A 72,089-nucleotide genomic window follows, 5' to 3' on the forward strand; every position below is an offset into this window, starting at 1 on the left:
CCCAGTGCCTTCTGGGATAAGTGAAGAGTCTCCGCGAGCTCAACGATCACTGGATTTTGGCCGTTGCAGCTGAAAAGAGGAAATCGGTAAACCAGAGGAAGAGTCTTGAGGAAATAATTTGCATATTCCCAGTGCCTTCTGGGTTAAGTGAAGAGTAGTGTTGAGCTTTCCGATACCGCAAGTATCGGGTATCGGCCGATATTTGCCGTATCGGAATTCCGATACCGAGTACCGATACTTTTTTCGTATCGGATACCGGAATCGGAAGTCCAAAATGCAATGAGCCACTTTTGTGGCTCAGATTGGCTGCCGAAATGACGTCATCATGATGCGCTGTCTGTGCGCATCATGATGCGCCGTCAGTTCGGGCCTTCGGGGGGCTGTGCCGGGGGTCTGTGCCGGCCTGCCGGTGGTCTGTGCAGGCTCCGGGGGTCTGTGCCGGCCTGCCGGGGGGGCTGTGTCGGCCTGCCGGTGGTCTGTGCAGGCTCCGGGGGGCTGTGCCGGCCTGCCAGGGGTCTGTGCAGGCTCCGGTGGTCTGTGCCGGCCTGCCGGTGGTCTGTGCAGGCTCCGGGGGGCTGTGCCGGCCTGCCGGTGGTCTGTGCAGGCTCCGGGGGTCTGTGCAGGCATCATCCGATGGGACTACAAGTCACCATGAAATTCCCACGCAGCAATGGCATAAAGTGAGACTAGGGACTTTTTTTTTTTTAAAGTGGTGGAGGAATACAGTGCGGAAGGATACCTACCTTCCGTCATTGTATTCCTGGAGCTGGTAGAGAACGGTAGCATCAGCTGATGCTGCTGTTCTCCACGCAAGATGGATGTGGGACCCTCATGGACTTATGCGGATCGGGGTAAGTATATTGGTGTTTTTTTATTTTGATATTTATTCCTCAAGGGGACAATGGCTTCGGGGATCAAAGTGACAAGTGACGGTGAGTATGTACTCTATGTTATATGTACTGTATGTCTATATGTATGTATTGTATGTAGTATATATGTATGTTGCATGCATGTAATATATATGCAGTATATATGTAGTATGCATGTTGCATACATGTGGTATATATGTAGTATGTATGTAGCATGTATGTAGTATGTAGCATGTATGTAGTATGTATGTTGCATGTATGTAGCATGTAGTGTGTATGTATGTAGTATGTATGTTGCATGTATGTAGCATGTAGTGTGTATGTTGCATGTATGTAGCATGTAGTATATATGTAGTATGTATGTTACATGTAGTATATATAGTATATATGTAGTATGCATGTTGCATGCATGTAGTATACACTCACTGGCCACTTTATTAGATACACCTGTCCAACTGTGTGTTAAGACTTAATTTCTAATCAGCCAATCACATGGCGGCAACTCAGTGCATTTAGGCATGTAGACATGGTCAAGACAATCTCCTGCAGTTCAAACCGAGCATCAGTATGGGGAAGAAAGGTGATTTGAGTGCCTTTGAACGTGGCATGATTGTTGGTGCCAGAAGGGCTGGTCTGAGAATTTCAGAAACTGCTGATCTACTGGGATTTTCACGCACAACCATCTCTAGGGTTTACAGAGAATGGTCCGAAAAAGAAAAAAAATCCAGTGAGCGGCAGTTCTGTGGCCGGAAATGCCATGTTGATGCCAGAGGTCAGAGGAGAATGGGCAGACTGGTTCGAGCTGATAGAAAGGCAACAGTGACTCAAATTGCCACCCATTACAACCAAGGTAGGCAGAAGAGCATCTCTGAACGCACAGTGCGTCGAACTTTGAGGCAGATGGGCTACAGCAGCAGAAGACCACACTGGGTACCACTCCTCTCAGCTAAGAACAGGAAACTGAGGCTACAATTTGCACAAGCTCATCGAAATTGGACAGTAGAAGATTGGAAAAACGTTGCCTGGTCTGATGAGTCTCGATTTCTGCTGCGACATTCGGATGGTAGGGTCAGAATTTGGCGTAAACAACATGAAAGCATGGATCCATCCTGCCTTGTATCAACGGTTCAGGCTGGTGGTGGTGGTGTCATGGTGTGGGGAATTTTTTCTGGGCACTCTTTGGGCCCCTTGGTACCAATTGAGCATCGTTGCAACGCCACAGCCTACCTGAGTATTGTTGCTGACCATGTCCATCCCTTTATGACCACAATGTACCCAACATCTGATGGCTACTTTCAGCAGGATAATGCGCCATGTCATAAAGCTCGAATCATCTCAGATTGGTTTCTTGAACATGACAATGAGTTTACTGTACTCAAATGGCCTCCTCAGTCACCAGATCTCAATCCAATAGAGCATCTTTGGGATGTGGTGGAACGGGAGATTCGCATCAGGGATGTGCAGCTGACAAATCTGCGCCAACTGTGTGATGCCATCATGTCAATATGGTCCAAAATCTCTGAGGAATGCTTCCAGCACCTTGTTGAATCTCTGCCACGAAGAATTGAGGCAGTTCTGAAGGCAAAAGGGGTCCAACCCCTTACTAGCATGGTGTACCTAATAAAGTGGCCAGTGAGTGTATATGTTGTATGTATGTTGCATGCATGTAGTATATATGTATTATGTATGTAGTATGTATGTAGCATGTATGTAGTATGTATGTTGCATGTATGTAGCATGTAGTATACTGTATATGTAGTATGTATGTTACATGTAGTATATATAGTATATATGTAGTATGCATGTTGCATACATGTAGTATATATGTTGTATGTATGTTGCATGCATGTAGTATATATGTATTATGTATGTAGTATGTATGTAGCATGTATGTAGTATGTATGTTGCATGTATGTAGCATGTAGTATATATGTAGTAAGTATGTTACATGTAGTATATATGTAGTATGCATGTTGCATGCATGTAGTATATATGTATTATGTATGTAGTATGTAGCATGTATGTAGTATGTAGCATGTATGTAGCATGTAGTATATATGTAGTATGTATGTTACATGTAGTATATATACTATATATGTAGTATGCATGTTGCATGCATGTAGTATATATGTATTATGTATGTAGTATGTATGTATTATGTAGCATGTATGTAGCATGCATGTAGTATGTAGCATGTATGTAGTATGCATGTTGCATGTAGTATATATGTAGTATGTATGTTACATGTAGTATATATGTAGTATGCATGTTGTATGTATGTAGCATGTAAATTTTTTTTTTTTTTTTTTTTACATTCAACACATTAGCCGGATGATGGGACTACTACTGTCCCATCATTGGCTAATGTGTCAATCACTGTCATGGTAGCAGGCATCGCCCGATGTTGTAGTCCCATCGGACGATGCCTGCAGACCCCCGGAGCCTGCACAGCCCACCGGCAGGCCGGCACAGCCCCCTGGCAGGCCGGCACAGACCACCGGAGCCTGCACAGCTCCCCGGCAGGCCGGCACAGCCCCCCGGCAGGCCGGCACAGACCACCGGAGCCTGCACAGCTCCCCGGCAGGCCGGCACAGCTCCCCAGCAGGCCGGCACAGACCCCCGGAGCCTGCACAGACCACCGGCAGGCCGGCACAGCCCCCCGGCAGGCCTGCACAGACCACCGGAGCCTGCACAGACCACCGGCAGGCCGGCACAGCCCCCCCGGCAGGCCGGCACAGACCCCCGGAGCCTGCACAGACCACCGGCAGGCCGGCACAGCCCCCCGGCAGGCCTGCACAGACCACCGGAGCCTGCACAGACCACCGGCAGGCCTGCACAGACCACCGGAGCCTGCACAGACCCCCCGGCAGGCCGGTACAGCCCCCCGAAAGGCCCGTACAGACCCCAGAGAGGCTGTACAAGGCAAAAATAGGGTTTTTCTTATTCCGATACCGGAAGTCCCATAGACTTGAATGGGACTTCCGGTATCGGAATCGGCGATACCCGATATTTTTTTAGATCGGCCGATACCATCCGATACGATACTTTTAAGTATCGGACGGTATCGCTCAACACTAGTGAAGAGTCTCCGCGAGCTCAACGATCACTGGATTTTGGCCGTTGCAGCTGAAAAGAGGAAATCGGTAAACCAGGGAAAGAGTCCTGAGGAGATAATTTGCATATTGCCAGTGCCTTCTGGGAAAAGAGAAGAGTCTCTGCGAGCTCAACGATCACTGGATTTTGGCCGTTGCAGCTGAAAAGAGGAAATCGGTAAACCAGAGGAAGAGTCTTGAGATAATTTGCATATTCCCAGTGCCTTCTGGGTTAAGTGAAGAGTCTCCGCGAGCTCAACGATCACTGGATTTTGGCCGTTGCAGCTGAAAAGAGGAATTCGGTAAACCAGGGGAAGAGTCCTGAGGAGACTATCAGCGCGCAAACTTTGACTCATTTTTCATTGCTTTGAAATCTCTTTAATAATAACAATATGGAAGAGGCCAGGTGCCATTTGGTGAGCTGCATTTCTTGCTACATGTTCACAGATTTACCAGTGGAAAAGCCAAACTTCTCATGCCACAAATGCAAGCTTGTGTCCCTGTTGGAGGAAAAGTTGCAAAATCTCAAAGAGAGGTTAGCTACATTGAAAATCATTAAAGAAGGTGAAGAGTTCTTAGACAGAGCAGAATTATCTCTTCATGTTACAGAAAGAGAAGAAATTCAAAGGGCACCTGAAAAAACAGAGGAATGGAAAAATGTGACCCAGAGAAGCAAGAGGATCGGGAGGCAGTCAGCACCCATATTGCGCAGGAACCAGTACCAGGCTCTTACACAGGAGAACGATGAAGAATTACATCAGGATCAGACTTTGCCCACAAACAGCAAACTTGTACGCCCTCAGCGTTGTCCTGGATGGAGCAAGAAAAATGTTGTGAAGAAGAAACGGAGAGTGGTGGTCATGGGGGATTCCCTGTTGAGAGGAGCAGAGGCCGCTATCTGCAGACCGGATGTAACCTCAAGAGAAATGTGCTGTCTTCCAGGTGCAAAAATTAAAGATGTGTCTGACAGGATATCAGGACTCTTCAGACCTACAGATAACCATCCATTCCTGATAATACATGTGGGGACAAATGACACAGCAAGAAACGACCTGGAAACCATCTGCAGAGACTTTGAAAACTTAGGTAAGAAAGTGAAAAAACTGGGAGTGCAAGTGGTCTTCTCTTCCATCCTCCCAGTGGATGGCCATGGAACAAGGAGGAGTGCCGTCAGCAAGGATTTGGATTTCTGGATCACGGAGTGAATTACCTATACGATGGACTACTTGCTAGAGATGGGGTGCACCTTACGAAGACTGGAAAACATGTATTTGGAAGTCGCCTTGCTACACTTGTAAGGAGAGCTTTAAACTAGAACAATGCTATTAGAAGTGGAAAGTAAGAACAAAGACAAAGGAATCTAAATAATAAAAATATTGGAGAAAGAGAAACCAATAATAAACTAAAATGTTTCTTTACCAATGCACAAAGCATGGGCAACAAACAAGGAGAATTGGAACTACTAACGCAGGAAAAGAAATATGACGTCATTGGAATCACTGAAACTTGGTGGGACAATACACATGATTGGAATACAAGGCTAGAAGGATACAACTTATTTAAAAGAAACAGACTTGATAAACGAGGAGGAGGTGTCGCATTGTATGTTAGAAACACGTATATCTGCACAGAGATTGAAGCTTCAGAGACTGGGAGTTCTGTGGAAACTGTTTGGGTAAGAATACAAGGACAGAACAATGGAAAGGACACCATTGTAGGCATTTACTACAGGCCGCCTGTGCAAGCTGAAGATATGGATGAACTCTTTATGCATCAAATGGCCAAGTTCTCCAAAAAATATGACATAATTGTCATGGGAGATTTCAACTATCCAGACATTTGTTGTGAATCTCTCTCAGGCAAAACTAACAGGTCAAGGAAATTCTTATCCTCTCTTGCTGACAACTTTATCTTCCAAAAGGTAGGGGAGAAAACAAGGGGAACTGCTACCTTGGATCTAATCCTTATAAACAGGGAGGAAATGGTTGAGGAGGTAAAAGTGGCTGGGACCCTAGGAGGTAGCGACCATGCTATTTTAGAATTTTGGATAACTAGAAGAGGAAGACCTGTGAAGACTCAGACATCAAGGTTAGATTTCAGAAAGGCAGATTTTAAGGGATTCAGAAAGAGAATTGGAGGGATCCAATGGCTGGATATCCTTAAAGACAAAAATGTCCAGGAAGGATGGGAAATCTTGAACAATGAAATTCTCAAAGCATAATCGTTAACAATTCCGAAAAGAGGGAAGAATAGGAAGCATTTAAGGAAACCAGGATGGATGAACACAGAACTTAAGCACATGCTAAAAAGGAAGAAAGAAATGTTTATAAAATGGAAAGCGGGAGGCATATCTAAAGAAGAATATAATGCTGTCTGCAGAACCTGCAGGGCATGAATCAGATTATTAAAGCTGACAAAGAATTGAGGCTTGCAAGAGACATCAAAAGCAATAATAAAGGATTTTGGGGATATGTCAAAAGTAAAAGAAAAGTCAAAAATGCTATAGGATTTCTACAGGATGAAAATGATGAAATGGTAAGACAGGATGTTGAGAAGGCCGAACTTTTAAATTCCTATTTTGCATCTGTTTTCTCTCAGAAAGGAAATGTAACATCAACTATTCTTCACTCTCCTATTAAGGGAATAGAAGAATCCAGGATAACTATAAACAGAAATATAGTGAGGAAACACTTAGCTAACCTAAATTATTTCAAGTCTCCAGGTCCAGATGAATTACACCCCAGAGTACTGAAGGAGATAGCAGAAGAAATTTTTGAACCGCTCTCCATAATCTTTGAAAATTCATGGAGAACAGGAGAAGTCCCAGAAGACTGGAGTAGAGCAAATGTTGTTCCTATCTTCAAAAAGGGGAAGAAGGTGGACCCAGGCAACTATAGGCCGGTGAGTCTGACTTCTATACCAGGAAAGATCTTTGAACAAATTATTAAACAACATGTATGTCAGTACCTGGATAAGAATGAAGTGATTAAACAGAGTCAGTATGGGTTTGTAACTAATAAGTCATGTCAGACTAACTTAATTTCCTTCTATGACAGAATCACTGATTGGGTGGATCAGGGAAATGATGTAGATATAGTATATCTTGACTTCAGCAAAGCATTTGACAAAGTATCTCATACAATCCTTATTGAGAAAATGACTAAATATGGAATGGACAAGGCAACTGTTAGGTGGATTCATAACTGGCTTAGTGATCGGACCCAAAGAGTGGTTGTAAATGGCTGCACATCCAGTTGGAAGAATGTCTCAAGTTGGGTTACCACAGGGCTCTGTCATGGGCCCTGTATTGTTCAACATCTTTATCAACAATTTAGATGAAGGAATTGAGGGTAAACTGATTAAATTTGCTTATGACACAAAGCTAGGAGGGATAGCTAATACTAGAGAAGAGAGAGAAGATTCAAAAGGATATAAATAAACTGGAGCAGTGGGCAGCAACTAACAGAATGGTTTTTAACAGGGAAAAATGCAAAGTACTACATCTGGGCAATAAAAATGAAAAAAAGCATATACAGAATGGGAGCAATAAGGCTAAGCAACAGTACATGTGAAAAAGACTTGGGTATACTAATAGATCACAGACTGAATATGAGTCAACAGTGTGATGCAGCAGCAAAAAAGGCAAATGCAATTCTAGGATGTATTAACAGAAGCATACAGTCTAGATCACGTGAAGTCATTATTGCCCTCTACTCCTCTTTGGTCAGACCTCATCTGGAATACTGTGTCCAGTTTTGGGCGCCACATTTTAAAAACGACATCAACAAACTGGAGCAAGTTCAGAAAAGAGCGACCAGAATGGTGACCGGTCTGCAAACCCTGTCTTATGAGGAAAGGTTGCAGGATTTGGGAAGGTTTAGCCTGCAAAAGAGAAGCCTGAGAGGAGACTTAATAACTGTCTACAAATATCTCAAGGGCTGTCACATTGTAGAAGGATCATCTTTATTCTCATTTGCACAAGGAAAGACTAGAAGCAATGGGATGAAACTGAATAGGAGGAGACACAGATTAGATATCAGAAAAAACTTTTTGACAGTTAGAGTGATCAATGAGTGGAACAGGCTGCCACGAGAGGTGGTGAGTTCTCCTTCAATAAAAGTCTTCAAACAGAGGCTGGACAGATATCTGTCTGGGATGATTTAGCGAATCCTGCTTTGAGCAGGGGGTTGGACCAGATGGCCCAGGAGGTCCCTTCCAACTCTACGATTCTATGATTCTATGACAGTCGGCTCCCCCGTTAGGCATTGGGGAGCCGGCTGTCAATCAGTGTGTATCGCTATGACTCTCGTACCCTCAGCCTTTGCCTATATTAGTCCCAGGGGCCGCTTGTTGAGAAAATGCTACCTGTTTCAGTACTCACGGTAGTGTTCTACAATTTCTGCTGGACCGTACGTTTTACAGGCTTGCAAGCTTTCCTTTCTGCAGGGGTCCCCAGTCTCAGGGTACCAGGGTCATAGAGATACATGTTGACCCTTATGACTTACCCCTAAGAAAACGAAGGCAATTCCAACTTCTCCCCATCCTCCCTGCAGTACCTGTTACTAGGGAACAAAATGCAAACTGTAACTCTGGGAATGGAGCCTGTATATTTTGTGGGAGATGGAGAAGAAGAATGCATAACCTATTATCTCCTGTTCACCAGTTTTGCTGTGTATAAAATCAATATTGTTTATCAGGTCTGGTCTGGCTTATTGACCGAAAAGGTAAATGGAAGTGGGACTGCACTAAGTATATCAGAAATGACAACGGAGGTAGCTGATCTAGAAACAATGTCTCAAACACAGGTCCACAGCACTCAATTTACTGCAGCTAGTGGCATCCTCATATGAATACCGCCGGGGGGCCAGTTTACAAGTGGCGTAGTCAGCAGGATTCAAATATTTCAAATGCATAAATCGGGAACCTAATGCCTGTGGAACGGACAAGATTATGGACAATAGCACAAGCCCCAAGTTGGTGGACAGCTGTGAAAATTCCAAGATAGTGGACAGCAGTGCAGATCCAAAGATGGTGGCGTCCTGTTGTCTGAGGCAGAGAAGTCTAACCATCGTGGGAGTGTTCGGCATCTGAAGGTGCAAAGAAGATGTGCCTAGCCCACGAAAGTGATAACCTTAAAGACAAGGTGTGTCAGAATCAAGGTCCGACAAAGAAAAGGTGGCGCATTGTAGAAGGGGTCGCAATCCAACAAGGAAGGCAGCCCAGCGGGTCAGAGAAGCCACGGTTTGGAAGGCGGTCAATCGGCTAAGAAACGCTAAGTGAAGGAAGCTTATCCAGAGACGGAGTCACTGGGAGTGACAGAAGAAGTATCGTCGTGTCACAAGTGCATTCTCCAGAAGGAGGCAGTCAAGCCGGAAACGGGCTGTGGATGACTAGCCAAGCGCCATTTTGCCAACATATAAGAACCGGAGCGGGTGTAAGGTTTGGCCAGGTTGGTAGTCGTGGCTGAGGTAAACGGCTCAGGCACTCCCTGGTCTTCCCTCACATAGACATCTGTCAGCATACCTGTTGCTCCACTCTTCTCCCCAGGTGGCTGCGCATGTTTTCCAACTCTTTTGGCAAAAACGAAGACACAGTCCAATTCTGACTTTAAACAAGAAACTTTACTCTTTTGTATTCTCAGTCGGTTCTCTTCAGTTACAGCATTGACATCGGGTAACGCACAATTTGCCTTCTTCATTTTCCCTAATTTCTCAGTGTCACCTTCCAGAACATTCCCAGGTCGTACCGTCCCGGTCAGCATCACAGCATCCTCCCTGTCCAACTTCACCATCTTTGGGAGTTCCCCTGACTGTTTTGCCCCAGACAAATGGGCATCTGCCCATGTAGCAAGCTGCCTCATATTGAGCAATCTGTGCTGCTATACTACTGCCAACTGTCTCACTACCATCTACAGTGTAGTGCTCGGTACCGCAATGTTCTGCCCTGCTGTCATCTGTGGCCCTCAGGCCCTGAACGGCTGGGTTCGTGTCCTTAAACATTACGGGGTTACCTGCCCTGTCAGGGCTACTAAGCCCAACTGACTAAAATGCCAGATGCTCCCTGGCTTAACTACAGTTAGCCCCTCCTACATTAACTATTTACTTTCTGAGCATAGCTATATCCCCATCTAGTGGGTCTACTAGGGAACTACGCTTGCCCTACATAAATACGATAATAGCAAAGCATCCAGAAAATTATACGGTGGACATTAATCAACATTAAATATACATAACATAAATAAAAGGCACGTATATCATGACTTTAGACATCCCTTACACGGACATACCGAACAGTAGCCGAGCAGTGATCTAGCCGACCAGAGTTTATAGTGGGAGCATTGTCTTTTCCCATTTATTTTTTGCCGGATGGTTTGAAATTTTCATTTGTGCAATTTTTTTTACATATGTCATTTTGATCACTTTATCGCTTGTTATTAAATTTTTTATGTCAGCAAAATGGAAAAGTGACATTTTTGGAATGTTTTTAAAATTGTTTTAAGGTGTTTGCAGTACAGAATAAATAACATGCCACTTTTATAGCTTGGCTCATTTTGGATGCGACAATACTAATTACGTGTACCATGCTGGGCTATATACTATGATGGGCTATATACTATGCTGGGCTATATACCATGTGGTGCTGGGCTATATACCATGCGGGGCTATACCATGCTGGGCTATATACCATGCTGGGCTAAATACCATGCTGGTCTATATACCATGTGGTTCTGGGCTATATACCATGCGGGGCTATATACCATGCTGGGCTATATACTATGCTGGGCTATATACCATGCTGGGCTATACCATGCTGGGCTATATACTATGCTGGGCTATATACCATGCTGAGCTATATACCTTGCTGGGCTATATACCATGTGGTGCTGGGCTATATACCATGCTGGGCTATATACCATGCTGGGCTATATACCATGTGGTGCTGGGCTATATACCATGCTGGGCTATATACCATGCTGGGCTATATACCATGTGGTGCTGGGCTATATACCATCCTGGGCTAAAACATGCTGGATTATATACCATGTGGTTCTGTGCTATATATCATGTAGTGCTGTGCTATATGACGTGTGGTGCTGTGCTATATACCGTGTGGTGCTGTGCTATATACCATGTGGTGCTGTGCTGTGCTATATGACGTGTGGTGCTGTGCTATATACCGTGTGGTGCTGTGCTATATACCATGTGGTGCTGTGCTATATACCATGAGGGGCTGTGCTATATAACAAGTGGGGCTGTTCTATATACCATGTGGTGCTGTGCTATATATATACCATGTGGCCCTGGGCTATATGCTATGTGGCTGCGTTATATACCAAGGGGGGTACATTTTACATTATATTCTATGGGGGAGGCTGTGATACATAATATGGGGGTTATATTCTATTCTATGGGGAGGTGGGCTGTATTATATGCTATTTGGGGATACATTATATTCTATGGGGGCTGTATTATAGTTATTATATTCTATGGGAACGTGATTGCATTATACTCTGAGGGGGCTACATTATACTATATGATGAGGCTACATTGTATTCTATGGAGGCTGCATTATATTCTATGGAGGGCTAGATTATATTGTATGGGGGCCTTATTATTGTTAGGGCTGGTGGAACGCACCAAATAATAAAGATGGTAATAAGGTGTGTTCGCAACCCAGGGTCCACCGTGCAGGGGCGGTAAAATGCTGCCAGTAATGGCAGACGCTATATGGCGGTATAATAGAGGGGCACACGCGGGTTAACGTCACCCGGTGTGTACAGGGGCGGACTCTGTTGCTTCACAGAGCCTCACTACCGCTGAACATAAATGCCGGAGCCTGTTAAAGCTCACAGAGCTCGGCAAGGTAAACACTCAGTATCAGGTCACAGGACCCAAGGACACAGAGTCAGAGTCCCTCTAGACTACTAAGCATGCGGCGTCGCAACTGCGGACGCAACTAAGTGACGCTGGTGACCGTGGAGTGTCGACCAAGCCACCACTTGGCGTTGATGCCAGTCTCTGACTCTGCCTCCTACTTGCTCCTTAGCCTGGGCACTAACAGGCTAGGCTACACAACACATGCGTACCAAGGGTAAGGGTTTCCAATGAGTCATTCACAAGAGACATTCATATATGCTGTGAGGTAGCGCTGTCATTGAAGGTTGGGGGACACTCTCTTGGCTGCAAATAAATCACATCCGGTACGGGTTTTCCATAAAACCATATCAGTCCGTGAGGTTTATTATTCAGCATAAACCAAAGGAAGCACCACAAAGTTCATATCAGCATAGTGTCCATTATATAGGCTATTCAGCCTCATCACTATCTCACCTGTCAGGGTTCCTTATACGGCTTCACCATCGCATACGTTAGTTCCCTCCAGGGAGCTCTCAGGCACACATCGCCAATGCTCACACAGCCGCTCCACAGGCTATTAGCCAGGAGATCCTTCTCACAGGACCTTCCAAACTGGACCAATCAGGTCCCAGCATTCACTCATGTGACCTACCCTGGCCACCATATATGGTCCGTAGCCACGCCCACCGGGTCACATGGCTATGACCTCATCACAGGTCCTTCACATACTCACATAGCCTTTTACTATAGGTGTTATCAGACACACCCCTGGGTGGATTTGTAGGTAACCAGAACCCGCACATCTCTCTAGTTACCTGAAGTCTTCTCCCTTATACTTAGAAACAACACATCAGCCATGATATTGCTGATCACACATACACAAATCTCCATCTCAAAGCCACCCACTTTGAGATACATGACTATCCTTCAGGATTCTGCCACTCATCCGTTCTCTTGGGACATCCACACAGTGCCCCCTAGTGGACACAGTGGTCATTACACCACAGTGCATACAACTCTCACTCCACATGGTCTAAATCTTTCTCTATATTAGAGCATGGCCGAGCGGCCATGCAAACCTTTTATAACCGAGTCCTTCTGGGACCTTCCTGACCTTTCTGATGGTCCAATCCGAGCTGGAGAAGGTCCTGAGCATGTGACCTTCGATCTCCAATGAGAGATCATCCCACTGGCATGCTCAGTGGACCAAAAGGAGGAATTAGTCCCTGGAGTAGCTCGCTGCTGACCAGCATGAGTTGCTATAACTGGACCAGAGGTGGCATAGAAACCAGTCAGTAGCAACCAAACCTACAGAGCTGGTCTGAGCAGAGCGCCTGGATCGTCGAGTCTGCTGAGCAGCCTCCTTTGCGGCCGGAGAGGAATGGGAGACTGCTGAATGCAAGGCTCGGGATTCCTGCTGTGCAGTGACAGGAACCCGACGCCTTACATTACCCCCCTCCTAGGGCCCCCTCCCCATTGAGCCTCACTACGCTCAAATGCCGCAATGAGCGGAGCGCGGATGTTCTCCACTGGCTCCCAGGTCTGAGCTTCTGGACCATGACCCAGGGGCGTACATAGAAATCATGGGGCCCCCTAGCAAAAGTCTGAATGGGCCCCCCCCAAAAAAAAAAATAAATAAAAATCAACTGGTGCTCTTAACTCCAGGCATGCAAGTTATAGGTCAAACATCCAGCCACAGCAGCACAGAGGATGTCAGGAGAGTCAGCCACAGCAGCATACAGGATATTAGGAGAGCTATCCACAGGAGCACAGAGACTGTCAGGAGAACCAGCCACAGCAGCACAGATGATGTCAGGAGAGCTAGCCACAGCACCACAAAGGATGTCAGGAGAGCCAGCCACAGCAGCATTCAGGATATCAGGAGAGCTATCCACAGCAGCACAGATGACGTCAAGAGAGGCCCAGCCACAGAAGCACAGAGGATATCAGGAGAGCTAGCCACAGCAGAACAAAAGGTGTCAGGAGAGCCAGCCACAGAAGCACAGAGGATGTCTTGAGAACCCGCCACAGCAGAATGGAGGATGTCAGGAAAGCCAGCTACAAAGGCACAGAGGATGTCAAGAGAGCCAGCCACAGCAGCATACAGGATATCAGGAGAGCCAGCCACAGCAGAACGGAAGCTGTCAGGAAAGCCAGAGATAAAAGCACAGAGGATGTCAGGAGAGACAGCCACAGCAGCACAGAGGATCTCAGGAGAGACAACCACAGCAGCACAGAGGATGTCAGAAGAGCCAGCCGCAGAAGCACAAAGGATGTCAGGAGAACCAGCCACAGCAGCACAGAGGATGTCAGGAGAACCAGCCACAGCAGCACAGAGGATGTCAGGAGAGTCAGCCACAGTGGCATACAGGATATCAGGAGAGCCATCCACAGCAGCACAGAGGATGTCAGGAGAGCCTACCAAAGCATCACAGAGGATGTCAGGAGAGCCTGCCACAGCAGCACAAAGGATTTCAGGAGAGGCCCGGCCACAGAAGCACAGAGGATGTCTTGAGAGCCTGCCACAGCAGAACAGAGGATGTCAGGAGAGCTAGCCACAGCAAAACAAAGGATATTAGGAGAGCCGGACACAAAATCACAGAGGATGTCAGGAGAGCCAGCCACAGCAGGACAAGGGATGCCAGTAGAGGAAGCCACTGCAGCACAGAGTATGTCAGGAGAGGCCCAGCCACAAAATCACAGAGGAATCCACACACACACCTGCAGTGCATGCAGGGCCCCCTCCACAGTGCGTGCAACTGGGCCCCCCTCCCTAAGGTGCAAAGTGCCAGGCTGCCAGCACAGTGAGGTGACACATTTAACAAAAAAAATCCACCCCCAGCTGGGCTCACCGTCTTGTGTGTGTGTCCACCCTTTCCCTGAGTGAGAGAGGCTCATGAATGCTTTCTGCTTCCTGCAATGCAGGTGTGCTGCTCTCTGGCTGCCAGGAGGCATGGCATTCTTATGCAAATCCAGCCAGAGGCTTCAGCCAACTGCTGACCAGGAAACAAGGAAAGGGGAGCTTCAAGGGGGTATACGTCGGCCGTCGCTTACATTTAATTAAAGGAGAGAGTACTGTCAACACAGCTGCCAAACTGCAGCGGCCGTCGCGGGCCCCCTCGCCCATCCGGGCTCCCTCACCTGTTCGGGCCCCATAGCAGCTGCGTGGTCTGCTACTATTGACAGTACGTGTTATGAATGGGTCACCGAGGAGAAAAAAGCAAAACAAGCTAAGTCACAGAAAACCAGAGAGGTTGGTAACTATGCAGATTGCAGATCCCTGATCCTACCACACAACTAGCAGCAGCCGTGGAGCGTACCTACGATGTTCCTAGACGCTTCGTCACAGCTGGAGGACTAAATAAGCCTGAAGCATGAAAAGGGGAAAACTAACTGCCCCAGAGCAGACCCCAAAGGAATAGATAGCCCCCACACATGTATTGACGGTGAAACAAGATGAAGGCACAAACACAGGCAGGAAAATAGGCTGAGCAAACGATGGGGCCCAAACTAACTAGAGAGGAAAGGAAAGACACTCTCTGCAACTTGCAAAAAACCCTACAAAAATAATGTCCAACACTTCTGATAGCAAAATTAACCCTGAAGTCACTAGACTTCTCCCACTATATCAGCATTCTGAAGTATTCTGAGACAGAGCAAAAAGAGACCAAACTAGTAAGGGACAAAAAGCAAATTGGCAAAATACTGATAAATAAGAGTGGAAATTCAGCACAGCCCCCAGCCGGGGCTGGCTGACCACACCAAAAAACTGAATAGACCAACAAAATCAAGTGTGAACATTAGCAGAAAAACTTAGCTTTAGATGACTGGAACAGAGCTGAAAACCAAGAGCTGACAAGCCAGAAGGAATCACCAGCAACTGAATAGGGCGTTGGCTGTCTTAAATCCAATCTGAGACTCGTGATGTCCAATCGTCATCCTCATTCTCACGTGGCAGATCTCCACCGATCAAATCAGCCTCACTACCTCCTGTTACCACCAGAGGGAGTCTGGAAGGAGAACTCACAACTGGTGAACCAGAGAATGAACTCACAACAGGTACGCCACTGCCATGACCCTTCCAGTCCACCAAATAAAACTTTTTTCCATGTACCACCCTGCATCCCGTGATGGCATTAACCTCAAACTCGTCTGAGGACAGGTCTGATGTTCTGGCAGATGACTCGGAGAACCTAGACATGTGGACCGGCTTAAGAAGGGATGCGTGGAAGGGCCAATCTATAGACCACAGAACTGATCTGCTCGAGGACCTTAAAGGGACCAATGTAGCGCGGCGCAAACTTAGTGGACTTGACCCGCGGCCTGATATTACAGGCAGAGAGCCACACTAAGTCGCCAGGGGCAAAAGTCGGAGCGGGACGCCGGTGCGTGTCGACGGACGCCCTCATTCTCTCCTTAGAGGCCCGGATGGCATCCTGAGTGCGGTCCCAAATGTCCTGAGCGTCCACTGCCCAGTGTGCCACCCTGGAATCAGTGGACGACACTGGCATCGGGACATGAACGCGCGGATGCTGGCCGCAGTTAAGGAGGAACGGGGTCTGACCGGTGGAATCGGCTACAGCGTTGTTCAGGGCAAATTCTGCCCACGGTAGTAAGGATGCCCAGTCATCCTGCCTGGCCGAGACAAAATGTCGAAGGTATGTGACCAGGGTTTGGTTAGCTCTCAACCAACCCGTTCGTGTCGGGGTGATAGGCAGAAGACAAATTTAGCTCAATACTGAGCAGTCTGCAGAGCTCCCTCCAAAACCGGGATGCAAACTGGGGACCCCGGTCACTAACTATCTTGTCCGGCATACTGTGCAAGCGAAACACGTGTATTATGAACAACGCCGCCAGACCTCGGGCAAAAGGCAGCTGCGAGAGTGGCACCAGGTGCATCATTTTAGAAAAATGATCGGTGACCACCCAGATGACCGTGCTGCCACTGGACTTGAGCAGGCCGACCATGAAATCCATGCCTTCCATCTCCCAAGGTCTGTCCACCACCAGTAGGGTGTAAAGTAGTCCGGCCGGTCTCTGCCTAGAGGACCTGTTCTGGGCGCAGGAGACGCATGCCCGAATGTACTCTCCCATGTCCCGAGCCATATGCGGCCACCAATATGTACTAGCCAAGAGTTCCGTGGTCCGCTTTGTCCCAAAGTGACCAACCACCCTAGACGCGTGAGCCCATGAGAGGACATCTGGCCGCAGGCGGGGAGGGACAGAAGTCTTCCCCGGCGGCACTGACTCAAGAGCGACTGTAGCGACGGTCCTCAGACTCTCAGAGGGAACGATTAGCCGAGCCTCAGCCTCCTCTTCCTCCGCTGACACCACGGAGCGAGAGAGGGCATCAGCCCGGACAGATAGTGCAGGGTGAAGCGTAAACGGGAGAAGAAAAGTGACCACCTGGCTTGGTGAGAGTTCAGCCGCTGGGCTGTTTGCAAGTACACCAGTTTTTTATGGTCGGTGTACACCTGAAAGGGAAACCGGGCTCCCTCCAGGAGATGTCTCCACTCGGAGAAGGACAACTTCATTGCCAGCAGCTCCCTGTCCGCGATGGAGTAATTTTTCTCTGGCGGTGAAAAGGTCCTAGAGAAAAAAAAGCAGGAGTGCTTCCGACCTTGGGCATCCTTCTGGAAAAGGACCGCTCCTGCACCGACAGAAGAGTCATCTACCTCTAGGACAAAGGGTTTATCCACATCGGAACGATGGAGGATAGGAGCGCCAGCAAAATGGGTCTTAAGAGCAGAGAAGGCCTCGGTTCTGACCAAACCTTAGGAGTGGCTCCCTTTTTGGTGAGGGCGACCAAAGGAGCCACCAGGGTAGAGAAGTGGGGAATGAACTGGCGGTAGTAATTAACGAACACCAAAAAACGCTGCACCGCTTTAAGAGAGTGGGGTTCTTGCCAGTCCATTACCACCTGCAGTTTGGCAGGATCCATAGCCAACCCCTGGGCCGAGATGATATAGCCCAGGAAAGGCAAAGACTCCTGCTCAAACTGACACTTCTCCAACTTGGCGAAGAGAGAATTCGCCCGCAAGCGGTCGAAGACCTTGCAGATGTCTCTCCGGTGAGAGGTCAAATCTGGAGAGAAGATAGACCACCACTGAGGTGGAGAGCATATCCCGAAAGACATCATTCACGAAGTCCTGGAAGACGGCTGGTACATTACAGAGGCCTGAAGGGCATGGCCAGATACTCATAGTGGCCATCCCTGGTATTAAAGGCCGTCTTCCACTCGTCCCCCTCTCGAATGCGTATCAGGTTGTTAGCCCCCTGTAGATCTAGCTTAGTGAAGATCCAGGCCACAAGCAACCTGTCGAACAGCTGAGATATCAGGGGAAGAGGGTACTTGTTTTTGACGGTTATGGCGTTAAGACCCCAGTAATCAATACAAGGACGCAGCTCTCCACTCTTCTTCTGTACAAAGAAGAACCCCGCCCCTGCTGGTGACACCGACTTCCTAATAAACCCCCTTGCCTTGGGGCGGAAGAGTCTCTGCAGATTTTTTAGAGAACACGTCCGCGTACTGCTGGTAGTGCTTTGGGAGTGCGGAGAGATCCGCGGGAACCTCGGTGGCGGCTACCTGAACGCACTCCCTCATGCACCTACCCTCACAGGACTTGCTCCAGCCCAGTATTCTCCCTGAGGGCCACTCTATGTGGGGAGAGTGGCAACACAACCAGGGAACTCCTAGGAGAACCTGGTCGATGCCCTCGGGCATAATGAGAAGGGACAACGTCTCATGGTGGGACGGCGAGAGCGAGAACCTGAGGGGAGCTGTCTGATGTGTAATTTGAGATGGTAAGGTCGAACCGTTCACCACCCTAGAGGTCACAGGATGAGGAAGTAGCACCAAAGGAACTGCGTGCCGTTGGGCAAAGGCCAAGGACATAAAATTTTCCTCCGACCCGGAGTCCACGCAGACATCTACCTCCCAGGTGGAAGCACCGCTTTCTAACATCCCTCTAAAGGACAGTTTGGAGGAGAAAGTTCCAGTGTCTAGGTGACCAGGCTGTCGACAATGGAAACAGTGTGGAGGTTCGCACCGGGCCAGACTTAGAGCCGGTGCGAGACACCTCCATGGCCTCTGAAGGCATGACTCCCAGATCATGTGGTTCCAGAGGTTTAGAGAAGGCGGGGGCCAACCTAACCCTTGGTCTGGACTGGGAGCGTTCCAACTCGCGCTCCGTAAAATGGAGATCTATGTGGGTGGAGATGGTAATAAGCTCCTCCAGACTAACAGGAACCTCTCTGGTCGCTAAAGCATCCTTGACATGCTCCGCCAAACCTCTCCAGAACACAGGAATGAGCACCTTAACAGGCCATTCCAGCTCGGAAGCCAGTGTCCGGAAGCGGACGGCATAATGGCTGACCGAGAAGGAAGCCTGTGTTAATGCCAACAACTGAAGAGAGGTGTCATGTGTGACCCATGGCCCCAGAAAGACCTGTTTCAGGGATGTCAGGAACTGGGCGGCACTCAGTATAACAGGGTCACCACGCTCCCGCAGTGGAGTGGCCCATTCCAGAGCCCTGCCCGACAGAAGGGAGATGATGAACCCCACCTTAGCCCGTTCTGAGGGGAATCGCGTAGCCAGTAGCTCAAGCTGGATAGAGCACTGGCTCACGAAACCCCTACAGGAGGCACTGTCACGCAAGAACTTGTCGGGCAGCGGGAGACGGGACAAAGTCGGGACAGGTATGGATGTGGAGGCGCGGGAGACAGCTTCTGCAGCTGCCTGAACAGCGACTGCAGTGACATCCGCAGCTGAGGCTGACCGCTCAAGAGCTGACAACCTGCCCTCCAGCTGCTGGACATATCTCTGCAGACGCTGCTCGTCTGTCATTGCTAGCCAGACCATGGAGCTAATATAATGTTAGGGCTGGCGGAACGCACCAAATAATAAAGATGGTAATAAGGTGCGTTCGCAGCCCGGGGTCCACCGTGCAGGGGTGGTAAACTGCTGCTAGTAATGGCGGATGCTATATGGCGGTATAATAGAGGGGCACACGTGGGTTAACATCACCCAGTGTGTACAGGGGCGGACTCTGTTGCTTCACAGAGCCGCAATACCGCTGAACATAAATGCCGGAGCCTGTTAAAGCTCACAGAGCTCGGCAAGGTAAACGCTCAGTATCAAGTCACAGGACTCAGCCCCAAGGACACAGAGTCAGAGTCCCTCTACCTACTAAGCGTGCGGCATCACAACTGCGGACGCCACTAAGTGCCCCGGCGACCGTGGAGTGTCGACCAAGAGAACCGTGGCGTACAGACCAAGCCACCACGTCTGCTGAGCAGCCTCCTTTGCGGCCAGTGAGGAATGGGAGACTGTCGAATGCAAGGCTCGGGATTCCTGCTGTGCAGCGACAGGAACCCGACGCCTAACAATTATGTTTTATGGGGGCTGCATTATACTATATGAGGAGGGCTACATTGTATTCTATGGAGGGGCTACATTAAACTATATAAGGGGCTGCATTATACTCTGTGGGGTGGCTGCATTATACTCTGTGGGGTGGCTGCATTATGCTATATGTGGGCTGCATTACACTGTATCGAGGACTATGGGGAATACATTATATGAAGAACTATGGGGTGCATTATACTATGGGAAGTGAATTATACTACATGGATGACTATGGCGGTGCATTATACTATATGGAGCACTATGAGGAGTGTATTATACTATATGAAGGACTGAGCAGTGTATTTTAATGGAGGGCTATGAGGAGTGTATTATACTATATGGAGGACTATGGGGCACATTATATTATATAGAAGACTATAGAGAGTGTATTATACAATATGGAGGACTATAGGGAGTGTATTATACAATATGTGGGACTATGGGGCACATTATATTATATGGAGGACTATGGGGTGTAAACTGTAGATGTGCTGCTGATAACATGATACTGTATGGGGACAGATTGATCCATTAGTGATTGTTCTGTTCCCATCATTCTTTCTCAGATGGTGGAACGAGGCCGGGAAGCAAGTGTTGAACGACTTCAATATTGTCGATTACGCTCATTTAGCGGCCTGAACTCAGCGCATGTAAATACAATCGAAATGCTTCTGTGTGATGTGCAATATGTTAGCATTTGGGGCCCCATTTTAAACTTTGCCTAGGGCCTCACTTTGCCTAAAACTGGCCCTGTATAAGGCCTCTTAATGAATGCTGTTTTAATCCGTACTGGCTGTTAAATTCCCACTCTGGCTTTGTATTCCATTTAACTTTTTGCACACATAGATATACATAGATATATTTATTTAATATGCTTTGCTTATATAACACCATCATATTCGACAGCGCTCTACAGACATCATCACTGTCCCCATTGGAGTTCACAAACTAAATTCCCTATCATATGTCTTTGGAGTGTGGGAGGAAGCCAGAGTACCTAGAAGAAACCCACACAGACACAGGGAGAACGTACAAACTACTTGCAGATGTTGTCCTTGATGGGATTGAACCCAGGATTCTGATGATGTGAAACAATAGTACAGTTATTGAAATATAAATATTTTTTTAAAGTGCGATATCTGCCTGGGTAGTTAAAAGCAGAATCCATGAACAAGATTTTTATTATTATTATTTATATCTTACATTAACTCACACAGCAGTGCAATACAACATTTTTCTGCAGTTCTACAAAGGATGTTGCGTTACATTATAAGTCAATTCACGTTTTGTGTGGTTTTCTCATGTCTTACATTAAAAGTGAAAATATTTGACAAGTTGATGTTTTTTTTTCAGCAGCTGAATGAAAAGAGAGAAAAGACCACCAATCACATGTTGATTTGAAACTTTTCAATGTTGGGCCACCAGTGTCGCCAGTCTGGGAGGGTTGCATATTTGCTGATGCTAAATAAGGGTCTTGCATGGTGTCTGAGCAAAGAATCTAAACAGAGTGACTTCAGCCCCTAATAATGACAACTCTTTTCTTTCTTTTTGTCATTACTTCATTTCCATCAATCACTCATTTTACAGCTTTCTTTGTGAAACTCTTTCGTTCTGTATTCCTTTCACTGCAAGACATTACGCTATTGCAATGACAAAGAGCATGTGAAGGTAATGAGGCCGGTCTGCAGGCCATATAAAATGTCAGCCTTTTCACAAGGGATTCTCAGCTTCCCAAGCACTTTGTGGCTAATTGGGCTTGGTAAATAGCATCCCCTATGTCCGCAGTCTTCTAAAACATTTCATCACTTCTCTGCCGCATAAATGACACAGCTAAAAAATTTGGGACGATTTGTAAAAGCCAGAATATGTTTAGATATACCATCTTTCTTGGGACTGTTGATAACTTAAAGGGGTGATCATATACATAAAATGCCCTTTACAAGTATACATTTTTAAACCCTAACTCCTTTTGTAATTTTTTTTTTAAATTCCCTACGTTAATCCCTATACAGCTGATCCCTCAAAGTCTTTTTTTTTTCTGTTTACTTCGTCTGACGAGACGGTTATCATGGGATGGCGCTGCAGTCACTTCCATGCAGCTCCGATCACCCCCCTAGAACAGTATGTAATCATGGGATGGCACTGCAGTCTCTTTCCTGCATCTCCTATCATCCCGTAGGACCGCAATCATGGAATGGCGCTGCAGTCACTTTCCTGCATCTCCTATTATCCCCCTAGGACATTACGCAATCATGGGATGGCACTGCGGTCACTTTCCTGCATCTCCTATCATCCCCCTAGGACAGGATGCAATCATGGAATGGCGCTGCAGTCACTTTCCTGCATCTCCTATTATCCCCTTAGGACAGGATGCAATCATGGCATGGCGCTGCGGTCACTTTCCTGCATCTCCTATCATCCCCCTAGGACAGGATGCAATCATGGTATGGCGCTGCAGTCACTTTCCTGCATCTCCTATTATCCCCCTAGGACAGGATGCAATCATGGGATGGCACTGTGGTCACTTTCCTGCATCTCCTATCATCCCCCTAGGACAGGACGCAATCATGGAATGGCGCTGCAGTCACTTTCCTGCATCTCCTATTATCCCCTTAGGACAGGATGCAATCATGGGATGGCGCTGCGGTCACTTTCCTGCATCACCTATCATCCCCCTAGGACAGGACGCAATCATGGAATGGCGCTGCAGTCACTTTCCTGCATCTCCTATTATCCCCTTAGGACAGGATGCAATCATGGGATGGCGCTGCGGTCACTTTCCTGCATCTCCTATCATCCCCCTAGGACAGGACGCAATCACGGAATGGCGCTGCAGTCACTTTCCTGCATCTCCTATTATCCCCTTAGGACAGGATGCAATCATGGGATGGCTCTGCGGTCACTTATCACAGCTTCTTTCACCTGGAATCAATGGAGGTAGAGAGAAGCTGCAGCTTTTATCTCCACTGCTTCACATCTTCTGTCACCACCATAGTGCAGTTTCTGTGTCCACTGTCACACTGCTTTTGTCCTCTCTCACGAAAATAGATATGAATTTAGTTTGGTCACTAGAACAGGGAATGAACTGCTTGTCTACAGTGCACAGCAATGACCGAAACCAACTAAAGTCCAGCCAGAAAGTACCAAAATGTTCCTTAATTTGTACTCCATGTGGCGTGGTGGTGGTGCTCAAACAATCATTCTATGGGAGACTATCTCCAGAACATGCCATCTGATGGGGTGAACATAATTTTTCTACTGTTGACTTTCATGTAGAGTATTTCCAACATTAAAACTTCTGTTTGGAGCATACAGAGGTGCAACATACAACATACCCCATTTACTTCTACTGGTGCCCTGTTAGACCTCTGTACAATATAGAACATCCAAGTATACATAACAAAGTAACATGCATGACCCCATACTAAAAATGTTCTCATATATGTTTTCACAAATCACAAGGAGCTATTTGGGCTATGTAAATAATTAAAATGAATCTGTCACCAGATTCTTTAAATCCAATCTGGAAGCAGCATAATGTAGGGTCAGGGACCATGAGTCCAGTGATGTGTCACTTACTGAACTGCTTTCTATCATTTTGATAAAATCTCTGTTTTATCTGCTGTAAATCTATGGATTCTCTGAATGCTGAGCTCTGTATAACCCCGTTCATATCACTGATTGGCAGTTTTCTGCCCATGTACACAGAAATCTGCCAATCAGTGGTGGGGGTGGGGTTATACAGAGCTCATGAATATACTTGACTGCCTGGCAGCAGGTTTACTAGTCCTTTAGTGATCATCTGCTGCTGATAAAATAGTTATTTTATCAAAATGATAACAAACAGCCCAGTAAGTGACACAACCCTGGGTTTCTGCCCCTACATCATGCTGCTCTCAGATAGCATAGTAAAAACCAGATGATAGATTAAGTTTAAGAGAATTGTTCATGATGCATTGTAGACAGTGTTGTTTTGAAATGGATATTTAGAGATCTATTTTTGTTCCTTTTGTTTACTTTATTTGTACCTTTTTTTCCAGCATTTTCATTGTGTTTCATATTTTTGTTGTCCAGCTTCAAATTTGAATAAACAGTTCTGCTCAGTATATAGTTTAGTTGCCGTCTAAGGTCTTTTCTTCCATTGTTTTTATCTGTATCTTCTGAAAAGGGCACTTAATGGAATCAATAATTTACTCTCGATTAGGTCAAGCATTTAACATCAGCTTTGATGGACATCATGTGTTAAGTCGGAAACATATTGACTTAGTTGTTCTTATTTTGTTGTACTCTGTGAAATCAACACTAGATACATGATTAGAAATAAGAACACAATTGGATATAATAAATCACAGAAATAAATATAAGAAGAAAAAACAGGGTCCATTACACAGCATGTGTGTTACACTTGACATGAGATGGAAAATCTATAGCCATTGTCAAAATGTTAAAACTGCAAACAGCAAAATATGTATTTAACCCCTTCTATACATGCGCCGTATATGAACGACGCTGCAGGAGCTGCGTTCCTGTAAACCGCCGTATATATACTTCTCAATCGAGCAGGCTCATGCTGAGAGACACTGCGATCGAGTGGGAGTGTCAGCTATATGAGCTCTGATATCCTGCAGCAATGCTCAGGATCAGAGCTAGCACTGATCGTGGGCGTTTAACCCCTCTGATGCTGCTGTCAATAGTGACAGCGACATCGATGAGCATCGCAGAAGGACTGAGCTCCCTGTCTGTTCCCATTGGCACAACGTGATGCGATCGCGTTGTGCTGATGGTCTCCATTGTGACACCGGGCCTCACGATGGCCACGGTGTCTTTCAGGGAAGGTGACCTGTGAATGCCTGCTCAGAGCAGGACCTGACAAGACTCCTCCCTGCCTGTCAGTCGCTGCTCTGATGCCTTGTAGTGCAAAAGCATTGCAGAGTATAAGATCAGCGATCTGTCACTAAACAGTTGATGTCCCATCCTCGGACAATGTAGCAAGGAAAAAAAGTTATTACAATTTGTAAAAATATTTTGAAGAAAAGAACAAAAACAGAAAGCATATTAACCCCTTAGCGACCGCCGATACGCCTTTTAACTGCGGTAGTTAAGGATACTTAAACCACAGCGCCGTGAATTCAAAGTGTATAGCGCCCCCCAGAGTTGGATTTTCTCCGGGGTCTCAGCAGTCGGGGGTAGCCGAGACCCCTGAGAACATGATTCGGGTTGGTTTTTACCGACCCCGGTTTTGCGATCGCCGTTATTGATGTGATCGCACATCAGAGAAGAGAAAAATGGGGTCCCCAATCCCCCTGGTACCTCCTGGTGCTCCTCGGCAATGATAGATTTTACCTATTGGCTCATTTTGGTCATTGTGATAGACCCTATCACAGTGATCAAAATAAAAAAAAAGTAAATAACCCCCCCTTTATCACCCCCTTACTTAGGTTTCACACTTGCGTTGGGCAGAGCTGCGGAGGGCTGTGTACTTTCTCCATTAAGCCCCGCCCACTGCTGCACCTCTTACATTCGGCTCCGCCTACATCGGAATGCATCCTGCGTACCTATCTTTAACATTGGGTATGCAGGCCATGCGAATGTATGTGAATGCCAACGCATGCGTCATTTTGACAATGTGCCGACTGCAACAAAATGCAACATGTTGCATCTGACGCTGTTCGGCGCAGCGTCAAAACGACGCATGCAGAGGCATCCGCATACATTCGCATGGCCTGAGTACCCAATGTTAAAGATAGGTATGCAGGACGCATGCGGACGTAGACGGAGCTGAATGGAAGAGGTGCAGCAGTAGGCGTGGCTTAACGGAGGAAGTACGCAGCCCTCCGCAGCTCTGCCCAACCCAAGTGTGAAATCAGCCTTAGTTAGGGAAAAATAATGAAATAAGGAAAATATATTTATTTTAATTTTCCCTTTAGGGTCAGAGTTAGGCTAAAGTGAGTTAGGGTTGGAATTAGGGTTAGGATTGGAATTAGCGTTAGGGTTGAAACTAGAGTTAGGGTTGGAATTAGGGTTAGGGTTGGAATTAGAGTTGGAGTTAGGGTTGAGATTAGGGTTAGGGTTTGGATTAGGGATAGGGGTGTGTTGGGGTTAGGTTTGTGGTTAGGGTTATGGTTGGGATTAGGGCTAGGGTTGTGGTTAGGGTTATGGTTGGTGTTGGGATTAGGGTTAGGGGTGTGTTGGGGTTAGGGTTGTGGTTAGGATTGGGATTAGGGTTAGGGTTGTGTTGGGGTTAGGCTTGTGGTTAGAGTTATGCTTAGGGTTGGGATTAGGGTTAGGGGTGTGTTGGGGTTAGGGTTGGAGTTAGAATTGAGGGGTTTCCACTGTTTAGGCACATCAGGGTGTTTCCAAACGCGACATGGAGCCACCATTGATTCCAGCCAATTTTGCGTTCAAAAAGTCAAACGGTGCTCCCTCCCTTCCGAGCCCCGATGTGTGCCCAAACAGTGGTTTACCCCAACATATGGGGCATCAGCGTACTCAGGACAAATTGCACACCAACTTTGGGGGTCTAATTTCTCCTGTTACCCTTGGGAAAATAAAAAATTGGGGGCTAAAAAAATCATTTTTGTGGGAAAAAAGATTTTTTATTTTCACTGCTCGTCATTATAAACTTCTGTGAAGTACTTAGGGGTTCAAAGTGCTCACCACACATCTAGATAAGCTCCTTGGGGGGCTAGTTTCCAAAATGGGGTCACATTTGGGGCTTCTACTGTTTAGGCACATCAAGGGCTCTGCAATCACAACATCACGCCCGCAGACCATTCCATCAAAGTCTATATTCCAAAACATCACTACTTTCCTTTTGAGCCCCAACATGTGCCCAAACAGTGGTTAGCCCCCACATATGAGGTACCAGGGTACTCAGGACAAATTGGATGACAACTTTTGGGGTCTAATTTCTCCTGTTAACCTAGTGAAATTAAAAAATTGCAGGCTAAAAAATCATTTTTGTGAAAAAAAAATGATTTTTTTATTTTCATGGCTCTGTGTTATAAACTTTAGTGAAACACTTAGGGGTTCAAAGTTCTCACAACACATCTAGATACCGTATATACTCGAATATAAGCCGAGATTTTCAGCCCATTTTTTTGGGCTGAAAAATCCCCTCTCGGCTTATATTTGAGTCATATACACCAGGGGGTCGGAGGGGGAGGGGGGGTGGGGTGTCAGGTCATACTAATATGCACATATTCATGAGGTGTAATGAGCGGTACCATGTGACCGCTGAAGGCAGGAAGGGAGATCGTGGATAAGCTGGGGGCTGCAGAGACCGTGCCAGGACCGGTAAGTAGAGCGATACTCACCTGTCCGGGTCCATTGCTGCTTGCTGCTGTCTGGCATGTCATCTGTCAGTGATGTTCAGACAGCAGAGGGCGCGGTGACATGTTAGTGCGTGCCGCGCCCCCTGCAGTCTGAACGTCACTGACAGATGACATGCCAGACAGCAGCAAGCAGCGGCACCTGGCCCCAGTGACGGAGATGTGAGTATGTCATTTTTTATTTTTAAATGCAGCAGCGGCAGCACATGGGGGCATAATGTATGGAGCATCTTATGGGGGCAGCACATGGGGGCATAATGTATGGAGCATCTTATGGGGGCAGCATATGGGGGCATAATGTATGGAGCATCTTATGGTGGCAGCATATAGGGGTATAATCTATGGAGCATCTTATGGGGCAGCATATAGGGGCATAATCTATGGAGCATCTTATAGGGGCAGCATATAGGGGCATAATCTATGGAGCTTCTTATAGGGGCAGCATATTGGGGCATAATCTATGGAGCATCTTATAGGGGCAGCACTTGGGGGTATAATCTATGGAGCACCTTATAGGGGCAGCATATGGGGGAATAATTTATGGAGCATCTTATAGGGGCAGCATATGGGGGAATAATCTATGGAGCATCTTATGGGGGAATAATCTATGGAGCATCTTATAGGGGCAGCATATAGGGGCATAATCTATGGAGCATCTTATGGGGGCAGCATATGGGGGCATAATCTATGGAGCATCTTATGGGGCTATAACCTTTATGGAGCAGCATATGGGGCATAATCTATGGAGCATCTTATGGGGCCATTATTAACCTTTGTGCAGCATTATATGGGGTGTATTTTGTATGGAGCATCTTATGGGGCCATCATGAACTGTATGGAGCATTATATGGGGCTCCTGATTCAATATGGATATTCAAAAACATTTAACCTACTGATGTCTCAATTAATTTTACTTTTATTGGTATCTATTTTTATTTTTTAAATTTACAGTAGCTGCTGCATTTTCCACCCTAGGCTTATATTCAAGTCAATAAGTTTTCCCAGATTTTTGTGGCAAAACTTGGGGGGGTCGGCTTATACTCGGGTCGGCTTATACTCGAGTATATACGGTATGTTCCTTGGGGGGTCTAGTTTCCAAAATGGGGTCACTTGTGTTTGGTTTCTACTGTTTAGGCACATCAGGCTCTGCAATTGCAACATGACACCCACAGACCATTAGATCAAAGTCTACATTCCAAAATGGCGCTCCTTCCCTTCCAAGCTCTGCCACGCACCCAAACAGTGGTTCCCGCCCACATATGGGGTATCAGCGCACTCAGGACAAATTGCACAACAACTTTTGTGGTCCAATTTCTCATGTTACTCTTGTGAAAGTAAAAATTTGGGGTGAAAACATCATTTTTGTAGAAAAATTATGATTTGTTATTTTCACTGCTCTATGTTATAAATTTCTATGAAGAACTTGGGGGTTTCAAGTGTTCATCACATATCTAGATAAGCTCCTTGGGGGGTCTAGTTTCCAAAATGGGGTCAATTGTGGGGGGTTTCTACTGTTTAGGCACATCAGGGCCTCTGCAAATGTAACATGAAGCCCGCAGACCATTCCATCAAAGCCTGCATTCCAAAACGGCGATCCTTCACTTCTGAGCTCTGCCATGCACCCAAACAATTGTTCCCACCACATATGGGGTATCATCGTACTCAGGACAAACTTCACAACAACTTTTCTCCTGTTACCCATGTGAAAATAAAAAATAGCGGGCTAAAAAAATCATTTTTGAGGAAAAAAATGATTTTTTATTTTCATAGCTCTGCGTTATAAACTTTTGTTTTTGTTGGGGGTTCAAAGTGCTCACCACATATCTAGATAAGCTCCTCGGGGCGTCTAGTTTCCAAAATGGGGTCACTTGTGAGGGGTTTCTACTGTTTAGGCACACCGGTGGTCTCCATTCGCGACATGGCATCCGATCTCAATTCCAGCCAATTCCGCATTGAAAAAAGTCAAACATCGCTCTTTCCCTTCCGAGCTCTGCCGTGCTCCCAAACAGTGGTTTACCCCCACATATGGGGTATCGACATACTCAGGACAAATTGCACAATTTTGAGGGTCTAATTTTTCCTGTTACCCTTGTGAAAATAAAAATTTGGGGGCGAAAAGATCATTTTTGTGGAAAAAATATTATTTTTTATTTTCACGGCTCTGCGTTATAAACTTCTGTGAAACACTTGGAGGTTTAAAGTGCTCACCACATATCTAGATAAGTTCCTTAAGGTGTCTAGTTTCCAAAATGGTGTAACTTGTGGAGGGTTTCCTCTGTTTAGGCGCATCAGGGGTTCTCCAAACGCGACTTGGCATCCGCTCTCAATTCTAGCCAATTCTGCATTGAAAAAGTCAAACGTCGCTCCTTTCGTTCCAAGCCCTGCCGTGCACCCAAACAGTGGTTTAAACCCACATATGGACTTTCGGTGCATTAAGGAGAAATAGCACAACAAATTTTGTGGTTCATTTTCTCTTTTTACACTTGTGAAAATAAAAAAAAAGGTTCAGAAATAAAATGTTATTTTTTTTCCTTCCACATTGCTTCAGTTCCTGTGAAGCATGTAAAGGGTTAATAAACTTCTTGAATGTGGTTTTGAGCACCTTGAGGGGTGCAGTTTTTAGAATGGTGTCACTTTTGGGTATTTTCTGCCATGTAGACCCCTCAAAGTGAGTTCAAATGTGAGGTGGTCCCTAAAAAAATGGTTTTGTAAATTGTGTTGTAAAAATGAGAAATTGCTGACAAAATTTTTTTTTTCCAAAATTGTCCTGATGTAAAGTAGACATGTGTGAAATGTTATTTATTAAGTATTTTGTGTGACATATCTCTCTGATTTAAGGGCATAAAATTAAAAGTTTGAAAATTGCAAAATTTAAACATTTTCACCAAATTTCCATTTTTTTCTTAAATAAACTCAAGTTTTATTGAAGAAATTTTACCACTAACATGAAGTACAATATGTCACGAAAAAACATTCTCAGAATCAGCGGGATCCGTTAAAGCATTCCAGAGTTATAACATCATAAAGTGACAGTGGTCAGAACTGTAAAAATTTAAAAATTGGCCTTTTCATTAAGCTGCAAATTGGCTCTAGCACTAAGGGGTTAATCCAATAAGTATGTTTATTTATGTAAAATTTTTTTTTAAAAAAGTACACTTATTTGGAATAGCCGCGTTCGGAATGACCCGGCCTATAAAACTGTCCCACTAGTTAACCTATTTAGTGAACACAGAAAAAAGAAAGGCAAAAAACTATGCTTTGTATCATGCCACTGAGCAAAAAATGCAATAAAAAAGACGAATGTAAATAAAAATGGTACTGCTAAAAAGTTATCCTGTCCCAAAAAAAACAAGCAGCTATACAGCTTCAACAGCAGAAAATAAAAAAGTTATAGCTCTCATAATAAAGAGATGCAAAAATAATTATTTTCTCTCTAAAAGTTTTTATTGTGTAAAAGCACCAAAACATAAAACAATTATATAAATGCGGTATCACTGTAATCATACTAATCCGAAGAATAAAGCTATCTTATCAATTTTACCACACGAGGTATGGTATAAAAAAATACAAATCTGCCATAAAAACAAAATAAACCAATTCTTCACATGCTGTTGATTTGTTCATTCTGCCTCCCAAAGATTGCAGTAAGGCTAGGCTCAAATTTATACTGCGTGCTATGCTACCAGGGTTTACGTGTAAATCTCTGAAATACATGATTCAGATGGAACCCTTGGTGGAAGATTTCCTGTAATGATAGAGATGGAGTTTCTGTGAACGCTGTAGGAGCTGTGATCTGATGGTGTCCATCTTTTTAGACGTGCATAAAAGCGTGGTGAACCACAAGTTTTGTGCACTTCTGAAAACGACAAAGCTGAACAGAGGCCATATGGAGTCCAGGGTAACTTTGCTGCCTCATTATAGTGAATGGATTCATCGGGGGCTTCATCTGTCACATAACTCAGAGGTTTAGATGGAAACCCCAAAGTAAGTGCTCAGCATAGAGCACCGGATAAATGTGATCCTAAATGTTATGCAAAATGTTCCCAATAAAAGCATCAATTCAATTCACACAAAAAAGCAAGTCCCCACTCAGGTTCGTCATCTGTTAGCTGAAATATAGAGGGCTTCCACATTACTGGTTGTACAAAGGCTCTAGAAAATCTAAATGGCTCCACGCCCCCAAAAGTAATTCAGCAAATTCTGCACACTCATATCCAAATGCCCCCTTCCCTTCTGAGCCCCAGTGTATATAAACAAAATTTTACATCCACATTTTTGCCATTTCTGTAGCGATGAGAGTCTGCCTAATTTATGGGTGCATGTCTCCAGAGGCATGAACTGGTCACTGGTCGCTATAACATACTGGTCACTACAATAGCAGTTAGCAGTTTTCACTCAGCAAAATCCACTGCTGCTTATTTTTAGAAAACACCCATGGAGTTAAAATCATCAATATATCTGTAGATAAATTTATAAAGGGGTATAATTTCCTAAATGGTCATTTGAGGGGGCATCCTACTTTCCTAGGCCTTGTGGCTATATATATGGAGTCTTCAAAATATTCTAGGAAAATCTATGCTCCAAGAGGCAAATAGCGCTTTGTCCCTCTTGAGTCTCGCCATGTGGCTAAACAGTACTGCACAGTCACATATGGGGTATTTGTACATTCAACAGAAATTGTAGGACAAATGTTTGTGCCATTTTATCCATTCCCCAGTATGAAAATGTAAAATCTGGTGCTAACACAAAATCTTTGTGATAAAAATGTAATCATTTTTTCTTCATTGCCCAATGGTATAACACTCTGTGACCCACCTGTGATCACTGCACTGCCAGATTAATTCATTGAGAGGTGCAGTTTGTAAAATGTGGCCACTTTAGGGGGGTTCTGCTGGTATGGCACCTCAGGGGCTCTTCCAATGTGACATGGCACCCTCCAGTGAAATCTGAACTCCAATATGGATCCTTTCCCTTCTGAGCTTAACAATGTGCCTCAAAAGCAGTTTTCGACAACTTTTGCATTATCAGTGTACTCAGGAGTCATTGCACAACAAATTTTGGGGTCCAAGTTCTCCTGTTACCCATGTGAAAATGGAAAATTTGAGGCTTAAAAACTTTTTTGTAGTAAAAATGTGATTTTATTTTCATGGCTCAACGTTATAAACTTTCATGAAGCGCCTTAGCATTCAAGGTACACACCACACATCTAGATAAGTTCCCTGAGGGGTCTAGTTTCCAAAGTGTTTCCACTGATTAGGCACACCAGTGACTCTCCAAATGCGATATGGCATCCGCTAATTATTCCATCAAATTTTGCATGCAAAAAGTCAAATGCCACTCCTTCCCTTCCAAGTCCTGCCATGCGCCCAAACAAGTTTTCCTCCACATTTTGGATATCGGAGTACTCAGGAGAAATTGTACAACAAACTGTATTGTGCAATTTCTCCTCTTATCCTTATGTAAATGCAAAATTGGGGGCTAAAAAATATTTTTTTGGGAAAAGTGTGATTTTTTTACTTTTCACTGCTCAACGTTATAAACTTCTGTGAAGCACAAGGGAGTTTAATGTGGTTTTCAAAATGGTATCACTTGTGGAGGGTTTTAGGCCTATCAGGGGCTCTCGAAATGTGACATGATTTCCACTAATTATTCCAGCAAATTTTCATTCAAAAAGTCAAATAGCGCTACTTCCTTTCCAAGCCCTGCCATGCTCCCAAACAGTATTGGATTTAAGTGTCATAAAGTGTAATTTTTTGCTTTTCCAATAAACGCATTGATGGTATTGTGGATCACTGAAATCAATCTTAAACTCTTGTGATAATTAGTTGCTAGGTATGCCAAATTAAAGGAAAATTGCTTAAGAAGGATGTTCCACATTATTAAGTGGACCACTGGTTTCAAGCAATATGAGAAAGAAATAAGATGCTGCTAAAATGCGTCTTAGGCTGGAGTCACACACAACATATAAAAATACAGTCCGTTTTTCATGGACCAGAACCGCACAATTGTTTCATTAACAGTGATCCGTATATCATCCGATTGTCATGCGAGGATGTGATTTTCTCACAACTAAGCATCCGTGTGACATCTGTATGGCATCCGTATGACGAGATTTTCTCGCCGGCTTACAAAATGGACATATAATGGAGCCCAATGACAGGTTAAAACACAAACGAAAGAATAGATGTATACACAAAGAATATATATATATATACATGTCATTGAGATACATATCTAATATATAAAGCTCAAGTGTGTGTATGTATGTATGTCCGGGATTGGCATCCGCGCCGTCGCAGCTACAGCCACAAAATTTGGCACAGTCACACGTCTGGACCTCGAGAGTGTCCTAGGCTATGTTGTGAGGCGAAATTGTAACCCCGCACGTTCCAATTCACCAAACAATTTTGCCCCTATCTACATAATGGGGAAAAAGTGCGTGTGTATCAATCTCCGCCCCTCATTATGATGTCACAATGGTTGCCATGGCGACACTGATGTCATCATAGGTTGCAAGCCCCACCACTCATTATGATGTCATAATGGTTGACTATGGGATGGAGTATGTGTGATGGGTATATGGGCACGGGACTATGGGATGGAGGATATGTATGATGGGTTTATGGGCATGGGACTATGGGATGGCGAATATGTATGATGGGTATATGGGCATGGGGCTATGGGATGGAGGATGTGTGATGGGTATATGGGCATGGGACTATGGGATGGAGGATGTGTGGGTATACGGGCACTCGACTATGGGATGGAGGATATGTATGATGGGTATATGGGCACAGGACTATGGGATGGAGGATAATTATAATTTCCTATAACTAACCACAGTTAGTTACTATGCCCGGGCAGCGCCGGGCTCTTCACATAGTATATATATATTTATAGTTCATAGAATTCTACATAGCATAATAGCTGCTAAATCAATTGTCGGCTTCTGTAAAATCAATACAAAACCCGACATGAATTGACACATGGTTTACATACAGTAAACCATTTCATTTCATTTAGTTTGTTATTTGTCTTTGACTAATAGTTAGATTAGGGTATGTGTGTAAAATTTTGGACATGTAGGTGTTAAATTAACGGGTAAATTTGTTGAAAAAAATTGTGTGGGCTTTCACGGTAATTTCTCTGCAAGAGAGGGAGAGCCAGTGAGTGAGGGCAGATATTAAGAGCCTAGAGCGGGACCATTGTTTTTGCCCCCCGGCTAAAAAAAAATCTGCTCCTAGCCACCCCAGAAAAGGCGCATCTATAAGATGCGCCTTTTCTGGCACATATACCCTAATCTAATTATTAGTCAAAGACATATAACAAACTAAATGTCCAGTTTTGGGCACCACATTTCAAAAGAGACATCAACAAACTGGAGCAAGTTCAGAAAAGAGCAACCAGAATGGTGACCGGTCTGCAAACCCTGTCTTATGAGGAAAGGATGCAGGATTTGGGATTGTTTAGTTTGCAAAAGCGAAGACTGAGAGGAGACTTAATAGCTGTCTACAAATATCTAAAGGGCTGTCACATTGTAGAAGGATCAACTTTATTTTCATTTGCGCAAGGAAAGACTAGAAGCAATGGGATGAAACTGAATGGGAGGAGACACAGATTAGATATTAGAAAAAACTTTTTGACAGTTAGAGTGATCAATGAGTGGAACAAGCTGCCACGAGAAGTGGTGAGTTCTCAGTCAATGGAAGTCTTCAAACAGAGGCTGGACAGACATCTGACTGGGATGATTTAGCGAATCCTGCTTTGAGCAGGGGGTTGGACCAGATGGCCCAGGAGGTCCCTTCCAACTCTACGATTCTATGATTCTATGAAATGGTTTACTGTATGTAAACCATATGTCATTTCATGACAGATTTTTTAGTAATTTTAAAGAAGCCGGCAATTGATTTAGCGGCTATTATGCTATATACTGTAGAACTCTATGAAATGTAAATCTATACAGCTCACTGTCTAACTGTCCCTCTACATTATCCCCTGCATTTGTGAGCTGTAATTCTCCATTTCTAGTCACCTCCATTTTAGATGCAATGCATCTCTCATTTGCTGTGATCTGGCACCATCTAATGGTGAAAGGGTACAATCACTCATAATTATTGTTTTGTAAGGATCTGAGGAGTGAATTCGGTGTCCTATTGGCCTTCTCCTAGTCACATGGTCAATAGGAGGAGCTGTTTTCCAGGCAAGTCTAGAATGTTCTTTAGTCTGAGGGATGTCTTCAAGGAGAGCAGAACACATGTGGAGGCTGTTTTCACTACAAGAACTCCTGCAGGCCTAAGAGCCTGAGTTCCCTGTCTAAACTGTACAGACATCATTCTAAAGTCTTTCTGACTGGATTCACCAGTTTTTACATTCACCTATAAGTACTTGTGCATGTCCCGTGACACAATGTGGAGTTAACCCCGAGTACAGGTCTGTAACCTCTAATTGCTGCATTTACCTCCTTCGGTAAACTACCAAAAGACACTGTCCAGTGCTCTTAAAGCTCCAGACCCCAATCACATCTCAGCATCTAAGAGTGAACTGTAATTTCTGTGGACTACCCATGAGAGACTGTTCCTTATTTGCTCCAATTATAATTCCCATTCCTGCTGAAGTAAAAGCAACTGTTATCCCCTAGACCGGTGTGTGTCATGACTCCTTCGGCTGTGGACACCGTGTGGGGGTGGGTAGCAGGGAATTTTCGGCCTGGTCATTACACAAAGCCTTGGGACTGTGGGCGCTAACCAGGTCCCTAGATCTAGGGGCGCCCAAGTCTAAGTCTGCTCCCCGGATTACTCCTGCAGATGGAGATGCCGGATTCACGTGCCTTGCTATGGTGCTATATCAACTCTAATCTGTTCCCTCCCCCATACAGGGAGGTGGGAAACTGAAGTGTACAGGATAACACTAACCAGACAAACAAGGGAAGATGGACAAGGAAAAATAATATTCATACAAAATACACTCACCAAACAACAGTGGAACATATTGGAGTTAAAGGAAGGAGAAACCAAATAGGAGAGGATGAGGATGTGCACACAAACAAAATTCCAAACAACAATCCCGTGAACCCATCTCCAAAAGACAACTCCAACCACAAACTACACCTTGAACTCCAAACCAGGTAGTTAGAACTAACACTAGCAATTCCCAAGTACCAGAGGCGAGTATATATTGTAGAGGGGAATGGCAAACACAGCTGAAACAATCCATGTAGGAAAGCTCCAGGAGCTTAAACTGAAGAGATTAACTCTTGCACTGCCAGTAAGGAAAAAGCCTACACTGTTTAATAAGATGGTGACGTACTTCTAACCACTGCAGGAGTTTGTGAAAACGCACACAGCGATATTCGGACCCCACTCTGTCGTGGTATTGCTGTGACAGAAGGAATGTTGGATTCAGGTTTTATTTTTAACTTTATGCATTCTTTTTTTTTTACTTTATTTTTAGTCACTTTAGAAGTGGTGCAAACAGGTCGGGCAGCCTAGTATTGTCTTACTAATACCAGGCTGCCTAACATGCACTCGTCATTGAAAGAAGATATTTAAAGATGTACCAATACCAAAGTATGTGTATTTTTTTGCATTCATTATTTATTTATTTTGGAGATGGAAGAGGAATATTCTCTTTTTTTTATTTAGTTAAGTTAATTATTTCAGGGTTAATGTCCTCTGCACACAGACTGATGACTGGCTAATGTGATCTGTGCATTGACATTAAATGTGCAGAGTGCATGACAATGTCATCTCTTCTGATGCACTTTGCAGACACAGCAGTAATCCCTCATTCAGACATCCATGCATCACAGACGTCTGAATAAAGCTTTACACCAGCATAGCAGAGCTGAGCCAGTGTTCAGAGCACATCAGAATGATGATTTCATTAATGTGCACTGAACACTGTAGCGGTGATAGTGGCAATGAGCACAGGTCAGGCAGCCTGACATGGCACTACTAATGCTTGGCTACTGAACTTTTCTCACGCTTTGAAGTTACCACCGCAGCCCTGTTTTCACCACTCAGAGAAGGACTGCAGAGATAAACCATTGCCAGACAGACCTATTCTCATTGCAGCTGCTCTGGTACCTGGATCTCCTGTCGCCGCCATTGCCCCATCTTTCTGTCACCTCTGCTGCCCAGACCTCATGTCACCGCATTCCACTGAAAACTGTAAGTACTGGTAAGCGTTGACAGTGGGAAGGTGTATAGCGCTGGGCTACAATAACATTGCACCTGGCTCTACCTCCAGCAGTGAACTGGACAGTCCAGAGGGTACGCTCAGTTCACTGCTGAGGCAGGCACAAGAATAGTCTGGGGTCAGACTTGTGAGAAACTCGCACAAGTCTCACACGTCAATACCCGGCACTGCCGCCGGTACTCGGTACTGGAGTGTTTTCAGCTGCATAGAAATACAGTGCCGGGTATTGACGTGCGAGACTCGTGCGAGTTTCTTGCAAGTCTGACCCCGCCCATAGAGTCAGACGCTGAACACAATCTCCTATGGCTTGGGGCTGCAGTATTTGCACATGCGTTGTGCTCTGACACCTACACAACAGCATATAAAAATGGCAGCACCCAGCTGCTGAGTAAAAAAGTAAATAAAAAAAAGAATGTTAAGGCTATGTGCACACGCTGCGGATTCACCAGCGGACTTTTCCGTGCGGATACACAGGTAAAACCGCAGGTAAATTGACCTTAAGCATAAATGACAGACCACAGGGCTGAGACAGAGTAACATCATATGATATTTGTTAGTAAATTCAGAACGTAAGAAACACTAAGATCAGCCCATAGCAAATCAGTGCAGGACACACTGCAAATAGACATAAGCAAAGAGGAGAAGAACCAGTGCATAGACATCTAATGTAGTGAAAAAGTCACACAACTTTTATTGAAAAACACAGGTTAAAATTGGCACAATGGCAGGCAAAGGGTGACACAAAAAGAAACAGAGCTAAAAGGTACACAGTATCTATAAGACCCTCATATCCAGAATTATGTATTATAGCACCTGGTAAAATGGGTGGAAATAGTTAAATCTGTTTACCTGATAACAAATTGTAATGATCTAATGGCCACAGCACATAATAAATAGCAGGCCAGTTTATAATACAATACAGGGTATAATCCCCAACAGGACTGCTATACTAAAGGTGATCAAAATTGCTGAGACCAAAAAATCCATAAGCACATACCAGGAGGGGAGGACACTGGACCCCAAGCTCTTAAAAACCCCGACGTACGTTTCAGATTGATCTTCCTTCTTCAGGGGGTGTGTCAGTGGGCCGCTGAGAGCGCTATATATAGGGGACAGTGAGACAAAGTGCCAATCAGGCGGGGAGACGCAGCCAAACCCCCTACGCCTCCATAGCTGCCTAGGCTGGCGCTGGCAGTGCACGGGGCCCCGTGACGTCAGATGCCAGACCACAGGCAGACGGAGGCGGAGCAGGAGGCGCGTCAACCCACGCATGCGCAGATAAACAAAAGACAGCCGTGGCCATCTTGAAAAATGGCAACTTGTAGGGAAAAACGCCAGATGTATACAAAACAATATGTTGCGCTCGGAATAGATAGAATACCCAATGTGGGGGAACACAGAGGGACATGTATTAATATATAATATCTAAGGATAAGTAATGAAGGAACGTGAAATAATAATAAAACTCGCACAATAAGGATTAAAGGCAAGCATACTTAATTAAACACCATGCAAGAGTGTAAGTCCTCAATTGGCTAGGCGTATCTAAAAGAGCAATGAAGAAATAGTAACATAGATAAAAATAATAATAGTATAGACGAGAGTATTAATGCTTATTCATTGCATACACAGTGTCTCATGTTAGAAGATGTGGATTAGATGAATACTGGCAACTCCAATACAGATGATGCTTGACCAGAGTAAGAAAGATATGCAAAAATCACAATTATATAAATAAGTACATCCATATATATAAATCCTTCACCCAAGTTGGGCACATATGCAAATATCCCTAATATAGATGACGCTAGGCCTTAATAAAAAATATGTTACAAAGTCCCGATTACATACATAGATAGACATATATATATATAAACAATTCTTCATTGGAGCTTTCCCCCAGAGGAACAAAAGACCTCCGGCACCACAATTCTCTCGATGGATTAAGAATCAAGACCACCAATCTTCATCTTTCTTGAAAAAAAGTCCATCAGGTCCAATCAGAAAAACCGAACAGTAGCAACTCAGCCATGGAAAAAGTGCCAGACATAACTGAAATAAAAGCAAAAATTAAAACCAATGACACAAATTGAGACACCCTAACAGCAGCAACAGAGAGGAAATATGGAAGAAATTCATTTATAGAAAGGGAGCAAACGACAGACACTCATTTAGACCGTGTGGATGGACCGTATTCAATTTCCAGATCCACCTCGCTTCCAATTGACCCAGTCTCTTAGATAAACCACGGATGTCTATTCTCAGAGCTTCAATACCACGTACCTTAAGTAAGGTTGAGTCACACTTGTGGCGATCTTTGAAGTGTCTGGGAATAGTCCTCAGAGTTGAGTCATCCATGTGGCCCTGTGCCGCCTGAATCCCCAGCACATGCTCTCTTACCCGGACCTTAAGTTGGCGTGTAGTTAGGCCCACGTAGATAAGATCACAAGGACATGTTGCGTAATACACAACGTACCTTGTTGTGCATGTAATATGCTGTCTGATGGCGAAAACTTGATCGCCATCTGAATTGCTGAAATTATTGCAGTGAAGAATGTTGGGGCAAGCAACACAGTGGCCACATGGAACACAACCAACCCTGGGGTTGAACCCATCCAAGAATGTGGGTTTTTGACCGCCAGAATAGTGACTTGAGACCAAATGGTCTCCCAAATTTTTTGCACGTCAAAACGCCATAGACGGTCTCTCCGTGATGAATTTATTGATGACTGGATCAATACGGAGGATGGGCCATGACTTTTGTAAGGCAGATTGAACAGTGTTGGATCTAGAATTAAAGGTAGTAACAAACCTCACTAGCTGCTTCCCCCTAGAACCCACAGGTGACCTAGGTTTGTACAGTAAATCCTGTCTGGAGGTATGTTTTGCCCGATTAAATGCTCTTTTAACAAATTTACGACTGTATCCACGATCCAAAAAGCGTTGACGAAGCTCTTCCGCACGATGAAAAAAAGTTTCATCCGTAGAGCATATACGACGTAATCGTAGAAACTGTCCAATAGGGACTGCTTTGATGACATGCTCCGGATGCGACGACGTAGCGTGAAGCAAGGAATTAGTAGCGGTAGTTTTTCTGAAGATGTCCGTCTGCAGGAACCCAGCAGGGTCCCTCCTTACGTAACGTCCAAAAAATCCAAAACATTTGGATTATATACAAACGTAAGGTGAATGTTACGGTCGTTGTTGTTCAGACTGGATACAAGCTGCTCAAGGTCGACAGGCGTGCCCTGCCAGATGAAAAAGACGTCATCAATGTACCATGTCCAAAAGGGGACATGGCACATTGACATGCCCTCATCTGACAAAAAGAGGTCCCTCTCCCACAGCCCCAGAAAGAGACAAGCATAGGTGGCCGCAAAGGCTGCCCCCATGGCGGTACCCTGGAGCTGCAGGTAGAAGGACCCCTTAAACACAAAAAAATTGTGTGTGAGGGTGAACTCTAATAGTTCCAGCAGAAGGTCCCTCAAACCTAATGACAGGCCAGATGTATTGAGAAAAAATCTCACGGCTCTCAGACCGTCAGTATGTCTAATATTAGTGTAGAGGGACTCGATATCTGCTGAAACTAGAAGAGTATCACCCTCAAGGCAAAGCCCGTCGACCCTGCGCAGCAAATCTCCAGTGTCACGGAGGAAGGAAGGAAGGCTGGTCACAAGAGGCTGAAGATGATAATCTATCCATCTATTAATATTCTCCAGAAAGTTGCCCCGTCCAGATACAATAGGTCTTCCGGGTGGCACAGAGGTGCTCTTATGTATCTTTGGGAGTAAGTTTAGTGTGGGGATCGTTGGTTCTGGGAGTAATAATGCCGAAAATAATGATTTGGTGATAATGCCATCCTGTAGAGATCTTTTCAAAATAGTCTCCAGCTGAGAGGAATATGCTGAGAGGGGGTTATAAGTCAGCCTCCTGTAACAGGTCTTGTCATTTAATTGACGAAATGCCTCCCTCTCATACATCTCAACTGGCCACAGGACGACATTACCACCCTTGTCAGCCGGTTTAATTAGCACACCCGGCAGTTTTTGTAAAACTCCCAATTTACATCTTTCCTCCCTTGTAAGATTATCCCCAACAATGAAGCTGGGGATTTTATACAATTCCTCCGTAGCCACCCGGACGAACATATCGATGTTCGCACACTAAGACAAAGATGGAAATTTGGTAGATCGTGGGTAAATTGAAGGAGGAATCTTACCTCCATCAGGGCAACTTTCTGAAGAGAGTTCCTCAAGTATTTTCAAAGCCTCCTGTTCCTCCTCTGTGGGAAACAATGAACGAACATCATTAGTATCAAAATGCTTTCTAAACAACAACGACCGAGCAAATAGATGTACAGCCTTGATGGTATCAAAAAGATCAAAATGGGACCGCAGACTAAATGAGAGGCCCCTGCCAAGAAGACCCAGATCGGCATCAGACAGGTTAAAACCGCTAAGATTAATCACCTTGTTATCACGCTTCGTAGTTGCAGAAGTCACGTTTCTTCTATATGGATGGAACATATGATCACGTAATCTTGAAATCTCGTCAATCGCAGTAGTGGATACAGAAGATAAATCTGAGCGTCCACTCAAAGATGACACAGAAAGAGAAGAGGATGCCTTGCGTAAATTCAATTGTTGGACTACGTTCTTCCTTCACATATATACCCTTTTTGACTGGTAGTCCTTAATATCTCGATTAAATTTTATTACTTGGTTGTCTTGCATTTTTTTAACCAAGGAGTCCATAGATTTATCTAGATCCTCTTCAAATTTCTGCAATTTGTCTGTAGAGCAACCACTATGAAGCTCATTAAGTGCTGTATCAATCGATGAGTCTAAACTAGCAATGGTGGAAGTATTGTGTTCAATTAGACACTGCATAAGAAAAAAAGAACAATTGTTGCATGACTCCTCCCATTTTGCTATAAAGGTTTCATCCTCAATGGGAAAGGAGGGGATAACCTTTACTCTAAGACCCCTTGGAATCATTTTGTTATTTTTATATTTCTCAAGGAGTATGCGATTCCACCATAGCTTAGAGCGTTTGGTTAATAATGTTTTAACAGTAGCACATTTATCTTCCAATCCAATGTCTCCAGACTGTTGCAATCCAGCCATGTTAGCGCCAAACACCTGGTCCATTTGTGAGAGCCAAGATTTTTCTTTGGCCCGGAAATCAGTCAAAATTCCTGTGCATAACACAGTAACAATTAATGATAAGCATAAATGACAGACCACAGGGCTGAGACAGAGTAACATCATATGATATTTGTTAGTAAGTTCAGAACGTAAGAAGCACTAAGATCAGCCCATAACAAATCAGTGCAGGACACACTGCAAATAGACATAAGCAAAGAGGAGAAGAACCAGCGCATAGACGTCCAATGTAGTGAAAAAGTCACGCAGCTTTTATTGAAAAACACAGGTTAAAATTGGCACAATGGCAGGCAAAGGGTGACACAAAAAGAAACAGAGCTAAAAGTTACACAGTATCTATAAGACCATCATATCCAGAATTATGTATTATAGCACCTGGTAAAATGGGTGGAAATAGTTAAATCTGTTTACCTGATAGCTAATTGTAATGATCTAATGGCCATAGCACATAATAAATAGCAGGCCAGTTTATAATACAATACAGGGTATAATCCCCAACAGGACTGCTATACTCAAGGTGATCAAAATTGCTGAGACCAAAAAATACATAAACACATACCAGGAGGGGAGGACACTGGACCCCAAGCTCTGAAAAACCCCGATGTACATTTCAGATTGATCTTCCTTCTTCAGGGGGTGTGTCAGTGGGCCGCTGAGAGCGCTATATATAGGGGTCAGTGAGACAAAGTGCCAATCAGGCGGGGAGACGCAGCCAAACCCCCCAGGCCTCCATAGCTGCCTAGGCTGGCGCTGGCAGTGCACGGGGCCCCGTGACGTCAGACGCCAGACCACAGGCAGACGGAGGCGGAGCGGGAGGCACGTCAACCCGCGCATGCGCAGATTAACAAAAGACAGCCGCGGCCATCTTGAAAAAGGGCAACTTGTAGGGAAAAACGCCAGATGTATACAAAACAATATGTAGCGCACGGAATAGATAGAATACCCAATGTTGGGGAACACAGAGGGACATGTATTAATATATAATATCTAAGGATAAGTAATGAAGGAAGGAGAAATAATAATAAAACTCGCACAATAAAGATTAATGGCAAGCATACATAATTAAACACCATGCAAGAGTGTAAGTCCTCAATAGGCAAGGCGTATCTAAAAGAACTGTGAAGAAATAGTAACATAGATAAAAATAATAATAGTATAGACGAGAGTATTAATGCTTATTCATTGCATACACAGCGTCTCATTTTAGAAGATGTGGATTAGATGAATACTGGCAACTCCAATACAGATGACGCTTGACCAGAGTAAGAAATCGGGATCAGGGATCCCTGATGAAGGAAACCGTGTTTTTTCCGAAACTAGTCGGAGAGGAATTGGTCCACTGTGCTCCCTGTAATCTATCATGTGACCGGTGACATCACAAAGGTCCTGTTGGCTCATCTCACGCCACAGCTTCACATCGTGCACACTGCACGCCGGCGCGCCGCTGGAAGAGGGGAGCGTGGATTGTCTGTCACCGGCCGGGACAGCACTCCTGAAGAGCCGTGGTATTAACCCACGTTTATCTGGCAAACATTCAATCTGACTTCACATCAAGACACACAGCGCTCTTTACTGGTCCTCTGGAGTCCAGATATTTGCTCAGATTACACGTTAAGGTAATAACTACCTAACTTGGAGCAATCCAATTTATTTGTGTGTATTTTTTACGTTACTACAAGCTACAGGGGTTCATTATTAAGTGCAAATTTTAATTATTTATTTAGAATTATGGAGTTTGGTTCAATGAGTCACAACTTGAGCTGACCGATAAAGGATAAACCCTATACTATAGATAACAACGAATATACAGTACATGAACTTCAATGAGTTTATCATTTTTAATGTGTTTGTATTTGGGATATATCAAAGTCACAATTGTGTTCTACCTGTAGTCCTCTTTAAAACTATAATTAACACTGCATGCCAAATGGCAGATACTGTTCTGGTTACATCTGTGGTTTAATGTATTTCTCTGAGCTAACAGCTGGAATAAAACATTTCTAGGGTGGTTGTGATGGCCTCAAAGCAGGCTGTTTGCACAAGAAAAGGCTTTGAATGCAATGATGGTGGCCTTCAAACAGTTAAAAGGGAAAACAGATGGTCACACTAGACTATGAGAAATTTATGGATAAGGTAAGGACATATTCTGTGCCTGACCCAGTCCAAAAATACAGAAGCTTTGTGCATTTAGGTGTGGCCAGTTGTAGCTGGACATCTAGGCTTGGAAATTATACTTTTAGGGCTTGAGATTTTTTTCAATGCCTGGATTTTATGACAATACATCTCACATTGTAGAGTGCAGATGTGTGTCCTTATTTCATCACCCTTCAAGGATAACAAACAAGACTGAATGCAAGCAGGACACGGCTAAGATGTGATTTTGCATCCTTTTCTCACTTAAGGCCACGTTCACACGGTCAGTATTTGGTCAGTTTTTTAGGCTCAATATTTGTAAGCCAAAACCAGGAGTGAGACAATCAGAGGAAAAGTATAATAGAAACAGGTCACCACTTCTGCATTTTTCGCCCACTCCTTGTTTTGTCTTACAAATACCGAGGTAAAATACTCACCAAAATGTGTGCACTTGGCCTTTCTAATTTCTATTGTGGATTTGGCTGCAAATCTCACCCTTTGGGAGAATGTGAAGTAAATCTAAAAGAAATCCATACAGGCACAATCACACGTTCAGTTTTTGGTCAGTATTTTACCTCTGTATTTGTAAGCCAAAACCAGGAATGGGTGAGAAATACAGAAGTGGTGACGTGTTTCTATTAGGGTACGTGCACACGCTGCGGAATCCGCTGCGGATTAATCCGTACGGATTTTGCAAAAACCGCAGATAATCCGCAGGTCCAAAGACCTGCGGATTATCTGCGGTTTTGCCTGCGGTTTGGTCCTGCGGATTCACTATCTCCACAATGGTGGAGATAGGAACCCGCAGCGGTTTCCGCAGAAAGAATTGACATGCAATTCTTTCTGCGGATTCAAAACCGCAGCAAATCCGCGCGGTTTTTTCCGCAGCGTTGGCACAGCGTTTTTGTTTTTCCCATTCAAATGAATGGTACTGTACACCGCAGCTAAAACTGCTGCGTGTCCGCAGCGGCCAAAACCGCTGCGGAAACGCAGCGGAATCCGCAGCGTGTGCACACAGCCTCATACTTTTCCTCTGATTGTTCCACTCCTGGTTTTGGCTTATAAATAATGATATAAAATACTGACCAAATACTCAACTTTGCATGTGGCCTTAAAGTTCATCAAGGAGAGGAGGAAGATGTACAGCAGCTCTATGGTCCAGACAACATAACATCTTAGGCCACGTACACACATTGAGTATTTGGTGAATTATTTACCTCAGTATTTGTAAGATAAAACCAGGAATGGAACAGCCAGAGAGGAAAAGTAAGTAGAAACACATCACCACTTCTGCATTTCTTGGCTTACAAATACTGTGGTAAAAAAAAACTCACCAATTACTGAACGCGTGTGTACGTGGCCTTGGATGCCTGTCAACTGGACAATGCTATCTCAGTCAATATTTCCATGCATTGGAGCATTGTCTTGGCCGAGTACTCCTGTGATCTCTATGAGAAACCGCTGGCTGACAGGTTGGTCAGCGGTTTATCTCGCATAGAACATTTTCAGACCGAAATGGGATATTGCGAACAATATCTTTCCCAACCATCAAGCATAAACTTTAGACTGTTAAAAGATAGAACTGTAGATAAAACTTGTCACTATCTGCAGGTTCAGACAACTTTAGTCTAATGCGTAAGGGGAAATATAGGCAGCGCTGTATTTGTAATTTATTTATTCTACTCATTTATATAGCGCCATTAATTTCACAGCACTTTACAGACATTATTGGCCCTGTCCCCGTTGGGGTTCACAATCTAAATTCCCTATCAGTATGTCTTTGGAATGTGGGAGGAAACCGGAGTACCCGGAGGAAACCCACACAAACACGGGGAGAACATACAAACTCCTTGCAGATGTTTGTCCTTGGTGGGATTTGAACCCAGGACCCCAGCAATGCAGTGCTAACCACTGAGCCATCGTGCCGCCCAATCCAAGTATCCTGAAATCTTCACCTGTGGAAAAGTAGGGGTTCCATCATTTGCTCTTTTTGAGTCACTTCTCTTTTTTGCCTAGTATTAGTTAATGTTTTTTGTGTCATATTCAAATATTCAGGTGATTTATGAATTTTGCACAAAAAGAAAAATACTCCTTATTTTAGTCTTTCATGCTCTTTGCACCTTTTTACAGCAAAAGGTCAAATGTTCGGGTAAAATATCACAAAACTTGTGCAAAAATTTCAGGTGTACATAAAATATCTCTAGTGGGAAAGGGCGGGGGGACTGAGTACATTTGCGCAAACATTTTGTGACTTTTTAAAAAGTTGGATCTAATGAATCGGCCACAAACATATGAAAAGCAAAAACAGCAACCAAACTGGAAAATAATAAAAAAAAAGGCAAGAATATTTGAAAAAAAATGTAAAAAAGGCATAAATTAAAAGAAGAAATTGATGCAAATCAAAAACAGGGTAAAAATGCCAAAAACTAGACAAAAAAGGAGCAAATACAACACTAATTCGGACTTATAATTTACCTTGATAAGTCTAAGAAGAGGTACAAAGGGACTTTTCACAGATTTTATAGTAATCTTTGAGAATACAGTCATGGCAAGCTCCATCATGTGTCGCACTAAGGTATAGTTAGGGGGATACACTCTGATTGTGCGGTATATTTTTGTAGATTTGTTGTAGACCTTATGCATTGAAAAGGATGACATTTGCAAGGAAAGTTGGTGGTGGTTCTATGTAGGCATGCTGCAACTGGAAAATGCAATGCATGCCCTGGAATCCTGGCAGATTTTTTTTGTAATTGGTTTATAGAGGATTCTGACCCCAAAAACTCCACAAAATATCTGCTGTTTCTGAACATAGCTTTATGTAGTAGCAAATGATGGAAAAAACACATATAGCTATATGCATATGCATGCATCATGTGCATGAAACCTTGTACCGACTGTAGTTTTCTGTTTTGTACAAGGTGTTACATGAATACATTCCGTACCTATCAAAACATCTTGCTTTTTACACTCGGTGGGATAAATATTTTTACTCAAGTATTTTTTGAAAAGTTCTACAATACATATAGCTAGCTGCTTAAAAGAGTTGTCTTGCACTGCTCACTTCTGCATCAGAGGACAAAATAGTAATAAGGCTATGACTAGTGATAAGCGAACGTGCTATGAAAAGGTGGGATGCTCGTGTGCTGTCTGACTTTGGCGTCCTCGAAAAATGTTTGAATCCCCGCGGCTGCATGTCTCGCGGCTGTTCAACATCCGTAACAAATGCATGTATGGACTGTTTGCTAGACAACCCCTGCATGTGTTGCGGCTGTCGAACACATGCGAGACATGCAGGCGCAGGGACTCAAACACATTATTCGAGCATGCCGAAGACACTCGGTTAGCACCTGAGCATGCTCATATGCCACCTTATCCCAGCACGTTCACTCATCACTAGTTACGACCCCTGCATACCAGCCGAGACGCGTGCAGGATCTGTAGGTATTTTGCATATGTTCACTTCTTTAGTATAGGAAACATATGCAGGAGTCTTGGAACGTATGTGGGGGAGAAATACTATCAGCAACGCTAGCCTCTGATGTAAAAGTGGACAGCACCGGAACACTCCTTTAATGGAAAACTTGTCAACTGCACAGTAGCTCAGTGTTAAGACATTATGGATATGTGCACACGATCAGTAATTGCTGTGGGTTTGACTCTGCAGAGTTATGCAGCGTCAAACCCGCAGCGGACAGATGTTACAGCATAGTGGATGGGATTTCAAGAAATCCCATGTCCACTATGCATCCATGGATGCTCACGGATCACCCACAGAGACCTACATGAGGCACATCTTCCCAGACCAAGATGCTAGTCTCTGCAAGATAAATTTCACCCATAGAATATATTGGACTCGGTGAATCTGCATGGTTCAGTGAACACATGCGGATTCACCTGTGTTCAATAGACAGCAGCGCATTGGACATACGCTGCGTCCAAAGCGCTGCCACTTCTAGATTGTGTGCACCCGTCCTGAATATATATTCAGCACATTTTAGTCCAATGCATGGGTCATCAACCTGTGGCATGGGAGCCATATGTGGCTTGTAGGCATTAGTTGCATGGCTTGTGGCTGTCTGCCAGCTTGGTGTGTTAACGCCAGGTTTTGCAAATGACAATGAAGAGAAGGTCTTCAAATGGTGATTGCTGTGAGTTGGTCTGTGCACAGAAGAGCAGATCTGGATGGAGTATACTGATGTGGAGGGGATGATAAATATCGTAAATTGGAGATAGGGATGCTTGAAGGTGGGTGTAGAAGTGATATGAATTTGCTTGATGCAAAAATACCAAAAGGAGGTAAAGTGGGAAACCATGGATATATAATTAATTTAATATACTTCCTATAAGTGGGGATGCGGGGACAGAAGGTACAGTGGGCTTTTATATGGAGAAGCTTTGGCTGTCATTATATCCGGACTGCGGGGCTCTTGGTGTCACTATGGTATAGGGTCCCACTGAATGTGGCTCGCAATCATCTGTCAGTGCTGAATGTGGCTCTCAAGGTAAGAAAGGTTGGGTACAAGTGGTCTAATAGAAGAGATTTATTACAAAAATTACCACATTTTCCAAATCTGACCTCGTTTTGGAAAGCAAGTATCCAAAATTTTGACAAGTCACCTGCTAAGCGATACAAAATTTAATTAATGATTCTAGATAACATTTGATACTTAGTATGAAAGACTTAAACAGTTTTTGGTAGAAAAACAAAGGAAATGAACAGTTAATATTTTAAAGCATATTTGTTAAAGCCAAAGGAAGTGATGCAAATGCACAATTCTACAACTACTGCAATCTCTAACTGCAACGAAGTCTAACAATCCTGCCTCATGTAAAAAAAAAAAAAACAAGAAAAAAAAATACATAGTAATCGTCAACAAGTTTGCATCCAGTAAATACTTTTCTACACATTAATTCATGGCCATCATAAAAAATATTTTGATTTTTTTGTTGCAGTTTTCATATTATTTACAAGTTTTTATTCAATAATAATATTAATTATAATAAAAATAATACTCGTCATCATAAAAAAGCCATCGCCCCCAGCCCTTTTGTTATAATTCAAAAAGGATGGGTCCCCGAATGAGGGTGAAAGGTGCAAAAAGACTAACCCCAGTGCCGAAAGAGTTATTTAACGGAGGAACTAGCACTGCAGCTTGCGAATGCTGCGAGAGATCCTTTTAAACTCTCGTTGGCCTTTCTGCCACCGTTTGACTGAGGTGATGACCAGTTCCCCTTCGAGCTTTTGTCCCATCACTAAATAGGGAGCATTAATGTCATTCATCTCGTCGCAGGTACACTGCAGGCCATCTTTGAGCCACAGTACGGTCTTCTTCAAATCTCTTTCTGTTACCCCATTCAGTTTGTAAATGGTTTTGCTCTTTGTCTCCGGGATGATCTTAGTGTCCCCATTGATGTAGGCGATCTCCTTCACTTTTATCTTCAGAGCTAATAGAGGGGGAGGCAAGCAGAGAGATTGGTGAGAAAGAGATTGGTAGAGACACGTCCATTAGTAGCCACAGCAGACAACCCTAGGGTGGGATGTGTTGCTAATGAAACTGTCAGGCCCTGACACAGTTACAGCAGGTGGCTCCATTTTTAAACCACAAAGGGCATCAAAGTCATTTTATGTCAAACTCTTATGTCTTAACCCCTATAGTGTCTCTCGGGGATTAGTTCTACAGTTACAGCCCCCAATGTGCAGCTTTGTGGAGCTGGCCTGCTCATGGAAACAATCATTAAGCTCTGCACACTCATCCAGCAAATATTTTATGATATTCAGACATGTAACAATGAATGAGGCTGCTTTATACAAGTCTTACCCAGGGACATCATTAAAGGAGCATTAAACTGAAAGTCCATGAGCCTTATAAAACCCACTAATATAATCCACACACATGGATGCTAATGCTCAGAAGGGGGTCACGGGGGCAGACCACTATAGGCAGCTTACACGAAACAGCACATTCATTTCACAGCAGACGGTAACTCTCGGTGCGCTCCTCGGCTACATACAAATGTGAAGAGAAGAAAGTTCTATACTGAGTATATGAGTCAGACAAGTAATATTCCCCAGATTTGCAGCATTATTCTTTGATGACTAACCCATCATTCCTGCCATTATACCTTCATGGGGCTACGTGCTTGTTCAGACCGCACCATCAGGAAAAGGACAAGTTACAGGTCACTGACTGCTAGGCATTGGGGTGATTGAACACCAGATTCCTTTCTTTTTCAAAACATATGACGAAAATGTGGCAGAGAATTACTGTCTATCTACTGTACAGTATATCTGCAATAGCAATCAATTACTACAAGCTTGGAGTGATGATCATTTTTTTCATATCTGTGAAGTGGTATGGAGTTGGTACCGAAAGGCCGTACCTTACATCTAGTGATACTGTTCTCTTTCCTTCTCAGTCTATGTATCTTGCTTCTATCACTCTATTTACAATACCTATTTATCCATCTGTCTACAATATCTATCTTCTCAGTCTATGTATCTTGCATCTATCACTCTGTCTGTCTACAATACCTATCTATATTGTATCTATATTGTATGTGTCAGTCTATCTACAATATCTATCTATCCATCTGTCTACAATATATATTTCTCATCTATCTACAATAACTATCCATCTGCAATATCTATCTATATTGTGTTTATCAATCTATCTACAATCTCTATTTACCCATCTGTCTACAATACCTATCATCTATCTATTCATCTATATTGTAAGTATCCTTCTATCTACAGTATCTATATATCCATCTGTCTACAATATCTATTTATCTATCTACATTATCTTTTCATCTGCAATATCTATCTATCTATATTGTATCAATCAATCTACAATATCAAATGTATACATCTGTCTACAATATCTATCTACTGTAGTAAACATTTAATTTCAGATGCTGCAGAATCTCGTGTTTGAATAAAAGATATTACTAAAGTGACTGATTTATTTCCTACAGGTTATGCAAATGCTGCAATGTGAAATTTTACTTTCAATGTAACCCAATATTTGTTGAACATATGCAGTGGATTGTTCATGAGGTCAAATTTAGGTATAGGGGAATGTGTAAATATGAGAAACTTCACAGTAAAAAACATACAGCTCTGGGAAAAATTATGAGACCACCACTTCAAAACCCTGTCATGGGCAGCCCATTCTCCAGACCTGAACCCCATTGAAAACCTCTGGAATGTAATCAAGAGGATGATGGATAGTCACAAGCCATCAAACAAAGAACTGCTTAAATTTTTGCACCAGAAGCAGTGTGAAAGACTGGTGGAAAGCATGCCAAGACGCATGAAAGCTGTGATTAAAAATCATGGTTATTCCTCAAAATATTGATTTCTGAACTCTTCCCGAGTTAAAACATTAGTATTGTTGTTTCTAAATGATTACAAACTTGTTTTCTTTGCATTGTTTGAGATCTGAAAGCACTGTTTTTTTTAAATTTTGATCATTTTTCTTTGTCAGAAAAAAACCCCAAAATGTATTGGTTGGAAATTCGGAGACATGTTGTCAGAAGTTTATAGAATAAAAGAACAATTTACATTTTACTCAAAAACATACCTATAAAGAGAAAAATCAGACAAACTGAACATTTGAAAGTGGTCTCTTCGTTTTTCCCAGAACTGTGTGTTTGCCTGTGGCATGTGGTACTTGGTGCCGTTTGGATGGTTCTAGAGGGAATTTCATGAATAGCAACTCAATATTCTGCACAGCCCTCATCACCGGCAGCATGTAAATGCCTAATAGTGTACGTATGACTCATTACCAGCCTTATGTGAACAGTGTTAGAGTACACATGACTCCCCATCACTATTGTGTATTCGCCTTACAAGGTATACATGACAAGTTTGTGTTTGGCCAGTTTGCAGACACATTTGTGCACCTGTATTAGAATTGCAAGTTCAGACCTGATCACGGGTCATTGGAACTGCATGAAGCTCAAGTATATTAAATATTCTGGTTTCTTCCTATGTTGAAAAGGGGCTTTGAGCCTCCTTGGGCACCAGGGACTTGTCGGTATATGTGGATCATCAGTAACAGTGTGCATATAACAACTTATACATAATAACTTTCATTTCTATAGCGCCAGATTCAGCTGCACTTAACGAGTGTCTCATCACCAGCATTATGTTTCCACCTTATAAAAATTCATGCAGAAAAATGATGTATATGTATAGAACTGACACATCACTAATAACAAAAATCCATAAAACTGCAGATTAAATGGCTAATAAACCAGATCATATATATGAATTAGAACAAAGTGCATACACATTGCATAGGGTCAGCATTATGTAATTATGCACATCCTACACTTGACTCGTTTCCATTTACTGCAAATAATATATATTATCTATGCCGGTTTTACATAGCAGGAAATGCCTTTTATTACTGTACCTTTCTATACAGTGAAATCCTGTCTGAAAGTTTTCTGCCATTCCTGCATAATAATGACTATGGAAATGTCATTGTTGGAGTACTTCTAATGAGCCAGTCAGCCATTATCCTTTATAAGGGCATTTATATAATAAAATTCCAGCTTGTTTCCATTTGTCAGGATTAATATCCCATACACCCAAGGCCATGCTGTTTCTTACAAGAGCAGTGATTGTCCATAAGTTATGGCTACACTAGAAGTCAACCGTAGACTTATTTTATCATTCGCATCCAACTAATCAACATCTAACATCATCAATCAAGAGCACTGCAGCAAGGTTCTGCTTGTCATTCCTTCCATCCGATTCTGCAGCCGCCTGATTTATGTTACCAATACCTTTTGTTTCCTGTCTTAAAGGACCCAGTGAAAGGTTGGAAAGTGTTGTTTATAAAATCGTCCAGTCTCACGTCAGCTCACATCTACATCCTAATTGCTGGTTACACCGCCTGTATCCAAACATGCTGCACCGGCTGTCAATCACACTACAATAACAAATTATACTGCCAGCTACAACATAGGGATCTCATTCTGCACAGACAAGCCTCATTTGTTTTACCACCAATTAATTCCACCTATATGCTCGGCAGCATATGCCAGGTATAAATATGCTTCGCTCCTCTAATTCTTATTGTTCTTTCTAGCACTTGGTGTTACATTTATGATTCCTTTGTACTGATTCTTGTCTTGGAAATGTTGTTAGTTTGTATAAACAGAGGTTTGTACTTTATCATCATATAACCCCTAATTAAAGGAGTATTGGATAGAGCCAACTGGCTCCGGACTCCATGGCTGATTTATGGATGCAACACATACAGTAATGTCAGCAGACAACGTACATCCATGTAGCAACATGTAATGGCATGTATAAATGAAGAATCGAGGGCCCTCTGTTATGGCAGAAATCAGCATCCAGTCCAAAATGAAGCATATAATAATGTCAGGTATGGAAAGACATCGATAGATATAGATAGGATACATAAGAAAGACAAATTCAATGTAATAGGGCATCAGAAATAGATAAATATGGCAAATATGAGATTAACAATGGTGCAATCAATTGGATAGACATAGATAAATAAGAGATAGATGATGGATGGATGGATAGATAAATAGATAAGAGAGATAGATAATTAAGATATAGATAGATAAGAGATAGATAAATAAGAGATAGATATAAAATCATAAATTATATGACAAGACATATAGTATGTGATATTTGCCAGATAAGTAAACAGATGCATAGAGAAAACACAATTTTCCATATTTACACATATAGAGAACAGAAAGACCACCCTTTTTTATGGCCTCCTCAAAGTGCAGAAGCCTATACCAACATTCTTCCTACTTTCTATTCTCTTGTAATTACATCACAGTGAATCTTCTTACCAAAATCATTTTTGCAGAGATTCTCCACAATGTCATTGTCATCCTCGCTGGCAGTTTTACAGGCGTCACAAACTTTTGGTGCTGTGAACAGACAAGTGTTTTGTTAGTGTTAGAAGGTTTAGTTACCAGTAGGTGGCGCTCAGCACCTGGATGCTTTACCCATCTCCAACATCTTCATGTAACATAAGTGACCTGCTCTAGACTTGGAGCTTCCACATGTAAAATCCTTCTTTATGAATTGCACTAAAAGCCATTTGCATAAACCCTTGAAGCTATGTTGCTAGTGTATGAGAACATCCTATGTTCTGTGTATGGGGCTCCCTTGCCAGTTGCACTCAGCATTTGGCACATACCAGCACATTACTCTGGACATTGGCTTTCAGAGCAGCAGGCACCTCTGTTTCGCCCAGACTGTCTTCTATACTTATTGGAGACAGATGAAGTAAATTATCATCGGATCCATTAGCATCATTGAACATTCACATGGTACTCCATGCCAATAAACTAGAGTGCCTCGTATTCTTTACATTACCTCTTGTCTGTACAGGAGATTAGGCTACGTTCGCATGCCCAGGAATCATCCGTTAGAATGGATCCAGCAGCAATCCGTCTTAAAAAAGGCGGAAACAGCTGAAATCATTTTTTTTTTAACATTGAAGTCTATGGAAAACAGATCCGTTTTTCATTTACTGGACCAGTTTCAAATGGAAGAAAACTGATGGCTCTTTAATGGATCCGTTTTCTGTACACTTCAATGTTAAAAAAATGGATCCAGCTAAAATCTGATTTTTTAAGACGGGCAAAGGTTGAGTCAACATTACTTTTTTTGGCAACGGATTGCTGCTGGATCCCATCTAACAGATGATTACTGGACATGTGAAAGTAGCCTATGGCTGTGTGTCCACATAAACGTTTTTTTCACATTTTTTAAGCATTTTTTCCATGCAAAGATGCTTAAAAAACACATACATTAAGCATCCCATTCTTATAATGCATTCTGCAATTTTTGTGCACATGATGCTTTTTTTCTGTATAAAAAACACATCGCAGTAAAAAATGCAGCATGTTCATTAATTTTGCAGTAAAAAATGCATTTCCAACTATATTCTATGACACTGGGGATGCTCCGGAAAAAAACGCATAAAAAACGCGCAAAAACACGCAAAAAATGCACGGAAAAAAACTAGTTTTTCCTGGGAAGGTGTCCGGTTTTTAGTCAGGAATTTTCTGCATACGTGAGTACATAGCCTTAGGCCAGGTTCACATAGCATTATGGCAGTCCATTTAACACATGTGTTAAACGGACTGCGCTAATGCTACTCTTCTTTGATCGTATTTGTGTGATCGCGTTAGCGCAGCTGCTCCTTCTGCGCTAGCCGTGACGGACCCTCGAACGCTGCCGACCGCGTCCGAGGGTCCGTCACAGGCACAGCAGAACAGGACATCACTAGTGCATGACGATTTTGACATGGATTAGTGATGCGCTAGGTTATGGCCGTCTATGGGGGCGTTAACAGATGCGTTACATTGCGTTAATGCCGCTTTGTAACGGATGCATTAAACGGACTGCCATAACGCAATGTGAGCCTGCCCTAACACTGTTTAATCTAGTAAACGTTTGAACTGTCTTTCATCAACTTTGCCACATTCCTCAAAAAACTGTCCAGGACACTTATGACTTAGTACACCATAAACTCTGGTCTACATCAATGTCCAGAAATGCCTCCAAGATGAACGCTTTAAATTTGTCTGGTGTCTAGCCCGTTTATTTGGAAAATTGCACTAACGAGAAAGTGATCACTTTATGCCTCAGTGTATATGTATAGCTTACGGAATTTCATTGATTCAACTGTATACTTATTTTTGTGCCGCCCACTATATATATATATATATACACACACATACTATATGTGTATTTATTAACTATGTGTATACAGTGTACATAGATACTTTAAAATGCCCCTCAACCACCCATACCTCCTGTAGAAAAAAATCTAAGGATGTTTATTTGTATACTTTCTATATATAACACTCACACACGCTAAAATGCCATATGTGTGTATATAACATTGTGCTATAGAAATAAAATTATATATATATATATATATATATATATATAGTCAGCTTTCTTAGTAAAACAGACAAGAGTACCTCTAAGCTAACATGGGCTGGATGATAGAATGCTCCATGTGGTTCTGTGGTGAGGGCACCTTACCTTCTCTGGTGGCTGGCACATAATCAATGCTGGCTGGTGGGATGCATAAGTCATTGTCCTGGGGGAAACGACTGCACTCCAGCATATCTGGCCATGGGAAGCCAAATGCAGACATGACAGGGGCACAGCTGTCCTTCACCTGCTCACATAGTGATCGGCAGGGCTTGATGGTCTCATCCAGATCATCAATGCACACTGGGGCAAAGAGGGAGCAGAGGAATTTCTTGGTGTCACGGTGGCATTGCTTCTGTATCAGTGGGATCCAGGAGGATGCTTGCTGCAAGACTTCCTTCATCGTCTCATGACCCAGAAGGTTGGGCAGCCTCATGTTGGGGTACTCAATGTCATGGCAAAGAACCAGAGTTGCAGGGATGGGTTTGCAATTGCTCCTCTTATAGGAAAATTCAGGTTGCCCAAATGGAAACAAGCTTTTCACTGAGACCATACAGTCAGTAGCCAGCAGGATGAGGAAGATGAAGTAGAAGGGCTTCTGGCAGCACATGGTGAGCAGTCAGGAGAAACCAAGGCTCCTGGTGAATGGTGAGCAGATTGTGCTCCTCTGGAGAGACAGTGTCAGCCTTCCTCAGGCTACATGCAGATCTCAGCTTCTGGCCGCCTCCACCTTACACCACACTCATCAGATGTTCTGCAAACAACAGTTTTCTTGATTTTTTTTATGCTAGTCCAGGCAGTGGGAGGAGGCTGCTGACAATCATCAGAGAAGGATTGGTCACTGCTTACTTGCTCAGTTGCTCCTTTGAGAATTCTCTTTTGGCAGGACAGCTTTAAAAGAAATGTTAGAGTGCATGTAAAATGTGAACAAAGCCTTACAAAGGGCTCACAAGTGCATTGTCTAATAGAGAAGCAGGCTAGGATTCTATGCTGCTGCAGCAAAGCCTCACACTTCATAAATACATTTACTGATACCTGTAAACTGGATTTGACTCCTAAAGGGGCTGCGGTGGTGTTTGCTGTGAGGCACAGCTGAGTAATTTATGTAGATGCCCTCTTATCATGCCCATTACTCCCATTGTGGGCAGCCATTGACACCTGGGGATGTAAGTGCCTGGTACAAGCTATGTGTCTGGGATTAGTGAAGAAGACTTGTCACATTCAGAAGATTTTTCTCCTTTGTGATGGGAGTAGGGACAGAGAATTTTACTAATTCAATCATAGTGAAGAGTTCAAAGCAATTGATGTCACTTCCAAAATTGCATTAAATGATGTTAAGTAGGTTACAGGATGGGAACTTGCTATTTCCCTACATAGTGTCTTCTGGTAATTAGAGAAGTCACTGTAGGTAATTAGTTTATGGCTTAATGACTGCAGACGAGCTAATAGATATTTGTTAATGGCTCCTCTGTTTTATTTGTGTGTTTTAGAATCTTATTACTTTTCCTGAAGTTATTCTATGCCAGCACTGAACACCTAGACAGTAGGAGATTTTCAGGGGCTGTCCACTATTACATAAAGTACTTTTTTTTGGTCTATCTGAAACATAGGTAAATGACATTGATACAGTTCCATTTAAGAGCACCAACTCAGAAGTAATTGGTGTCTTAGTGTACCTTTGTATGCCTTTGGTTTGAGAACAGTTTTCTACTCAATTCTGACATTAAATTCTGACATTAAAGATGTGTCTGACAGGATATCAGGACTCTTCAGACCTACAGATGACTACCCATTCCTGCTACTACATGTGGGGACAAATGACACCGCAAGAAACGACCTGGAAACCATCTGCAGAGACTTTGAAGACTTAGGCAAGAAAGTGAAAGAACTGGGAGCGCAGGTGGTCTTCTCTTCCATCCTCCCAGTGGATGGCCATGGAACAAGGAGGTGGAATAAGATTCTGCAGGTGAACAACTGGCTACGTCGATGGTGCCGTCAGCAACGATTTGGATTTCTGGATCACGGAGTGAACTACTTATACGATGGACTACTTGCTAGAGATGGGGTGCACCTTACGAAGACTGGAAAGCAGGTATTTGGAAGTCGCCTTGCTACACTTGTAAGGAGAGCTTTAAACTAGAACAACATGGGAAGGGAAGCAAAAGACCAGAAAAAGCCATACACCTGACAAATGCTACTGAGAACTCTGCTATTAGAAGTGGAAAGGAAGAACAAAGACGAAAGAATCTAATTAAAAAAAATATTGGAGAAAGAGAAACCAATCACAAACTAAAATGTTTCTATACTAATGCACAAAGCATGGGCAACAAACAAGGAGAATTGGAACTACTAACACAGGAAAAGAAATATGATGTCATTGGAATCACTGAAACTTGGTGGGACAATACACATGATTGGAATACAAGACTAGAAGGATACAACTTATTTGCAAGAAACAGACTTGATAAACGAGGAGGGGGTGTCGCATTGTATGTTAGAAATGCGTATATCTGCACAGAGATTGAAGCTTCGGAGACTGGGAGTTCTGTGGAAACTGTTTGGGTAAGAATACAAGGACAGAACAATGGAAAGGACACCATTGTAGGCATTTACTACAGGCCGCCTGTGCAAGCTGAAGATATGGATGAACTCTTTATGCATCAAATGGCCAAGTTCTCCAAAAAATATGACATAGTTGTCATGGGAGATTTCAACTATCCAGACATTTGTTGGGAATCTCTCTCAGGCAAAACTAACAGGTCAAGGAAATTCTTATCCTCTCTTGCTGACAACTTTATCTTCCAAAAGGTAAAGGAGAAAACAAGGGGAACTGCTACCTTGGATCTAATCCTTATAAACAGGGAGGAAATGGTTGAGGAGGTAAAAGTGGCTGGGACCCTAGGAGGTAGCGACCATGCTATTTTAGAATTTTGGATAACTAGAGGCGGAAGACCTGTGAAGACTCAGACGTCAAGGTTAGATTTCAGAAAGGCAGATTTTAAGGGATTCAGAAAGAGAATTGGAGGGATCCAATGGCTGGATATCCTTAAAGACAAAAATGTCCAGGAAGGATGGGAAATCTTGAAAAATGAAATTCTCAAAGCACAGTTGTTAACAATTCCAAAAAGAGGGAAGAATAGGAAGCATTTAAGGAAACCAGGATGGATGAACACAGAACTTAAGCACATGCTAAAAAGGAAGCAAAAAATGTTTATAAAATGGAAAGAAGGAGGCATATCTAAAAAAGAATATAATGCTGTCTGCAGAACCTGCAAGGCACAAATCAGATTATCTAAAGCTGAAAATGAATTGAGGCTTGCAAGAGATGTCAAAAGCAATAATAAAGGATTTTGGGGATATGTCAAAAGTAAAAGAAAAGTCAAAGATGCTATAGGATTTTTACAGGATGAAAATGATGAAATGGTAAGACAGGATGTTGAGAAGGCTGAACTTTTAAATTCCTATTTTGCATCTGTTTTCTCTCAGAAAGGAAATGTAACATCAACTGTTATTCACTGTCCTATTAAGGGAATAGAAGAATCCAGGATATCTATAAACAGAAAGATAGTGAGGAAACACTTAGCTAACCTAAATGTATTCAAGTCTCCAGGTCCAGATGAATTACACCCCAGAGTACTGAAGGAGATAGCAGAAGAAATTTTTGAACCCCTCTCCATAATCTTTGAAAATTCTTGGAGAACAGGAGAAGTGCCAGAAGACTGGAGAAGAGCAAATGTTGTTCCTATCTTCAAAAAGGGGAAGAAGGTGGACCCAGGCAACTATAGGCCGGTGAGTCTGACTTCTATACCAGGAAAGATCTTTGAACAAATTATTAAACAACATATATGTCAATACCTGGATAAGAATGAAGTGATTAAACAGAGTCAGCATGGGTTTGTAACTAATAAGTCATGTCAGACTAATTTAATTTCCTTCTATGATGGTATTACTGATTGGGTGGATCAAGGAAATGCTGTAGATATAGTATATCTTGACTTCAGCAAAGCATTTGACAAAGTATCTCATACAATCCTTATTGAAAAAATGACTAAGTATGGAATGGACAAGGCAACTGTTAGGTGGATTCATAACTGGCTTAGTGATCGGACCCAAAGAGTGGTCGTAAATGGCTGCACATCCAGTTGGAAGAATGTCTCAAGTGGGGTACCACAGGGCTCTGTCCTGGGCCCTGTATTGTTCAACATCTTTATCAACAATTTAGATGAAGGAATTGAGGGTAAACTGATTAAATTTGCTGATGACACAAAGCTAAGAGGGATAGCTAATACTAGAGAAGAGAGAGAGAGGATTCAAAAAGATTTAAATAAACTGGAGAAGTGGGCAGCAACTAACAGAATGGTTTTTAACAGGGAGAAATGCAAAGTACTACATCTGGGCAATAAAAATGAAAAAAGAATATATAGAATGGGAGGAATAGGGCTAAGTAACAGCACATGTGAAAAAGACTTGGGTATACTAATAGATCACAGACTGAATATGAGTCAACAGTGTGATGCAGCAGCAAAAAAGGCAAATGCAATTCTAGGATGTATTAACAGAAGCATACAGTCTAGATCACGTGAAGTAATTATTTCCCTCTACTCCTCTTTGGTCAGACCTCATCTGGAATATTGTGTCCAATTTTGGGCACCACATTTTAAAAAAGACATCAACAAACTGGAGCAAGTTCAGAAAAGAGCGACCAGAATGGTGACCGGTCTGCAAACCCTGTCTTATGAGGAAAGGTTGCAGGATTTGGGAATGTTTAGTTTGCAAAAGAGAAGACTGAGAGGAGACTTAATAGCTGTCTACAAATATCTAAAGGGCTGTCACATTGTAGAAGGATCAACTTTATTCTCATTTGCACAAGGAAAGACTAGAAGCAATGGGATGAAGCTGAATGGGAGGAGACACAGATTAGATATTAGAAAAAACTTTTTGACAGTTAGAGTGATCAATGAGTGGAACAGGCTGCCACGAGAAGTGGTGAGTTCTCCTTCAATGGAAGTCTTCAAACAGAGGCTGGACAGACATCTAACTGGGATGATTTAGCGAATCCTGCTTTGAGCAGGGGGTTGGACCAGATGGCCCAGGAGGTCCCTTCCAACTCTACGATTCTATGATTCTATGATTCTATGATTCTATGATTTTCATATTCCATCAGATGTAAAGCCCCCCCCACATATTCCCCCCTATTATTGTCCTGAACACTAATGTGGTGGCTACATGGACTCTATGGGTCATGCCCACTCTGTACACATGCGTGGCTCGACCATGATGACAAATTTTTAAGTACATTCGTATCCATTGTAGGAGACATAGAAGGAAAATTCAGAGCTAGCAACTCCATAAAATGCTGGAGTTATAATTTAAATCTTATTTTTTGCTATGCTTGCATTCAGACAATAGCTCAGAGAACTGCACTATACAGTTTACATCTATGGACTCCAGACAACAGGCTGTCGTAAAACAGCATGTGTCCGCTGATTAGTCTGGAGGGCAACTTCAGGACATCTCAAAGTTACTGCAGCTCAGTTGCTGTTGCAGGACTACTCCCATAGCAATAATCATACTGTATTATTAGAGTATTGAACCAAATATTAATAGCTTTAAGTAATCATTAGGAAACTGCTTAAGGGCTCACGCAGGCGTCCAATTCAAATCAGTCCAATCTCAGACCACGATGCACGGACTGGCTGCGGTTCTCCCAACCCAATTGTGACAATTTTGTATATTTCTTTGAGGCTGTCACGCTTGGGTCGGGAGAGGTGAGGCTAGTCTGTAAATTATCGGTCTGTGTCATATGACATTTTTTTCACGTACGAGTGCCAGCCATGTTTTTCACGGATAGCACTCCGACATATGACACTCTGTGGGGCTTTACCACATGTCTGTGATTTTTTGTAGACTGAGTGGTCAGTGCAAAATCAAAGAGACATGTCCGATATTGATCCGAGTTTTGCATAAAACTTGTCATTTAAGTATATGGGGCTGTGAAAAAAATTGGACAGCACATGGATGCCTCCATTTTTTATGGACTGATAGATAGGAGAGGGCGGAGAAACTTTTTTTTCTCATCAGCGCAAAAAACTCTGACCAAACTCTAACCAAAAGGGCTCATACTCACTTGCGAGAGACTCACACAATTCTTGTGCGAGAATCGTGCGAGTCTCTCGCAAGTGAGTATGAGCACAAAGACTGATGATGACATTGTGAAGACATTCTGATGGACCTCTGATGAAAAAATCACTGATGAAACTCAGACCGATTATCTTGTATGAGTAAATCACTGATGTGTGAATGATGTCTAATAGAGAACTATATTAGAGCTTGTGCACATGTTGTAAATTTGATGCTTTTTTTTGTGCGTTTTTGCCATGCAGATTTACAAGCAAAACCTGAAGCAATCCTGATGCCAGAAAAGTGAATGAAAAACCTGAAGTGTCATACACACACTGCTTATTTGTGACTTGCAGATTTGTACAGAAAATAATCTGCTGCATGTCAATTCTCTGTGCATTGATTTCACTCAAATCAGGCAAAAACGAGGGGCAAAACACATCAAAAACGCTGCAGAAGCTCATGTTTTTGCAGCTGTGTTTTTCCTGCCAAGAGATGCAGAAATGGTACAAAAATGTCTGCATCCATTTACTCAACATGTGCACATAGCCTTACTGTGCACTCTGCATGCAGTATTCCATAGGAAATTCTTATGACTGTCCACTATAGACAGTCAGTTTATTTAACAACGTTCCCTTTGACAACTAAACGCTGCCATACAATACACTGAGGCAAATTGTCTGAAGTTGTCAGAGATGTGAACTCATGAGAATTCAACATACATTCAATCGCATTTAATGTATATACAGTGGAAATTTTCTGGAAAATCTGCTAATAATCAGTATAATGAAGCGTTGAAGATTAATGACTCCTGGAATATAACGATTACACAATTGAAAGAGGCATGTTCCAGCTGCTAGGATATATTGTGCAAGTTTAGTAGCATCTTTATCATTCTGCCATAGCGGAATATTTCATAAAATATTTTCTGGTTTCAAGATGACACGTTTGCCCAGTACCTTGTTTATGATTGTTGATACCTCTTCCCAAAAAGGCCGAAGGATCTGGCAGGACCACCAGATATGGATATAGCTGCCATCCATCTCTCCACATCTCCAACAATTTGTCGCTGTAGCATGGTGCTATCTATGAATCCGATTGGGCGTAATATATCATCTAGTGATAATTTTGAACGAATTTTCCTGAATTTGTACACAGTGCGAGGGACCGTGGGAGTTTCTATAGATATGTTTAATTTGTGTTTCAGAAAAGGAGGTACCCATGTCCTTTTCCCATTGAGTTAGATATGCACGTTTTAGAGGTACATCAGTCTTAAGTAGAGAGTGATAGATTGTTGAGAGAATTTTGATGGGTGCTTTTGTTTTAGCGCATAAGACTTCATATGGGGTTAAGGATCTGTCAAGGTCAATTGAGTGGTTTCGTTGACATAAGAGATAGGAAAGCTTTCCATGCTGTAAGAATGTAAGGGTCCCATTACATTTAGCGATGCACCAGCGATCCCGACAACGTTACGACCTGGTCAGGATCATTGGTGCATCGCTAAATGGTCGCTAGTAAGCTGCCAAACAGGCAGATCTCACCAGCGACGCAGCAACGATCCAGCGATGCTCGGCGGTCGCTCCTCCCTGTCACACGGCAGCGATGATGATGTCTTCCGCCTGCGTCCATGCGTCGCTTGTCGGCGCCAGCGGGATGTCAACAAGGAGAAAATGACCCAGGACGTTCCAGCGTGATCAGCGGATCAGCGATATCCAGCGGGAGGGGGCCGGTCGGAGGTACGTGTCACATGTAGCGAGATCGCTAGCAATATCACTGTTGCGTCACAAAATCGGTGATGCTTTAGCGATATCGCTAGCGATCTCGCTATGTGTAAAAGGCCCTTTAGGCCTGATAGCCCAGGTAACTTATGTATTTCTTGTAGAGGGAGAAGAGTTCCATCCTGAAAGAGTTGCTCAATCGGGATCTGTGCAGCTTGGTGAGATGGGCTTTCTAATAGGTCAGTGATTCTAATTAATGGCGAGATGGTGAGCTTTCTAATTCTAATTAATGATGAGATACAGTACACTAAAATTGAACAAATTTTTCACATAGAAGAATTAGCAGCAAGAGTAAATCATTGCTCCATTAATTTTAACAACACTTGGAAGTGGTGGACCAAGATTAGGTCTCATTCATCCTTCTCTGTAATTACATCATAACTCCTTTCTAACCACATATCTCAAGGTGCTACTCCTACCCCTACACCCTCCCTTCTTTAACTTTTCCCCCTCTCTCTTCTATTTCCTCCCCTCCCTCCTTTTTCCCTGATTCGCTTTAGTTATTTTTCTCATTCTCGCCAACAAATGTTGAAAGTTTCTATAAGGCTGGGGTCACACTGCGTAATGGCAGTCCGTTAGACGGACTGCGTTACACCGCAGCATAACGCGGGGTAACACAGTCCATTAACGCTGCCATTAACCCCTATTATTGGGCGCATCGCCAATGCATGCCATAATCGGCATGTGCTAGCAATGTGCCGTCATTCAGTGACGGACCCTCGGACGCGGGCTGTAGCGTCTAGGGTCAATCACCGTTAGCGCAGATGAAGCATATGCTATGCTAAGCAACGCTATGTGTTGAACGGACTTCTGTAACGCAGTATGAACCCAGCCTAACTCTTTTGTTTGCAGTGATTGAGTTTTGTATACAATAATTGCCCTTGTAAACTTTGTCGGAAGCATGTATTATTGTTTCTATTTCTGATACAGTTCCTTTCTCAAACACTGTTTGTTATATTTAAATCTTTATCAATAAAAAGAACATTGAAAGAAAGAAAGAATGAGGCATGTTTCCTTATAACAAGTAGACAGAGTGAATTTACATATGGCTGTCCACAAATTAAGGATAAATGCTCTATGGTAATTCAGTACTGAGTATATAAGAGAAACAGAGTACACGTAGTGCATAGTAAGGGTATGCTCACATCTGTGTATATAAAGCACCTGAGATTCTCAGCCATAAAAGTTGGAGAGTGTCAGGTGAGTGTCTTGTGTTTTTTCCTCACCTACCATACATATGACAGGCGTGTGCAATCCGTATGTAATGCATTTTTAACATCATCTTTTACATACTATAATTCTGTATGTCATTTCAAGCTTGTTTTCTAACTAATAAAACAATCTTATATGCAGATATAGCGAGATGATAGATAGAAATATGTCGGTGAGAAATATAATCAGTAGTGATGAGCGAGTATACTCGTTGCTCGGGTTTTCCCGAGCATGCTCGGGTGTCCTCCGAGTATTTTGGCGTGCTCAGAGATTTAGTTTTCGTCGCCTGAGCTGCATAATTTATGGCTGCTGGACAGCCTGAATACACTTGGGAATTCCCTAACAAACAGGCATTCCTCACATGTATTCAGCCTGTCCAGCAACCACAAATCATGCTGCTGCGTAGACAGAAACTAAATCTCCGAGCACGCCAAAATGCTCCGGAAAACCTGGGAAAAAAAAATCATCATTCTGCCTCCCAAAAATCTGAATAAAAAGTGATCAAAAAATGTCACGTGCCCGAAAATGGTACCAATAAATTCGTCAACCCGTCCCGCGAAAAATAAGAACTCACATGACTCTGTGAGTCAAAATATGGAAAAATTGTAGCTCTCAAAATGTGGTGACGCAAAAACTACAGTCCACCTACTTTTGGACCACCGTGTGTGTGTGTATATATATATATATATATATATATATATATTGTGCTCATAAATAAATATTTTTATGAAAAAATAAACAAAAAAGTACTCATATTTGGAATCGCTGCATCTGAAACCACCCGACCTATAAAACTTTCCCACTAGTTAATCCCTTCAATGAACACCATAAAAGAATATATAAAACACAAGGCAAAAATCTATGCTTTTTCATCATACCACCGAACAAAAAGTGGAATAAAATGTGATCAAAAAGACGAATGAAAATAAAAATGGTACAGATGAAAACATCATCTTGTACCACAAAAAAATAAGCCACCATACAGATCCATCAGCAGAAAAATATAAAAGTTAGAGCTCTCAGAATAAAGCAATGCAAAAATAAATCTTTTTTTCTATAAAAGTTTTTATTGTGTAAAAGTGCCAGAACATAAAAAAATGCTATAAATGTGGTATCACTGTAACTGTACTAACTCGAAGAATAAAGCTGCCTTAAGAATTTTATCACATGCAGAACAGCATAAAAAAACAACCTAAAAAACAATTCGTGAAATGCTGGTTTTTGTTCATTCTGCCTCCCAAAATTCATAATAGAAAGCGATAAAAAAAGTCATGTGTCCAAAAATTGTATCAATAAAAACGTCAACTTGTCCTGCAAAAAACAAGCCCTCATATAGCTCTGTTGGCAGAAATATGGAAAAATTATAACTCTCAAAATATGGAGATGCAAAAAAAGTGTCCTTTAGTGTGTGACAGCAGCCAAACATAAAAAAATATAAATCTGGTATCGTTGTAATCGCACCGATCCGAAGAATAAAGTTGTCTAATCAATTATACCGCACAAGTATAAAAAATAAATAAAACCAATTCTTCACCTGCTGTTGATATGTTCATTCTGCCTCAAAAAAATGAAAGTAAGGCTTAGCACACATTTATCCTGCACTCATTTAAATCTCTGAAATATTTGACTCAGACAGAACCCCCGTCGGAAGATTCCCTATAATGAGGCAGATGGAGGCGGTGTCCGTCTTTTTAGGTGTGCATAAAAGTGCCGTCAGCCATAGTTTTGTGCACCTCTGAAAAGAAGGACACCACTGAACAGAGGACAGAGAGAGCCCACAGTAACTCTGCCTCATTCTAGTGAATGGATCCCTTAGGGGTTACATCTGAATCACCTAATTCAGAGATTTATATGGAAATCCTGATATAAGTGTTCAGCGAAGATTGCCGGATAAACATGATCCCAAACATTATGTAAAATATTCCCAAGAAAAGCTTCAACTCAATCCACAAAAAAAGCAAATCCCCACTCAGGTTCGTTGTCTAGTAACGGAAATATAGGGGGTTTCCATGTTATTGGTAGTACAAAGGCTCAGGAAAAGAACTATGGCTCCTCACCCCCTAAAAGAAATCCAGCGAATTCTGCACTCTGAAATACAAATCCACCCCCCTTCTGAGCCTCACAGTGTGTCTAAGCCACATTTAGCATCCACATGTTTAGCATTTTTGTAGTGATGAGAGCCCGCTTAATTTACAGGTGTGTGTGTCCAGAAGCATGAGCTGGGCATAACATACTGAGAGCACTAAAACATACTAAGCACTACAATGTACTGGGCACTGCAAAAGCAGATTTGCAATTTTCACTCAGCCACATCCACTGTTGCTTATTTCTGGAAAACACCCATAGGGCAGAGACAGACTGCCGTATTTCTCGTGCGAGAATCGCATTGTAAACCTAGTACTGGCTGTCAGCTCTCCTGACCTGAGCTTGACAACTGCATGTAATCCATCATGTTGTCTTGCTCAGGTCAGTAGAGGTGGCGCTCCAGTCTGTACAGTGCAATGCAATTCTCGCACGAGTTATATGGCCGTCTGACTTAGCCCATAGAGTCAAAATCATCACTGCATTTGTAGATAAATTCCCAAAGGGGTATAATATCCAAAATGAGGTCACCTGAGGGTGAGTACTCTGATCTTCTAGCACTTAGGGGCTCTGTATATGGAGTTTGCAAACTATTCTATGAAAATCTGGGCTCCAGGAGGTCAATAGCACTCCAGGAGGCAAATAACGTTCCGTCCGTCCCAAATCTCACCGTGTGGCTAAGCAGTACTGTGAAGCAACATATGGGGTAATTCCAAATTCATCAGAAATTGTGAGACAAATTTTGGTGCCATGTACATAGATGCAAAATAGGAATTTAAAAGTTTGGCCTACGCAACAACATTTTTGACCACTTCACCATTTTCATCCTGTAAAAACCCTATAGCATCTTTGACTTTTCTTTTCCTTTTGACATACCCCCAAAATCCTTTCCTGCTGCTCGTGGTCTCCCTTGCAAGTCTTACTTCATTACTGGCTTTAGCTCGTGTAACTGTTGCGCTGCTTTCCATGCAAACAGCATTACATTCTTCTTTAGATATGTCCCCCTCTTTCTATTTGATACACATTTCTTTTTAACAAGTGATTAAGTTATGTTTTCATCCACCCTGGTCTATTTAACCCCTTAATGACAGCCAATATGTCTGTTTACTGACCTGATATAAGAGACTAGCATCCCTATACAGGTGACAATCCATCAGCTGTCGGCTGTCCACTATAGCTGACAACTTGCTGCATCAGCCACGATCAGTGTTGGCACCGTCCATATCTGTTTAACCCCTTAGATGCTGCTGTCAATAGTGACTACATCATATAAATGGTTAACAGAGTGTGAGGGCTTCCTCTTTAACCCCATTGACATCCTGAGATTATGATTCTGTGGTCCTGATGTTCACAGTCAAATTGCGGCCTTAAAGTCTGCCGGCTATAGTGGCCTCTTCAGAAGTCAGCAACATTTAATTGGTAAAAATGTATTTTTTCATCCCTGTCATGCCACTTTGTATTCATTCCTTAACATCACTTTAAGTGTTAATATAATACCTGAGAACAGTTTTTAATATGTCGAGGGGTGCTGTTTTTAAAATGGTATCACTTTTGGAGGTTTTTCAATATCTAGGACCCCAAAAGTCAGTTCAAACCTGAATCGGTCCTGCAAAAAATAAGTTTTGTAAATTTCCTTGAAAAAATAAAAAATTACTGCTACATTTTTAAACCTCCTAAAAGGCTAACAAAATAAAATAACATTTTACAAATGGTGCTGATGTAAAGCCAACATGTGAGAACTGTTACTTATGAAAGTTTTTGTGTGGTTTGACTATCTGGGATAGGCCAGGGTCACACTAGCGGATGGCATCGGATGTGAGAGCATCGGATGCGATATGCTAATGACTCTCGGCTCCTGCTCTGCTGCGAGCAGGAGCTGAGTGTCATGCTGCTGTTTTCCGAGCCTCTCACACTAATTTCTCCATCTCCTCCATTGCCGGGGTCAGCGTATATCGCACAGCACTTGGATGATATCTGAGTGATGTGCGCTTTGTCACTTGCACTCATAGACTTATATGGGTGCAAGTCACCCGAGATTCGGTGCCAGTCGCAGCATGCTGTGATTTCTCTCGCACGTAGAATATGGCCGAGAAAAAAAAAACAGTGATGGGAACTGCTCCATAGATTAATAGTGGTCTGAGTGCTATGCAATGTTTTATCGCATAGCACTCATCCGTATTCAACTCTAGTGTGCCCTGACTTTCAAGGGATAATCTTTCAAAGTTTTAAAATTGCTAATTTTTTTTACATTTTTGTCAAATTTCAGATTTTTTTTTTAGAAATAAGCAAAAAGCATACAAATAAATTTACCATTAACATAAAGTACAACATGTCACAAAAAACAATCTCAAAATCATTGGTATCTGTTGAAGCATTCCAGATTTATTACCACATAAAGGGACACTGGTCAGATTTCAAAAATTTTGCCCCGTCACTAAGTGGTTAACCCCTTCATGATAGGAGGTATTTTCGGTTTTGCGTTTTCGTTTTTTTCTCCTCTTCTAAGAGCCATAACTTTTTTATTTTTCCTTCAAAGTGGCAGTGTGAGGGCTTGTTTTTTGCTGGACAATTTGTACTTTTCAATGACACCATTGGTTTTACCTTGTTGTGTACTAGAAAACAGGAAAACAGTTCCAAGTGTGGGGAAATTGCAAAAAAATGCAATCCCACACTTGTTTTTGGCTTGGCTCTTTCAATAGGTTCACTAAATGCTAAAACTGACCAGCCATTATGATTCTTCAGGTCATTATGAGTTCATAGACACCAAACATTTCTAGGTTCTTTTTTATCTAAGTGGTGAATAAAATTCCAAACTTTGTTAAAAAAAAAAAAAATTGTACCGTTTGATTTTTGATTGTTTTATTTTGAATGGGGCGAAAGGGGGGTGATATAAACTTTATTTATTTTTTAAAACATTTTTTTTTTACTTTTGGCATGCTTCAAGAAGCTGCCGCAACCCGATAGGTTCTGCTACATACAGGCGATGATCTTATCGCCTTTATGTAGTAGAATTACTCACTTGCTATGAGCACTGACCATTGGGTGGCGCTCACAGCAAGCCAGCAGTGACAATTGTAGAGGTCTCCAGGAGACACGTAACGGGGGTCATCGGTGGGGGGATTTCCGGCCTCATGGCCGAAACCGCGAGTTAAATGCTGCTGTCAGCTGCATTTAATGGGTTAATAGCCGTGGGTGGATCATGATTCCATACAAGGCTATTCTGGGAAAGATGTGGGCTCACCTCCCACATCAAAGGGAGGGAGTCCAACGTAGGTGTACTATTACGCCTGAAGTCAGAAAGGGGTTAAATGCTTCCAATTCTTCATTCTTTTCGGGATTGTTACCGATAGTGCAGAGAATTTCATTTAGCAAAATCTTCCATCCTTCTTGGACCTTTCTATCCTTTTGAACATCCAAGCACTGGACCTTCCCTTCAATTTTTCTGAGTGCATTTAAATCTTCCTTTTTGAAGTCCAACCTTAAAGTGAGTACTCACTGGTCTTCCTCCTCTTGTAATCCAAAATTCGAGGATAGTATGATTGCTGCCTCCTAAATTCCCAGCCAAATTTACTTCCTCAACCATTTCCTCCCTGTTGGTGAGAATTAGGTCCAAGATTGCAGATTCTCTTGTTCTCTCTTCTACCTTTTGAAAGATTAAGTTGTCAGCAAGAGAAGATAAGAATTTTCTGGACACAGTACTTTTGCCCGAGAGAGGTTCCCAACAAATATCTGGATAGTTAAAATCTCCCATGATCACTATGTTGTACTTTTTTGAGAACAGAGACATCTGATGTAAAAAGAGTTAAACACCTACAATAGTGTCCTTTCTGTTCTTCTCGTCTTGAATTCTTATCAAAACAGTTTGTACAGAGCTACCAGTCTCTGAAGCTTGG

General features: G+C 43.0%; 1 protein-coding gene across 1 annotated transcript; it reads right to left on the minus strand.

The window, feature by feature from the left end:
- Positions 1-49,577: 49,577 nt before the first annotated feature.
- On the minus strand, positions 49,578-57,786 carry SFRP2 (secreted frizzled related protein 2). Its single transcript, XM_073576391.1, has 3 exons — positions 57,113-57,786; positions 54,898-54,978; positions 49,578-50,496 (listed from the first exon to the last, which is right to left on the minus strand). Exons 1-3 carry the CDS (start codon positions 57,612-57,614, stop codon positions 50,192-50,194), a joined length of 888 nt encoding a protein of 295 aa, XP_073432492.1. The 5' UTR covers positions 57,615-57,786; the 3' UTR covers positions 49,578-50,191.
- Positions 57,787-72,089: the final 14,303 nt, after the last annotated feature.

The sequence above is a fragment of the Dendrobates tinctorius genome, unplaced genomic scaffold (assembly GCF_039654945.1).
Source record: "Dendrobates tinctorius isolate UK_male_01 unplaced genomic scaffold, ASM3965494v1 ptg000008l, whole genome shotgun sequence".
NCBI classification, from domain to species: domain Eukaryota; kingdom Metazoa; phylum Chordata; class Amphibia; order Anura; family Dendrobatidae; genus Dendrobates; species Dendrobates tinctorius.

Excerpts from the sequence above, each read along its gene's own strand:
- SFRP2 (XM_073576391.1), bottom strand. The coding sequence starts at position 57,614 with ATGTGCTGCCAGAAGCCCTTCTACTTCATCTTCCTCATCCTGCTGGCT. Across the intron at positions 54,979-57,112 it reads TGTGCCAGCCACCAGAGAAG|CACCAAAAGTTTGTGACGCC; the intron begins GTAAGGTGCCCT and ends GTCTGTTCACAG. Across the intron at positions 50,497-54,897 it reads TCTCTGCAAAAATGATTTTG|CTCTGAAGATAAAAGTGAAG; the intron begins GTAAGAAGATTC and ends CCCCTCTATTAG.